Source organism: Sminthopsis crassicaudata, chromosome 4 (assembly GCF_048593235.1).
Source record: "Sminthopsis crassicaudata isolate SCR6 chromosome 4, ASM4859323v1, whole genome shotgun sequence".
In the NCBI taxonomy this organism is placed as follows: domain Eukaryota; kingdom Metazoa; phylum Chordata; class Mammalia; order Dasyuromorphia; family Dasyuridae; genus Sminthopsis; species Sminthopsis crassicaudata.
In genome coordinates this window covers 444,132,374-444,204,462 of record NC_133620.1, presented here as the reverse complement: position 1 = coordinate 444,204,462, position 72,089 = coordinate 444,132,374, and the positions used below count along the sequence as shown (strand labels likewise).

General features: G+C 37.1%; 1 long non-coding RNA gene across 1 annotated transcript; it reads right to left on the bottom strand.

Moving 5' to 3' along the window:
- Positions 1 to 42,738: 42,738 nt before the first annotated feature.
- LOC141541433 (uncharacterized) lies at positions 42,739 to 44,580 on the bottom strand. Its single transcript, XR_012481801.1, has 2 exons — positions 44,503 to 44,580; positions 42,739 to 43,482 (listed from the first exon to the last, which is right to left on the bottom strand). It is a non-coding gene; the product is annotated as an uncharacterized LOC141541433 (long non-coding RNA).
- Positions 44,581 to 72,089: the final 27,509 nt, after the last annotated feature.

Sequence of the window (72,089 nt, the reverse complement as noted above, 5' to 3'; positions counted from 1 at the left end):
GGAAGGGGGCTATTCAGAATAGAAAATATAAGGTTCACATATATCTATCCCCTAAAGTCTGGTCAAAGACTTACTCCCATGCTTTTGGAAAGAACTGACCAAATAAAGAACCAGGTACTAAAGGAGAAAAGTGAGGATTTACTCTATAAGTGACTCTATGATCAGGGTTGCTGATAAAAAAAGGTAATACATAGTTTCTACCCTCAAGGTCTTCAAGGAGCCTTGAGCTAAACATGTTAAACATGACTTCTTCTTACAGGTCTTACATATGATGGGGTTAACCCCACTCCTTTCATCTAAGGGAGGAAAGGATGAATTTAAATAGAAAAATTCAAATTTGTCCAGACGAATGAGATGCATACTCTCAACAGGCCCCACCTTGATTTTCTCAAGTTTTCCCATTATTGACATCCTTTGTTACCACCCCACTTCCAGCCAGAGCCAACTTGACTGTTTTAACCTGATATTCCTTATGCCCCCAGAAGAAAACATGAAAAACTCTCCACCAATTGCATCAAAGAGACCTGGAGAAAATATCTTAGCTCTTCTCTTGGCTTTGAACACACAGTATAGATCAGTTTTGATTGAGCTCACTGACCACTAGTCTACACACCCACCCCAGACAATCATGGGAGACCTCAAATCTTCCCTGAGGTTCAGAGTCCAGATCTGTCTATTGAGCAACTGGAGCAGTAGATGACTGATGGGGTGGAGACTAAGTGGCAGGAAGGGCTGGATCTTTTCCTACTCTCATCATCATCATTACTGCCTGTTTCATCATGGCTGGAAAATACAGTAAAGTGACATTCACCTAACACATGAAGACTTAAAATATACATTATCTCATTAGATCATCATTACCCTATCAACAATACTTCCATGACTATCATCACCATCATCGCTGTTCTTACCACTATCATAATTGATATCACTGCCATAATCACCACTGCCACCTTCATTGTCTTTACCACCGTTATTATTCATACTTCTGCCACTTGCCGCCACAATCACCACCACCATTATCATTATCTTTATTCTCCCATCTTCAATGCCCTTATCACCATCATTATCCAAACCACCACAACTACCACGATCATCATTGTTACAATTAATAGGAATTTTTTTTGTTTTTTTTTTTTTGTTTTGCTAAGGCAATTGGGGTTACGTGACTTGCCCAGGGTCACACAGCCAGGAGGTGTTAAGTGTCTGAGGCCAGATTTGAACTCAGATCCTCCTGACTTCAGGACTGGTGCTCTATCCACTGCGCCACCTAACTGCCCCATTAATAGGAATTTTTTGAAATCTATACCAATTGAAGCACAGTTCTGTCTCACTAATATGGTATTAGAGGATCCAAGGATTAAAGACCTAGAAGGGAAAAAGTTCAGAGGTAATCTAATTCAACTCAGTCCTTTTACTAAATTGATTCCCCAAAAGCTTAAATTATTTCACAAGATATTAGCAGAATCAAGATTTGAACTCACATCCTTTTATCTCAGATCCAGGAATTTTCCCACTATATCAAGGCAAATGTTTCTGGTAATCTGATCCAGAAATGATTTCTTCTTATTCTGGTATCCCTTTTATACCATGAGATCAGTATCTCTAATATGCCACCTATTTTTTTCCTCTGTTCTTTTATAGGTATTTCTAGGTACAGGCATTTTATAAGTATAGAAGGTATATCCTTCTACTAAATTATAGGCTATTTGGGAGTAGAAACTATGTATTAGTCTTTTTATTGGAAACCCTGATCATAGAGTCATTCATAGAATAAATCCTCAAATATTTGCTGAAACAACAAATGAATAAAAAATGAATATATGGCCAGTTATTCCTTTTTGGTTTCTCCCTGAAAAAAAATAAAAGAATAACCATTCAGTGTCTCAGAATTTGAGATAAATTTCTATGTTGAGGGAGCATGTATGGATGGAGCTGAGAGATGGATGCTTTACAAAGATGTCTTAGAGAAGTCACTACTCAAAGCTGGAAATATTCTGGGGCAAAACATTCAGAGTATAGATGGAGAATTAGAAAATGGTTATACATTCCAATCTTCTCATTTTAGAAATGAAGAAGTTAAAACTGAAATAATTTATGTGGCTTATCCTAGTCCATAGAAGTGATAAATAGTAGGACCAGGATCTGAATTTAGGTCTTTTGACTCCTAGTTAGATTCCTTGGACTGTCCTGGATCCTGGGCAGAATAGGAGTGATATGTAGAGTTTGGGGACATTTCTAGGACTGAAGACAACTTCAGTTTAGTCAGTGACTAAAGCCTAGTCTTTGTTCAGAGGCCAAACTCGATGGTATTTTTCCCACGTGTCTGTGTCATTGGGGGACTCCTACATTTTAGAAAGGATATGGCTTTCTAAAAGCACGCAACAGATCTCTTTTCTTCTAATATGTGTTATCCTTCTAAAATGACTCTACATAGGAGCTGTCTTATAGTTACCAAGGGTAAAATTATATAGAGAACTGACCCTAATTTATAAGAAATCAAACCATTCTGTAATTGATAAATGGTCAAAGGATATGAACAGACAATTCCCAGATGATGAAATTGAAACTATATCCACTCATATGAAAGAGTGTTCCAAATCACTATTGATCAGAGAAATGCAAATTAAGACAATTCTGAGATACCACCTGTCAGATGGCTAAGATGACAGGAACAAATAATGATGAATGTTGGAGGGGATGTGGGAAAACTGGGACACTAATGCATTATTGGTGGAGCTGTGAAAGAATCCAACTATTCTGGAGAGTAATTTGGAACTATGCCCAACAAGTTATCAAACCCTTTGATCCCCCAATGCTACTACTGGGCTTATATCCCAACGAAATACTAGAGAAGGGAAAGGGACCTGTATGTGCCAAAATGTTTGTGGCAGCTCTTTTTGTTGTAGCTAGAAACTGGAAGTTGAATGGATGTCCATCAATTGGAGAATGGTTGGGTAAATTATGGTATATGAATGTTATGGAATATTATTGCTCTGTAAGAAATGACCAGCAGGATGAATACAGAGAGGCTTGGAGAGACTTCCATCAACTGATGCTGAGTGAAATGAGCAGAACCAGAAGATCACTGTACACTTCAACAACAATGCTGTATGAGGATGTATTCTGATGGAAGTAGAAATCTTCAACATAAAGAAGATCCAACTCACTTCCAGTTGATCAATGATGGACAGAAACAACTACACCCAGAGAAGGAACACTGGGAATTGAATATAAAATATTAGCACTACTGTCTATCTACCCAGGTTACTTATACCTTCGGAATCCAATACTTAATGTGCAACAAGAAAATTGGATTTACACACATATATTGTATCTAGGTTATACTGTAACACATGTAAAATGTATGGGATTGCCTGTTATCTAGGGGAAGGAGTAGAGGGAGGGAGGGAGGGGGAAATCTGGAAAAATGAATACGAGGGATAATGTTATAAAAAATTACTCATGCATATATACTGTCAAAAAATTATAATTATAAAATTAATTTTTAAAAAATAGTTACCAAGGGTAGGCAAAAGGAAAAATACGGTGGGCTTCTTATATGATGTCTTCAAGCCTCAGTTTCCTCATCTGTAAAATAAATGAGACTATGTTAGGAGACTTCTAATGTCCCTTTCAAATAAATGATCCATACATTAGCTCATACCTATGTATAAGAGACTGGGGAATGTCAGGAATTGTCTGACACATGCCATGGGTTAGGAAAGACACTCTTCCTTCTGGAGAGTTGAGAATCAGTGCCAACAGCTCAGCCTGGGATGGCCTATAAAATGTGTTCCTACTCCTGCCTCCTCACCCATTCTGGTTCTTCAGCAGAGAGCTCCTGTTTGTGTCTGGAATCAGGGTGAGTATTTGCATGGGAGCCAGGAAGAGGGCTAGAAGTACCACAATGAAGGAAAGAGAGTGTGAGCATAGAATAGGAAGGGAGGTTGGTTAGAGAGGAAGGAAGGAGGAAGAATAAAGGGACTGAGGAGTAAATAGATTTAAATTGAATGAGAAGTCCAGCAGTGGTAAAGAACAAAAGTTGAATTTTGAATTTGTGAGAAAGTGGATAGATAGATTGTTGGAACTGGAGTCAGGTGAACCTCAATTTAAATTCTGTCCCTAACAAACAGCTGTGTGAGACTGGGCTAGTCACCTAGATTTGACATATCTCAGTTTCCTGATATGTAAATTGGAAATAATAATAATACCTACCTCTCAAGGTTATGTGGATAAAATGAGATAATATTTGTAAGTCCTTTGAAAACCCCAAATGCCTATTGTTGTTGTTACATACTGATGGATAATCAGTTTGAATCTTCCCAGATGAAAAGCCAAGAGCTCTAGAGAAGAACGGAGGAGCAGACATTTGAATTCTAAGAAGCACCAATGTCTTGGGATCTTTTTGTTAGACTTGGCTTTTACCTCCTATATCTAGAAGACTTGAGGTGAAAGAGATTCTACAGAATTTATCAAGTTGTGGTTTAACCATTAAGTTAGGATAAGAGCTGGACTTCTCATTGCTTTGACAAAGGAACCCCTTATATGATGAAATTCCTTCTACCTACACAAGATGGCACTTTCTCTGCAGCTGCTAGTTTTAAGAAGTTGTCTAGATCATTAAGAGGCTGTGACTTATGCAGGTTCACACGGTCTTTCTGTGTCACAAGCAGGACTTGATTTAAGTCTTCCCTGCTTGGAGGCTGGCTCCCTGCCCAGGACACACTGTTGCCTTTCAGATCATATAGACATTCACAAAATGTTTTTGCTACTCAGTATTAGAGCTAGGTGTCCATTCTCTACTCCTAAATTTTTACCTGAATATATTTGTTTATAAAAATAAAATTTAAATCTTTTTCTACTTAGATACTATAGATATAATTAATTCTGTATAGTATGGATTTGATTCAAAATGAAAAAAAAAAGATTCCCTATGTTTCAAGAATCTAAAAAGCTCTGTTGTCTTTCAGGTTTATTCAACTCATACAGAGATGTCCTTCCAGCAAAAACAGCAGCAGTGCCAGCCCCCTCCCAAATGCCAGACCCCCGAGATCTCTCCTCCAACTCCATGCCCTCCTCCTGTCACTTCTGGTTGTGGCTCTAGCTCTGAAGGATGTGGTGGCTCTAGCTCTGGAGGATGTGGCAGCTCCGGCTCTGGAGGATGTGGCAATTCTGGCTCTGAGGGTGGCTGCCACCTCTTTTCCCATCACAGGAGATCCCATGGACACAGGCACCAGGGCTTTGACAATAGTAGTGGGCACAGCCTGCTGGCTGGGGGCTGCGGTGGCAGCTCTGGGGGCTGCAGTAGCAGTTCTGGGGGTTGCAGTGGCAGCTCTGGGGGTTGTAGTGGCAGCTCTGGAGGCTGTTGCTAACCTGACACTCTCGGCTAAGGAGCAGAATTTGAGAAATAAAGAGAAGCTACTGACTTACTTCTCACATCAATTCTTCCTGCAGCTTCTGGGGTCTAAGTTGCTGAAGTGATCTTTGGAAATGGAAAGATCCCAGGATTATCATTTTATCTCATCTCCAATTCCCCAGATTTCAGAGTTTAATCAAACCTTCTCTGCCTCATTTATCTAACGAAATAATAAAGCTCTATCTAGTCACAGATACCTTTTGCTCTCTGGTGTTCCTTCTCAACAATCAATGACTTCTTTTTGGCCAAAAACCACCCCATATTTCCCAGTTGCATCTGCAGATTTCCTACCCAAGGTTATGGGGAGCTTTTATTTATGTTAAATTCAATCATAATCAACTGATTTTAAAAGCTAATTTTTCCTAAGGGGAAAAATGTCCCCAGGCCAGAATTCAGAAAACAGAGAAAAAGAGAGATGGCTCTGGACCTAACACACTAGAAAATATAAAAGGCCTTTATTCTTTTCTGTCCAGAACCTCATAGCCTCTGGGACCCTTGTGTCCCTCATATTCCCTAGTAGGAGCCAGTAACTAGGGGAACTCCTTCCCAAAACTTCCTAAAGAGACCACTCTTGTTTTCCTCTTATGTCCGTCACCACAGAGATTGAAAGATCTTTTTTGGGTGTCCATAACTTGCAGATCCAAAGCTCTCTGTGAAGTTCAGAGAAGGTTATACAGAAAAAGACAGGGCTCTCCTGGCAGTTACTATTACTAGTCTGTCCTAGACTCACCAGAGTACCTTTGACCACTGTCCTTTGCAGTGTGAACTCTACCCGGCTTGCCTCCTCTGAGGCCTTCAAAGGTCTCTGGCTACAATCTCTTGAATCTATAGCTTAATAACCAGTAGTGCGCTCAAGGACAGCCACGTGTAATCTTAAAAGCTTTTATTATACCTACTCACATAATGCCCCAACTGATGCCCTGACTTGTTGGTTCCCTAGTGAACCTGGTCAGAAGACCCACGTGTTCACTACCAAAATCCTTACCACTTTTGGCTACCCATCTTGGCTTGGCCACCCAGGCTAGGGAGCCAGGGTGAAGAGCACCAGGTTAAAGAGAGCGACTGCTGCCTGCAGTGGGCTTATAAAGGGCCTGTGAGGTCACACACACAGCCAATCAGCAAGAGAGTTACCCATTACGAAGCTATCTCAAAATGGACAGGATCCCACCTACAAGGCAGTCCTAATATCCACAGAAATTACTTCCGGGCCTCAATCTCCAGAGGCAATGTGGTGCTGCCTATTTAAAGAGCTCTTACACATGAGCTTTGTCCATCTTTATCAGGTAGAAAGAAATACAGTTTTATGGGCAAGATTGCAAAAAGCAAGATTGTGGGGAGCAAAAACCACATGATAGGATCACAGATTTAAAAGTAGAAAAGATTTTAGAATTCACAAAATCTAAGTCTCTTTTTTTATATAAATGAGGACACTAAGCCTCAAAGGAATGTTGGGATTTGAATCCAGGATCTCCGACTCCAAATCCATTGTTTTTTCCCTATGGTCCTATGCTGGGATTTATGGCTAGTGAAGACATCCCTTTCCTAAACCTCTGAACAGTCTAAATTTGTAATAATCCCATACATAATGTGTTTTTATGATCTGATTGATTATGATCTGATTCTTCCTGCTTTCAATTCTTTTTCTTTTTTACATTACTTAGTTTACAAATATCCCCCCCCCCCCGGCTGGGGTTAAGTGACTTGCCCAGGGTCATACAGCTAGGAAGTGTTAAGTGTCTGAGATCAGATTTGAAATCCTGAAATCAAGGCTGGTGCTCTATCCACTGCACCACCTAGCTGCCCCTAAATATTTTCTTTTAAAAATAAATACATCCATGATATGATGGTATACTTAGAGAACCCCAAAGACTCTGCTAAAAAGCTATTAGAAATAATTCAGAACTTTAGCAAAGTTGCAGGATACAAAATAAATCCACATAAATCCTCAGCATTTTTATACACTACCAACACAATCCAACAGCAAGAGATACAAAGAGAAATTCCATTCAAAATAACGGTCGATAGTATAAAATATTTGGGAATATATCTACCAAAGGAAAGTCAGGAATTATATGAGCAAAATTATAAAACACTTGCTACAAAAATAAAGTCAGATTTAAATAATTGGAAAGACATTAAGTACTCTTGGATAGGCCGAGCGAATATAATAAAGATGACAATACTCCCTAAGCTTATCTATTTATTTAGTTCTATACCAATCAGACTCCCAAGAAACTATTTTAATGACCTAGAAAAAATAACAACAAAATTCATATGGAAGAACAAAAGGTGGAGAATTTCAAGGGAAGTATTGAAAAAATCAAATGAAGGTGGCCTAACTGTACCCGATATAGAACTATATTATAGAGCAGCAGTCACCAAAACCATTTGGTATTGGCTAAGAAATAGACTAGTTGATCAGTGGAATAGGTTAGGTTTACAGGGCAAGATAGTGAATAAATATAGCAATCTAGTGTTTGACAAACCCAAAGATCCCAACTTTTGGGATAAGAATTCATTATTTGACAAAAACTGCTGGGAAAATTGGAAATTAGTATGGCAGAAACTAGGCATGGACCCCCATTTAACACCACATACTAAGATAAGATCAAAATGGGTCCATGATTTAGGCATAAAGAACAAAATCATAAATAAATTAGAGGAACATAGGATAGTTTACCTCTCAGACTTGTGGAGGAGGAAGGAATTTGTGACCAAAGGAGAACTAGAGATCATTATTGATCACAAAATAGAAAATTTTGATTACATCAAATTAAAAAGCTTTTGTACAAACAAAACTAATGCAAACAAGATTAGAAGGGAAGTAACAAATTGGGAAAATATTTTTACAGTTAAAGGTTCTGATAAAGGCCTCATCTCCAAAATATACAGAGAATTGACTTTAATTTATAAGAAATCAAGCCATTCTCCAATTGATAAATGGTCAAAGGATATGAACAGACAATTTTCAGATGATGAAATTAAAACTATTTTCACTCATATGAAAGAGTGTTCCAAATCACTACTGATCAGAGAAATGCAAATAAGACAACTCTGAGATACCACTACACACTTTTCAGATTGGCTAAGATGACAGGAACAAATAATGATGAATGTTGGAGGGGCTGTGGGAAAACTGGGACACTGATGCATTGTTGGTGGAGTTGTGAAAGAATCCAACCATTCTGGAGAGCAATCTGGAATTATGCCCAAAAAGTTATCAAAATGTGCATACCCTTTGATCCAGCCATACTACTACTGGGCTTATATCCCAAAGAAATACTAGAGAAGGGAAAGGGGCCTGTATGTGCCAAATGTGGCAGCCCTTTTTGTAGTAGCTAGAAACTGGAAAATGAATGAATGTCCATCAATTGGAGAATGGTTGGGTAAATTATGGTATATGAATGCTATGGAATATTATTGTTCTATAAGAAATGACCAACAGGATGAATACAGAGAGGCTTGGAGAGACTTATATCAACTGATGCTGAGTGAAACGAGGAGAACTAGGAGATCATTATACACTTCAACAACGATACTGTATGAGGATGTATTCTGATGGAAGTGGATATCTTCAACATAGAGAAGAGCTAATCCAATTCCAATTGATCAATGATGGACAGAATCAGCTACACCCAGAAAAGGAACACTGGGAAATGAGTGTAAACTGTTAGTATTTTTTGTTTTTCTCCCCAGATTATTTTTACCTTCCAAATCCAATTCTTCCTTTGCAACAACAACAACAAAATTCGGTTCTGCACATATATATTGTACCTAGGATATACTATAAGATATTTAATATGTATGGGAATGCCTGCCATCTAGGGGAGGGGGTGGAGGGAAGGAGGGGAAAATTCAGAACAGAAGGGAATACAAGGGATAATGTTGTAAAAAATTACCTATGCATATGTACTGTCAAAAATGTTATAATTATGAAATTAATAAAAAAAAAGCAAAGGGACTTTCCAAGAAAATGTAGATCTTTTAGAACTGCACATGTTTTTGTCTGCATTGTTCATTGATTTTTCTGCTGACTTTCTGTAACCAGCTGTTTGTCCACATGCTGTCAAAAAATGTGAACCACATATATTTTTAAAGATGCCTTTTCCATGTCAACTTTTCATTGTTCATTTTGAACTCATTACTGATGTTTTTTTGTTTTGTTTTGTTATTGGATTTGATTTTGAAATGTGTGTTGTGTATATGTATGTGTGTGTGTGAGAAGTAGTTTCAATTAACTCTCTCTGTGTCAAAAGAATGTGAAAAGAAACTTCAGTGATTGTAAAATTTAAGGTAACAGATATCTGCCTTAGCAAAATTAGTAAATAGAAAATAAAAGATTAACAATAAAAAAAAATAAATGCATAAAGGGAGGGAAAAATTGGAAGACAAGTTTTTACTAGAATAAATGTTGAAATTTATCCATGCATATGTTTTGAAAATAAAAAGCTGGGCAGCTAGATGGCATAGTGAATAGAATACCAGCTCTGAAATCATGAGGACCTGAATTCAAATCTGGTCTGACACTTAACATTTCCTAGCTGTGTGGCCCTGGGCAAGTCACTTAACCCCCGATTGCCTTAGCAAAAAAAAAAAAAAAAAAAAAGAAGAAGAAGAAAAAGAAGAAAATAAAAAGCTTTAATAAAAAAAATAGATGCATAGGAAAAAATGGAATGATTATTATATTCTAATACCATTACCTTAAAATCTTAATTTCTATTTTCTGCCTTAACCTCAAATGCAAATGCCCACTGGCAATGAGAATGGATTCACCATCAATGGATCCCTTGATTTACATGATGGTGCTTCAGAAAAAGAATTCTGAACTCCAGGTCATATGATATGGGTTCAAATCTTCTTTCTGCCACTTATTACTTGCATTTTTATTTGCAAGTACTTTTATGTCCCTAACCTTTAATTTTCCATCAGCAAAATAAACAAATATAATAATTGTTGCCCTTCTTACCTAAGTAGGCTTAAATAATATATATGTCATGTGAGTATGAGTTATTACTACACCAGATTTTGTTTAAGCAATCCTCTACTCTGTGATGTTGGAATTGTTTCATCTTATATATGAGGCATTTTAGATGGATCATTAGAACTGAAATCAGGAAGACTCATCTTACTGAGCTCAAATCTAACCAAAGACTCATTTTCCTAAGTTCAAATCCAATCTCAAACACTTATTGTGTGACCCTGGGCAAGTCACTCAACCCTATTTGCCTCAGTTTCCTCATCTATAAAGTGAACTGGAGAGGGAAATAGCAAACCACTCCAGTATCTCTGTCAAGAAAACCTTAAATGGGTCACAAAGATTTGGACATGAAATGATGAACAAAAACATCTTGTAAATAATGCTGCTAAAAATCACTGAGCTTAAGTTATTTCTCCTTTGGGGAATATTTTTTTGGGATCTGGAAATTCCTATTATGGGACATTTTCATTCAACATTTAAGGAAAATGTCAAACTACTTGTACAAATCCAGAATCCTAGAGATATATGACTGAGGAATACTAATGGCCCTAAGGAGATGCTGGAGACTATGGAATCAAAGAAAGATGAGGTCCCAGTGGACCCATATTGTCATCCAGGTAATATCCTATTAATAAAAAAGGAAACTGTCCCTAGAGAGGAAATAACTTCTTCATAGCAGAGTGACTTATTGGTAGAACTAGACTTTGAACTCCAGTTTCTTGGTTCTGAGTTGTTTCCATTAAACCATATTATTTCAGCTTTCCTTTAAAACTATTTCTACCTCTCCCTATTTCATTCCTCAACATCAGTCCATTTTCCAAACAGGAATTCTTTCCAATTTCCCTTTTCCTATCAATGGCTTGAGCATTACCCCTGGCTACTTGACATCTTCAATATCCTTTTTAATTCATCCCCACAACCAGTTTTTCCCAAGTTCCCTTTATTTTTCATCATACCTTTCAAATCAATCCTCCCTTTTCTTTTCAGTCACCCAGCTCAAGTTATATTTCTTCATGTCTGTGTTCTGCAATGGTATCCAAGCCACACATTCTGCTCTCAGGAGCTCCTCCATCCAAGCCTACTACATGCTGCTAGAAACAGGCCTTGGGGAAAAGTGAATCAGGAAATTAAATCAGTTTCTAGTGTTTTCCTTGCACAGACAAATGATCAGAAGATTACAAGCATCCTGCTGCTAGCACTGGTTCTAGGTTGCTGGAGTATTGCTGGACTGTGTTCCATTCTCACCTCTGTGAGACAGACCTTTCCTGTCCATCTCCTAAATTATCTTGAGCTGGAAAATTTTTCACTCTGTCTTTTTGTGGGGTCTGCCACTCCAGAATTCATTTTGAGGCTTTATCTAAAGTTGTTTGGAAGGAAATTTTTGAGATCACAGGCAAGTCCCTGCCTTTTCTCTTCCATATTGATTTCTCCCCTTCCTTCATCTGCAGTTTGTAACTATCACTTTGACATGGGAAGGAATTTGCATGTGTGTGTGACAGGAGAAAAGTGGAGGTAAGTATACCAATTAAGAGATTATTGCAATAGCTCTGATGAAAGGTGGTGAGGGCATGACCTTGACTGTTTCCTGTGTGAGTGATGAAGAAGAGATGGACATGAAAGATAAAGTCAGAAAGCTATGAAAATTGGAGTCAGTTTTTAATCCTTGCTGAAACATCATAGTTATATAGTGACTTTTTATTTGTCTTTTGATTACTAATGATACTAAAAATGACTCTTTCTAACTCTTCTCCATCCTTTTAATATTCTAACTTTTGCCTCACTTTAATAGATAATCACTTTTAATTTATGGAGAATATCAGGACCATCTCATATGAGTTCACTTTATTTTTCTCTTCCACACATCAGAATCTTTCCCCCACTCTTTCTAGTGCCTTTAGAAAAAGAGATGGATTTGTTCCTTATCAAATCTAACCTTTCTCTATGGCTTGGATTCCCAGAAACTCATTCCTGTAATTGTTACTTCTTTCTCTTACTGATACAGCATCTTCATCAAAATCTATCTGAATTCAACCATGCTCAGAAACATGCTCTAAAAAGTCCTCTCCCAGATACAGCTGCTTCTTAAAACTATCACTCCAGTCCTCTCCATCATAATTCTAGAAAAACTAATATTCTACCCTCTACCTTCTTCTGCACCATCACCACTCCTAAGCCTCTTAGAATCTGGCTTCTTTCCCAATCTCTCTACCAAAATTACTCTCACCAAAGTTATCAGTGATATAGAATGAAAAATAGAGGTCAAGACTTGTACTAAGTTTCAAAAATTCAAAGGGAAAAGAAAATGATAAAAGAGCAGTTATTAGCAAGATGGATAATCGTCAAAGACCTGAAGGTTTTGATAGACTACATCAACTACATGGACTACAATATGAGTGAATGAGAGGAGGCCAATAAAGTGCATTTATTCTTAAGAAGTTGAAATCCAAGATAATGAGATACTACTTAGATGCCTTTGATGATGCAAACAGGATGAAGTGCCTTGCCCAGAGTCACACAACTATAAGTATCTGAGGCAATTTGAATTCAGGAAGATAAGTCTTCCTGACTCTAGGACCAAAGACTTATGCACTATGGCATCCCCTAACTGCCCCAATCCCTGAACAATTGTCAATGCTCTCTGAATGATCATGGAGATTGATCACTTGACTAGTATGTAGTAGGGAGATTCATATTCAGATTTGGATATTGAAGTAGGAAATGCAGCTAGGTAGCAACATAGTGCACAGAGCATGGAGCCTGAAGCCAGGAGGGCTAGAGTTCAAAGTGAGCCTCAGACTTACTGGCTATATCACCCTGTACAGTCACAAGTCTATTTGCCTCAATTTCCTCATCTATAAAACGAGTTGGAGAAAGAAATGACAAACCACTCTTAATAGCTTTGCCAAGAAAACTCCAAATTAAGTCATGAAAAGTCAGACACAATTGAACAACTATAGTGAAGAATGTATCTTTCAACTCAGATTCCCCTATTTAATGACCATCTTGCTATAAAATCCAATGGCTTTTCCCCAGTTTTCATCTCTTTGATCTTAGCCGCATTTGGAACTGATGACTCCTCTGGATTTTTCTCATTGCACTCTTTTTTTTTTTTTCTGGTTTAATCTATTTCTTTTATCCTTTCTTCTCTGGCTTCTTTGCTACCCCCCCCCACACACCTGGTTTGAGCTCACTAGACAAGGAGATGCAGAACTTTAGAAAGAAGTAGGATTCTCTAGTGTAAATGGAAAAGGTGAAAAACTTCTCAGCAAATGAGGGCTCTCCTGAGATGAGGCTGGTTGTGAGTAATAATATGGTGACAAAAAGTCAGTTGTGGTCAGGAACTTTCTGGATAAGATATAAATCAAGGGAAGGATAATAGGATGAAGATTGAAAGCTTCAGATTTGAAATGAAATTGTGTTCTTTCTGGGAAACACTCTGATTCCTAATGGAGCATCTTAGGAGCTCTAGACTCAGAGACAAAGAAGGAGAAAGCAGAGTGTATATGTAGAAGGAGCTATCAGGGACCAAGTGAGAGGTGTCTGGAGCTAATGCAGAGGATTTGCATTGGGTAAGCAGTACCCAGAGTGCCACATAACTTCATTCAAACCTTCCCATGGATGGACAGGAATCCCATCTCCATCAAATCCCAACATGTGTATAGTCTGGTGGATAAAATGCTCGACATGGAGTCTGTTGCAAATCTTCACTAACCGTGTGATCCTGCACAAGTCACTTAACCTGGTTTGCCTTAGTTTCCTCATCTTTAAAATATGATGGCACCTGTGGTAGCCGTTTCACAAGTTGTGATACTCCAATGAGAGTGTGTGTGTGTGTGTGTGTGTGTGTGTGTGTGTGTGTAAAGCAGTCAGTCAGTCATAAAGCTTTAAGCAAATGCTATTTATTAGTAGAAGTTTATAGACTTTAGAACTATAAGGGACCTTAACACTTTTAACCCAAAGCTCTTTTTCTACAGATTGGAAAATTCAGCATTGCCTTTTCCTGGCCTCCAATTTTCTCACTAGGATCTGAAACTCAAGCCCTGTGTCTGCATTTGGGAAGACTTGGGGATCCAAGGGTGAGAAATCTGCGCCCAGAGAAGAGCTCTTGAGTGGAACAGCTGCCCTAGGTGGCCAGTCTTACTCCTTTGGAGTGTGGGGGGAGTTACTGTGTGACAAGGTTTGAGTTGCAAGTGGAGTTCTACCTAGGAAATAAATAGAACTGCAGCGCCCTCTGGTGTTCATTATGTAATGCACGATCCTGTCGGCAAATTCACCAAAATGGTCTAATGACTTGAGTTGGTTGCCTATACATGAGGATTTCATTATTTTCATTATAGAAATTAATTTTGGGGGATAGTGAGTAGTTTTCAAAGTGATAAGGGAATTAAAGGTTTTGGAGCTATAAAAGACCTTAGAGTTCATCTAATCCAATTTTATCTTTTTTTTTTTTTTTTTTTTTTTTTTTTTTTGCTGAGGCCCAGAGAAAGGGAAGAGTCTTCCCAAGATCACACTGGCAAATGGAAAATGGCAAAAATGGCAGCTCTGGGATTTGGACCAAGGTGTCTGACTCAGACTTCCTTCTATCTTCTTTCTAGTGTCTGTATTACTGAATGGGTCACAAATACAAATAAGCTCACAACCAGTATGTGGCAGACAATTTGAGGTCCAGTCTTCCTGGTTCCCAAGTTAGCTTTAATTCTTTCTATACCTATTGCCTCTCTGATTGTATTGGGCTAATATATGATTCATTACAACACACACACACATACACACACACACACACACACACACACACACACACACACACACACTGTTCTTTTTCCCCTTTGGGAGGAGTTAAAGTAGAGAAAATTAGCTTTTCTTTAATTTTTTTCATTTTCTACAAGTAGTACTGGGTGGCTCTGGGAGAAGTGGGGAATGTCCTTCCCAGCCACATACCCTTTCTTTGAACATATAAACTTGACTGCTGGTCAATTGCAATCCAAGGCTGCTTCTGCCTTTAGATAAACTGTAATTACAGCAAATGGGGAAAGCTGTTTCCAAAACATCCTTAAGGAAGGTTTTAGGGAAGGGGAACCATTTTCTCTAGCTCTTCTCCAAGAACAGCTTACTTTTACAAAATCAGCTTACTTTGTCTTGATTCCTCCTAGACTTCCTTAGTTTTTTACTGAGGTGCTGACCCACAGATTTCTAGGTCAGCTGGAGTTAGGATGGCCCAGAGGAGCTAAGACAGAGATTTGGGTCAAAGCAATATTGTAAAAAAAAAAAAAAATGCAATTTCACCACTGTGAATATCTTCCTCTACCAATTCAGATTTCATCCCCTTTCACCTTTCCTTTTCAGATTCTTTAATAAAGTCTTCCTGAGCTACTGTAATAATAAAATTTCATTCTTTATGTAAAAATAAATAAGCACATCCATTTCATCAATATGCAAATTTTCCTTTATCTTTAATAAATAATAAAATTATATATCAAAGAATTGCTTAAAAACAAATGTCAATGACTTATTAGAATATTTGATTTGTACACTTATTTTATATATTTATATTTCTGGAATCTAGTAAAAATTTCTCAGGAGAAAAGAGGTCACAAGTGGAAGAAGTTTAAGAAGCCCTGCCTTAAATGGAGCTTCTGGAAAGAGTCATCCATCCAGGAGGAGGAGGTTTAGGTAGAAGATATTGCAGTTATAAATTCCTCCTCACCTAAAACAGTTTCTGGGGCATGGTAGAGTAGTCTGTAAAACTTCAGTTAGATGTTGTGTTTTAGTAAAATGAGGCACTTGGGGGAAATTCTCCCTAGAATATGGGGGTATGTTAGTGTATTTTGCCTAAGTAAATTATGTGTGTCCACTTGGGTCGATCTCGATGTGGCTGGCAGGGAGATATGAAGAGATAATTCTAAAGTTTCTGTTTCCGTTCTTCTCCAAGGAAGTTAAATTACTGCCAGGAGTGGGGCTAGAGGTTAGCTACTTTGTTCTCATCAGAGACAAGGGATACGAGGCTAGAATATCCATTCAACCCCTTAAATATTGTAAGTCTAGTGAAATTATTTTTAGGTTTAAGCTAATGGCCTGATCATTACCCTTAATGGGGAAAGAAAGTCCCTAGGCTATATATTCAGTTTAACTCCTTACAAATGCCAATTCCACATATACATACATAGTAAATAGCAAATAAATTCATTTATTTAAACTGATAGCAAACTAAAATCAGAAAACATATACAGAGAATAAATTCCAGATAATATAGAGAATTAATGAGTTCTCCCACTGCAAACAAGCTCATCTTTGCTCAGCCAAGAGAGAGTCCCAACCATCACTCCACAGGAAATTCCCACAAAATCTCTAGTAAACTGTGGATGGGGATACTGGCTTCTCCCACAGTCTGTCTGTCTGTCTGTCAATCTCTCTCTCTCTCTCTCTCTCTCTCTCTCTCTCTCTCTCTCTCTCTCTCTCTCTCTCTCTCTCTCCTCTCCTCCCCCCTCTCAACCTGAAGAATCAGGAATTTGTATCCTCTCTTGAAGTTAGAAGGCCAATATTCTGAGAGGAAAGGCACGAGCAATGGAGGGAAAGCAGAAAAACCTCCTACTAGCACTATCATCCTAAGCAAGTCACTTAACCTCTATCTTATTTTCCTCATCTATAAATAAGGGAAATAGCATCTACTTCCCTCCGGGGTTATTGGGATGATCAACTGAGATAATAATTGTAAATTGCTTAACATAGTGCCTGTCATATAATAAGCCTTATATAAATATTTAATGTTGCTGTGATGATGATAATGATAAAAAATACAATTTGAACTGAGTATTGAAGGAAGCCAGGGAAATCAAAAGTTACATGTCAGAAGAGCAAGCATTCCATGTTTGGGGGATGGTCAATGAAAGACAGAATTGGAAAGTAGGCTATCAAGGTCTATCTTACTGGACCATAGTATATATGGAATGGTGCATAGTTAAAGACTAAAAAAAAAAAACAAAAACAAAAAACAAACAAAAAAAAAAACAGAAAAGAGTCTGGTTGCTAAGGGCTTTAAGTATTTTGTTGGGAAAATAATTGAGAGCTACAAAAGTTTATTGAATGAGGAGGAAGAGTAGCGTGGCAGACATGAGCTTTAGGGAAATTTTTTTGGCAACTGAATGGAGAATAGATTGGAAGGAGAAGAGACTTGAAGAAGGGAGACCAAACAACATACTATGACAATAATCCAGGCTGAGGGGATAAGGACCTCTATCAGGGTAGTTGATCTGTGAGTGAACTGAAAAAGATGTATTCTATAAATACAATGAAGTTATAAATGCCAAGACTTAGAAACAGATTGATATGTGGGATGAATGCCAGTGAGGACTCAAAGAGGATGCCCCCAGATTGTGAGCCCAGGTGAATAGGAGGATAGGGATGCTTTTGATGGTCATGCTCAAGGTAATAAGAAATTTTGGAAGATAAGAGTTTGGGGGAAAAGAAAATGTGTTGTGTTTTGGACATATTGAGCTGTAGATGTCTAAGGAACATCCAGATTATCTGAAGAGATGATAACTGAATCAATTGGAGCCGATATGATCATAATGTGAGACAATATAGAGGGAGAAGAGAGAAGGATATGGGACATGCCTTCTGAGTTCACCTATAATTAATAGACATGTTTTGGATAAAGAATCATCAAAGTAGATGCAAAAAGAGAAGTAAGAGAAACAAAAGGAAACCAAGAGAGAGAACAGTGTCACAAAAAACAGTAGCTGAGGGAGTGGTCAAGAGGAAATAGTGAACAGCAATGTCAAAGGCTGTGGAAATGAAGAAAGAAGAGGATTAAGAAAAGGGCCAATAGAGCCCTTCAATTCAATTGATTCAATAATTAATAGATCATTGGTAACTTTGGAGAGAACAGTTTCATTTGACTGATAAGATCAAATGTCAGGTTGCAGGCACTTTAGATTCAAGTGAAATAAGAGGAGAAGGAGGTACACATTGTAGATGACTTTCTCCTGAAGTTTAGCCACAAAGGGAAGGGCAGATGTGGGGTAATAGCTATTGGGGTTGATCACATTAAATTAGGGTTTTTAAGGAAAGGGGAGAAGTGGGGGTTTTATAGGTAACAATGAAGCCAGATGATGGTAAGACATTAGTAAATGTGGGGATGATAGTGACCGATTTATTGGAGAAAAGAGGATGAAATAGGATCAAAGTTACATTGCAGAAGAGATTGTTTTGGCAAGGAGAAAGGCCACTTCTTCATATAATCCTCCATGTAAAAGAAAAGAAAGTGGAAGTTGGAAGAAGAAAGAGCATTCAGGTCCTCATTTTTTTTTCAATCAGATATGAAGTATGGTTTTCAGGTGACAAACTGGGGGAATGGTGTCATTAAGGAGGAGGGATGAAGAGGTTTGGAACAGTTACTGTGGGAAGGTAAATAGGGAATTGATTAGAGAGCTAAATACTTTCACTTCCAACTCTAAGATTCTAATAATTCCAAGAAATATATAAAAACTTAAATTTTTCAAACTGATTGTGAGGGAAGCATTGTAGACTTTGACCATTAGTGAATATAAAACTGTTATGAAATAGATATGTGAAACAAAAATGCACATGTGTATATTTATGTTTATGTCTAGAGCTGGCAGAATATAGGTTACTGCCAAGCTATTTATTTTAATTTAGTAACATACCACACCTAGATGAAATTCTCTGATGAGTCTACATACCTTAGGAAGAACTAAATGATTTGAATTGGTTTCATTGCTAAATAGTCAGTCAACAAATATTTTTGAGTGCTTATTATATAAAGGCACAAGACTGATACAAAGAATTAGTGATGAGAACACATGAAAAATGGTGGAATAGGGTGAGATCTGGCTTTGGCATCAATGGAGTTGGGTTTAAATCCTAGCTCTGATATTTGCTAGCTGGGGAAACTTGGGTAAATCCTTTCCCTTCTCTGTATTCCATTTTGCATATCTATAAAAGGAGGAATATATTAGCAATCTTCAAGTATGTGAAGAGAAATTAGACTTGTATTGTTTGGCTCCAGAAGGCAGAGTCAGGAGCAATGGAAATAGCAACGAGGAAGAGACCTAAAAGAAGGGAAAACTCTTTGATAAATAGAACTAATCCAAAGCAGACTGGTCTTTCTCAAGAGGTAATGCGGTCTCTTTTCTTAAAAATCTTCAAGCAGAGGCTAGATAACTACTTGTTCATAATGTTGTCAAGGAGATCCTTAGTCAGCTACAAGATGGTCTCTGCATTATATCTCTGAATTTCTCTGAGATTCTTTGATTTTTATGGTCCCCTACAGACTAAAATTCTGTAACCATTTATGACATTTGACATAAGTTGTAAACATCCTTGGCTGTTCTAAGATACATTTAGGACACTATGCTAGTGTAAACAGCTCCACATCAACGCCTATCCTGCCTTCTTGTAGCTCTACAGAGATGTCATTTTACTATTAACTAGCACAGGATTGTAATTTATAATTTTATCCACAAGGTGGTGATCTTCTCTAACTACCACCCCAGTGGTGACCTCAAGGTTCCTTTCATACATGGGTGAAAAGACTTCCACTTATGTTCATCCTCAAGTTGCCAGATCTCCACTAAAGCAAGGACTTCAAAATGACTGATCAAGAAAGAATCTCTTACTGATCAAAGTCCAAAATTAATCTAGGCTATAATAACACAGTTTTTGCTTGGGATTATGAACATAGGGCAATCTAGAACTCCAGAGCTCAGGAAATTTCAAATTTGAATTTCATCCCCTCTTTGTTAATCTTATCTAGGTGATTATTTTTGGTGGACACATGATTTCAAAAGCCATGGGACATGGTTTCAAATGCATCTCTTTATTAGCTATGAACATAGGTAAGACCTTATCTGTAAAATGAAGGGTTTGGAATAATTGACATTTAAGCTGCCTTCCACTTCTCAAATCTCTGATCTTGGATTTCACATGAAGAAACTGGCTTTGGCATCAATGGACTTGATTCACACAACTATCTTCCAACTTCCTTCTTCCACTTTTCTTTAAATTCTGTAGAATGACTTACATATTGTCCAACACTCTAGAAGCAGATAAATAAGGAAAGATATATAACAAACTCCCAAAGAGAGAGGAAGATGGAATTCTGAACAGTGTTATGACAGATATCTTTATTCCTCCTCAAAAAAACAAAAAACAAAAAACAAAAAACTACCATCCTAGACTTCAGGATAAGTGATCATTGAAAAGCAAAAACAGGATCTCAACAGAGGAGAATGAGCTCTTTTATGGACACCCTAGACATCCAGTGTCAATGTATAGAAAGTAGTATGTGTTGCATGACCAAAGAAATATTGCAGCTGCTAAGTCCAATTAGAATCCAGATAAGGAAAAGAGTTCAAACTTTAGGAATCTAAGGAATCTCAGGGATCATTAAATCACCAAAGTCATAAATGGGATTTTTTTTTCACTCAGGCAAAAATAATTGGAATGGGGTTGTATCCGGTGGAGGGAGGAAATGGCAGCACTGAGGATGGTCTAAAGTCAGATATAGTTACACTAAGACGGGGGCTGTCTGAACCTCACCCTTAGAGGAGATGAAGAGAAGAGAATAAGATGTGTGGCATGTGGATAGCTATCTAGCATAGCCGGTGTAGTCTGGTAGAGTTGAAGTGAGGGACATCCGTCATCATTGGGAGGTAACATGTCCAAATTCCCAAGCTAGTTTAAGATCTTAGAATGACAACATTTTCACAATCAGAGATGAGATTTTAACCCAGATTTTCCTGATTGAAGCCAGTCTTTCTCCGTTGCCTCACAAAAACAAATTCTCTCTATAAAACCCCCAAAAGGGCACAATAGGATTAGAGATCTGGGGTTGGAAGGGATCTTAAGAGTCTAGCTGGTGCTAACTCATGTTTTTTGAGGTAAGAAAACTGAAGCATAGAGTCTCTATGATTGGCCCACAGGTACTGAGCAGCAACAGATGAGATTTGAACTCAGGTCCTCTGGCTCCAGTCAGTGTGCTTTCCATCTTACTTTATTATCTCTCAGAGTCAGTTTTTCTGTTATGGAAAAAAGGAAATCTAGCATTATTTGTTTTCAGTGAACTGAGAATGAAAATACTAATCATATAAAAATTCAAAGATACAAAAGATTGCTCTCTACTTAAATTCAAAGGGAAAAACTCTATAATTGTTCAAATTTTCATTTTATGCACAATTTAAATATTTCATTCATTTTCATTAGCTCTGCAAGTAACACATGTAAATTGAAGGAACCATTTTTATTAGATACCTTGATTTCCAAATGTAAATTACAATCGTTTACAAAATAATTTGCTCACTGTGCATACCCTTTGATCCAGCAATGTCTCTATTGGGTCTGTGTCCCAAAGAGATCATAAAAAAGGGGAAAGGATCCACATATACAGAAATGTTTATAGCAGCCCTTTTTATAGGGGCAAGGAACCAGACACTGAGTAGATGCCCATCAATCAGGGAATGATTGAATAGTTATGATATATAATGTAAGGGAATATTATTGTTTTATAAGGAACTATCAGCAGGCTGATTTCAGAAAGGCCTAGAAAGACTTATGTGAATTGATGCTAATGAAGTTCTGTGAACCCATGGGGTTTTCTTGCAAAGATACTGGAGTATTTTTCCATTTCCTTCTCCAGCTCATTTTACAATTGAGGAAACTGAGGCAAACAGAGTGAAGTATAAAAACATTTTATACAGCAACAAGAAGATTCTGTGATGTTCAACTGTGATGAACTTGGGTCTTTTCAACAATGAATTGATTCAGGCCATTCCAATAGATTTTGATGGAGAGAGCCATCTGCCTCTAGAAAGAGGACTATGGAGACTGTGTATCACAACATAGTATTTTTGCATTTGTTGTTGTTTGCTCTCATATTTTTTTTCTCATCTTTCCCTTTTGGTTTGATTTTTCTTGTGTAGCTTGATAAATGTGGAAATATGTTTAGGAGAACTGTACATGTTTAATTAATGTTGGATTACTTGTTGTCTAAGGGAGAAGGGAGAGGAGGAGGAAGGAGAAAAATTTGGAACACAAAGTTTTGCAAGAGTGAATGTTGAAAACTATTTTTGCATGTATTTTGAAAAATAAAAAGCTGTCGTTATTTTAAAAAACACAGAATAAAAGGAAATAGTTTGCTCAAAGACTGAATTATTCCTTCCCATTCACCTTCTAAGGAACAGCAGCATATAAGTTTAAATTTGATTATGAGAATAGAATTGACCACATATTTTTTTCTATAACTTATGTCTTCCAATTCTCCACTTCCAAATCTGTAGGAAAATTGATCAAAATGTTATAAGTAAAGTTCTTCAAAAGCTAATTAGCTAATAAGCTAATAAGATGAAATACCTTAGGTTTTCCATGGAAATTGACTGAATGAAGTGCCTTATACCTTAATAGTAGGTAAGTAGGTGGCAACATAGTGCATTGAGCAGCAGGCCTGGAATCAGAAAAGCTCATCTTCCTGAATTCAAATTTGGTTTCAGACACTTACTAACTAGTTGTGTGACTCTAGACAAGTCACTTCACTCTGCCTCAGTTTCCTCATTTGTAAAATGAGCTGGAGAAGGAAATGGAAAAATACTCAGTATCTTTGCAAGAAAACCCCAAATGGGTTCACAGAAAGTCAGATGTGACTGAAAAAAAAAAACACTATACAACAATAATAAATAAAAAATAATAAATCCAACAATAATAAAAAATAATAAAACTTTAGGAGCATTCAAGTCTACTAAGATATCAGTGGCACCTTTTGTATTCATTTCAAGTAAAGATAATTACCATTACAAATTTGGACTTGTTCTTTTAATTTTTAAAAAAACTAGGGCTTTATTAATTTCTTTTGGTTTTTATATTATCAAAGTTCCTCCTAGAATCCATCCCATATAAAAAAAGGATTTAAAAAAAAGAGGAAGAGAGAAAAAAATCAGCAAAATCAATCAATGGTTTTTTTTTGGGGGAAATCTAAAAATATATTCAATGGTTCACACATGTGAACCTCCTGTCACTACAAAGAGTAGGCGAAGGGTCTCTACCCTTATTTCTACTTTAGAGCCCTACTTGCTTTTTGTAATTTTCCAGTATTAATTTTCACTTGTTTGGTTGTAATTGTTCTTTCCATTTACATTGTTGCACTCCCTGAACATAATGCTTTCTTGGCTCTGTTTATTTTGTTTTGCATCAGTTAGTGAAAATTTTTGTATTCTTGCTATTCATCATGTTCATTTTTACAACACAGGAATACTCTATTATATTTTTATATGACAATTTGTTTAGTCATTTCCTTCTCTTTGGGCATCTAATTTGTTTGCAGTTCTTTGCTACTACAAAAAGTGCTGCTATAAGCTGGCTCTTCTAAGTATTGACTCTATAAGTGTTGGTGCTTATGGAACCTTTCTTTTTATCAATGACCTCTTTGGGATATATGCCCAGAAGGAGAATTTCTGGATCAAAAAACATCAACATTTTATTTGCATACTTTCAAATTGTTCTTGAAAATGATTGTACAACTTATAGGTCCACTAACAATGTATGAGTGTACCTAGACTCTCAGAGTCACTCCAACTTTGACTACTTTTACCTTTGATTATCTCTGCCAATTTGCTGTATATAAAGTGTATCTTTAGGATTGTGTATGTCTACTTCTATATATACATAAATATCAATGCACATATATATGTATTCATATGTGTATTTAGAGATGTAAATAATCTATATATCATTTATGTTAAGCTGTCATCTGAAACTTTTGATACAAATATTTTTTATTCTACCTTTTTATACTAGATGCATTATTTTTGTTTACAGAAGCTTTTCATTTATATATAATTTTATTTTTTATAATTGCTTCCATGTATCCATAGCTAGATAAGTTATATTATCTTCTTTTTTTCTCAATGTTCATAGTATGATCTTTTAAATATTATTTAATATTTAATATTCAGAATATGCATTTTAATTTATTGTGTAATATGCTTATGATGTTGTTCTAAGCCAAATCTCTGCCAAACTGCTCTCTAGTTCTCCTACTAGTTCATATCAAACAAGAAGTTACTTCCTAAGTAATATAAGTTTGGGGCTAAATCAAATACTGGATTCTTGAGTTCTATTATTTCTGTCAGTCAATTAATGCCATAGTATGTGCCAGGTCCTGTATTAAATACTGGGGATAAAAGAAAGATAAAAGAATCTCTCTTATATTTGGGAAGTCACAAGCTAATAGTGGACATGATGTGAAAAACTATGGACATACAGGATAAGCTGAAAATAATCAACAGAAGTCACGAGAATTAAGAGAGATTGGCAAAGGTTTTCTGTAAAAGGTCAGATTTTAGTTGGAACTTGAAAGAAGCCAGGAAAGTGAAGAGGGAGAGATGAAGAAGGAAAGTACTTCATGGATGGGAAGTAGCCTGGGAAAATGTCAGGAAAAAGGAAGGAGGGAGGGAAGTAAAGGAGGGAGGGAGGGGGAGGGAGGGAGAAAAAAAGGAAGAGAGAGAGAGGAATAAAGGGAAGGCAGAGAAGGGAGAGGGGAAGAGAGGGGAGAGAAAAAGTGGGAAGGTAATGGAGGGAGGAAGAAAGAAGGGAGGTGAAAGGAGGAAGGGGGAAGGGAAAGGAGAAGAGAGAAAAAGGAAGGAGGGAAGGGGATAGGGGAAGTAGGAAAAAAGGAAGGAAGGAAACATTAAAATATCTATTAAATGCCAGGAATTTTTAAAAGAACTTTATAAATATCTCATTTCATCCTCACAGCAACTCTGTGAGGAATTTAAGAAACTGAGGGGAAAAAAAGGATGAAGTGAATTGCCCAGGATTATAGAGAAAGGCAGTATCTGAAACCAAATTTGAAAATAGGTCTTCTTGGTTAGAGGTTATCTGCTTCAGCTCTTGTTTAAGCAATAGGAAGAAGGCCAGTGTCACTGGATCAAAAAGAACAAAATGGGGAGGTGAGGGGGCAAGACGGTGTTGTAAGGTATAAGAAGACTAGAAAGGTTGGAGGGAGCAGGTTACAAAGAGCTTTGAATATCAGAGTTTTATGTTTAATTCTAGAGGTTAAAGTTTATTTAAGTTAGGAGGAGAGTGTGGATGTGACATGGTCAGACCTGCATTTTAGGAAGATCTTTTTGATATTTGAGTAGAGAGGTTGAATGAGATGGAATGGAGTGGCAAGCAGACTAAGGAGCAGGCTATTGTAATAGATTAGAAGTGAGATGATGAGGGCTTGCACCAGAGAACATATGTGAAAAATATTGTATTCTTGTTTTGTTTTGTCTTTTTGATGTAACAGTGAACAGTAGGTTCTAAAATTATTTTTATTTCTTCTGGCTTTTTTTTCAAAATAAATTTTTATTGATATCATTTATTTTGTGTTTCATTATAATTTATCCCATTATACCTCTCCTCTTCCCTCATATAAAACCATCCTATGTCACAAATAATATTTTTAAAACAAAAATAGGAAGAGAAAAAAATCAGCAAATATTAGAAACTCATCCCAATGTAACTTCTTTGGAAAAATATGAGGTTCATGGATGTTGTACATTGAATATATTTTCATTTTTTTTCTTATGCATTGATTATTTTGCTGATTTGTTCTTTTCTTTGTCTTCCTATTTTTCCCCTGAAAATGGAGAAGGAAGGTCTTCTCATATCTCTTTTTTGAGACTATGCTTGCTCTGTGAAATTTTTGTCTCATTTGCTTTGGATTATGTAGTTCATTATATATTCTTTGTATGCATATTGTTATAGTGATTAAGTGTTTTGGTGTTTTTTATTTTGTTTTGTTTTGGGTTCTGGTTATTTTACTTGGCATGAGACCCTTTAAATCGTTTCACATTTCTCTGTATTAGTCATTTCTTACAGCACAATAATATTTCATTATATTTACATACCACTTTGTTTAATCATTCCCCAATTGGTGACCTTCTAGTTTGTTTACAATTATTTGCTACTACAAAAAGTGCTAGTTTAAATATTTGTGTGTATATGAGAGATATCACCTTGTTCAGTAAATGAATTTTCTTGATCTGATTTCTTTCTTCTCTCTTTAATCAGATTTGAGTAATAGTTTATAAATTTCTGTTAGTCCATTCAAAGAACTAACTTTTGGTTTGTTTCTCATAGTTCTTTTTGGTTTCTAATTTATATATTTCTCCTCTAATTTTCAACATTTGTCTCTTTTGTGCTTATTTTGGGTTTGCTAATTTTCAAATTTTTAAATCATTATTTAGTCCTCTCTTTGTCTATTTTGTTAATATATGGTTTTAGGAATGTAGTTTTCCCCTGAGGACAAATCCAGAAATAATAATGTTATTTCATTATTATCATTGTTTTTCACAGTTATTCATTGTTTCTATTATTTGTTCTTGGATTCAATCATTATATAGTATTTCAGCATTAATTGTCCCCTTGAATACACTTGAGATTAAGTTTGCATTTGATTTGTACTTTTTTCCTTTATTTGTACTCCATGAACTGATTATTACAGTTATGGTGTTATAGTCTGCAAAGGCATGTTTACTATTTGAATCTTTACATTTATTTATAATATCTCTGTGTCCCAATACATAATCAATTGTAAAAAATTCTGTATGGTGGTAAGAAATACATATACTCTTTACTGGTCTCATTTAAATTGTGCCTTAAGTTTTGTAGGCCCAGTTTCATCAGCAATTTTTTTCATTTTTTAATTCCATTTGGTTTTTTAAAATATTACATACATTTTTCACAGCTTTGCCTTACTTTATTTAATAATAGCTTTTTATTTTCAAAATACATGCAAATAATAGTTTTCAACATTCATCCTTTCAAAAGTTTGTGTTTCAAAATTTTCTCCCTCCCTTCCCCTCATCCCTTCCTAGACAGCAAGTAATCCAATATAGGTTAAACATGTGCAATTCTTCTAAATATATTTCCACATTTATCATGCTACACAATAAAAATCAGATCAAAAATGGAAAAAAATGAGAAAGAAAAAAACAAGCAAACAATAACAAAAAAGTTATGTTATGATCCACATTCAGTCCCCACAGTCCTCTTTCTGGCTGCAGGCTCTCTCCATCACAAGTCCATTGGAATTGGCCTGAATCACCTCATTGCTGAAAAAAGCAATTTTTTCAATCAGAGTTGATCATCACATAATTGTGTTGTTACTATGTACAATGTTCTCCTGGTTCTACTCACTTCACTCAGCATCAGTTCATGTAATCTCTTGAGGTATTTCTGAAATCAGCCTGCTGATCATTTCTTATAGAACAATAATATTACATTGCATTCCTATATCATAACTTATTCAACCATTCCTCAGCTGAGGGGAATCCTCTCAGTTTCGTTTCTTGCCACTACAAAAAGAACTGTTATAAACATGTTTTCACATGTGGGTCTTTTCCCTTTTTTTAATGATCTCTTTGGGATACAAATCCAGTAGAAACACTACTGAATCAAAGGAAATGCACAGTTTGATAGCCCTTTAGGAAGTTATAAATTGCTTTCCAGAATGATTGGATCAGTTCACAACTCCACCAACAATGAATGTGTCTCAGTTTTTCCACATCCCCTCCAACATTTGTCATTATCTTTTCCTATCATCTTCGCCAATCTGAGAGGTGTGTAGTTGTATCTCAATGTTGTCTTAATTTGAATTTCTCTCATCAATAGTGATTTCAAGCATTTTTTCATATGACTAGAGATGGTTTTAATTTTTTCTGCTGAAAATTGCCTGTTCATATCCTTAAATAGTTTACTAACTGAAGAATATATTGTATTCTTATAAAATTAAGTCAATTCCCTATATATTTTAGAAATTAGGCCTTTATCAGAATCTTTGGATGCAAAAAAAAATTCCCCCTAGTTTTCTGCTTTCCTTCAAATCTTGCCTGGATTGGTTTTGTTTGTACAAAAATTTTAATTTAATATAATAAAAAATCCATTATAATGTTCTCTAGTTCTTTGGCCACAAATTGGCTTTCTTCACAGATCTGAGAGATAGGTAGATAATCCCTTGATCTCATAATTTGCTTATAGTATCACTCTCTATGTGAAAATCATGAACCCATTTTGATCTTATCTTGGTATGGGTTTTAGGTATTAGTCAATGAATAGTTTCTGGCATACTATTTTTTAATTTTCCCAGCAATTTTTGTCAAATAGTGAGTTCCAAATTGAAACCATTTCTAGTCATATGAAAAGGTGCTCTAAATCACTATTGATCAGAGAAATGCAAATTAAGACAACTCTGAGATATCACTACACACCTCTCATATTGGCTAAGATGACAGGAAAAGATAATGACAAATATTGCAGGGGATATGGAAAAGCTAAGACACTATTGTTGGTGGAACTGTGAACGGATCCAACCATGTAGAGCAATTTGGAACTATGCTCAAAAAGTTATCAAACTATGCATAACCTTTGACCCAGCAGTATTTCTACTGGGCTTATATCCCAAAGAGATCTTAAAATAGGGAAATGAACCCACATGTGCAAAAACCCTCTTTGTAGTGGCCAGAAAGTGGAAACAGAATGGATACCCATCAATTGGAGAATGGCTGAATAAATTATGGCATATGGACATTATGGAATATTATTTATTGTTCTGTAAGAAACAACCAGCAGGATGATTTCAAAGAGGACTGGAAAGACTTACATGAACCGAGACTAAGTGAAATAAGCAGAACCAAGAGATCATTATATATGGCAACAACAAGATTATATGATGATCAATTCTGATGGACATGGCTCTCCTCAATAATGAGATGATTCAAATCAATTCCAATTGTTCAATGATAAGAGAGTCATCTACACCTAGGGAACTGAGTGCAGTTCACAACATAGCATTTTCACTCTTTTTTTATTGTTGTTTGCTCACATTTTATTTTGCTTCCCTTTTTTTCTTGTGGCAGGATAATTGTATAAATATGTATGCATATATTGGATTTAATATATATTTCTACCATGTTTAACATATATTGGACTACTTGCCATCTAGGGGAAGGCATAGGGGAAGGAGGAGAAGTTAGAACACAAGGTTTTACAAGGGCTAATGTTGAAGAATTGTCCATGTGTATGCTTTGAAAAATAAAAAGCTTTAATAAAAACAAAAAAACAAATAGTGAGCTCTTATCCTAGAAACTGGAGTCTTTGGGTTTATCAAACACTAGATTACTATACTCATTAACTATTGTGTCTTATGAACCTAACATATTACATTGATCTACTACTCCATTTCTTAGCCAGTACTAAATGGTTTTGATGACCACTACTTTATAATATAATTTTAGGTCTGGTGGAGCTAGGCCATCTTCATTTCCATTTTTTTTATTAATTTCCTTGAAATTCTTGACTTTTGTTTGATTTTTTTTTATTCAATTTGTCACTCCCTTTTGTTTTGTTGGCTTGTCTGATCCATTCACATTTGAAATTATAAAATTAAGTTTATCTTTTTCCCCATTCATGTCCCTCATAGTGTTTTTTTTCTAATTAGGATTGGTTGTTGTTGTTCTCCTCCTCTTTTTTTTTCCTCTTCATTCTTCTTTTTCTTCTTCTTCTTTTTTTTCTTCCTCATCATCATCTTATTCCTCTTCCTCCTTCTTCCCCTCTTTCTCCTCCTCTTTCTCCCCCACAAGACAGTTCTTTCTCCTTACAGTTATTTTTACTTTATTAATCTTAAGTCAACCCTATTTTCAGAGACTCTCATACCCTTGATCTCAAACTGATGGGGGTTGAAGTCCCTTTAAGATTCCTTTCTAATTGCCCAACCTATGACTGACCTTGATTCACAAATCCTGGTCAAAGGCATTCTTTGAATATCCGGGCCCAGCCCCCACCCTCAGCTCAGTTTCCCCCAGCCTTCACCTGATCTGAGCTAACTGAAAGTCCCCCGAGAACTTAGGGGTACCATCCATCATATAAAAAAGGGCCAAGCCAGAGCCCTCATTGCAGGAGCCCTCCCAGCCAACACATGGTGTCCTTCCAGCCATGTAAGGGTTCCTGCCCGCCCAGCAGCCACCTTTGGCCCTGGCATCTTTCTAACTTAACTTTACTTCCAAATTTCTACAATAAACCTTTCATTTATCAATCTAAATTTTTGAGCCTGTAAATTCATTTTACAGGGGACATTGCACCTCATGGGATTATCTATGCACTGAGAAATGGGGTTCCCCCTTTCCTTTCCCTCCTTAAAACCACTTCTCTTTTTCATCCCTTTTCCTAGTTTTAAGGCTTTATTTAACTTAACATATTTTCTTTTCTTTCTTTTTAGTTATCTAATTCTTCCCTTCTTTTTCCTTTTGGTTAATTGAATTTTTTCCCTTTTTCTCTACTTCTCTCATAAATTTCTTTTGGCTATTTTAATTTTTAAGCTTTTTTCTTAAAAAATGATTTATCTGCCTTGTTCTCTTCATTAATCCCTTTCCTTTTTCTATTATAAGCTCCTTTTTTATTCATGGCCTTTATACTTATTTATTCCTTTATTAGTCTATTTGTGTTCCTCATAGATTTAAAGCTCCTAAAATACCAATTTTTAGTTCTTCTAATTATTGGACTGGTTCCCACCTACTTCTTACCTTTCAATTTATTCCTCTTCCTGTACTCTCCATTCTAATAAAGCTGCACTATTAGCTATTCTTCATATGAAATAACCTAAATCCTTCCTCCATCCATTTGCTCAGGAAAGTACTCTAGGCCTAGTGTGTATCCCTTTTTTCGATTCTAACTCTTAGATTCCCTAGCTTTCTTGAAGGTTTTGCTCAGGTGCCACCTTCTATATAAAACTTTCCCTATTTTCCCACCTCATCCTTTTGTTGGTACTCATTCCCTCTTGAAATTATATTATATTCAATTACCTATATGCATGTTGCCTCCCCTACCTTCAATGGAGTTTGGGTTCAATGAAGGTATGCATTGCTTCCTTCTTTTATTGTCTTTAATTTCTTTTTACAAACTGTAATTTATTATGTGTATTTATTTTAAAGAATATACTGTGGGGCCAGCTAGGTGGTGCAGTGGATAGAGCACCAGCCCTGAAGTCAGGAAGATCTGAGTTCATATCTGGCCTCAGACACTTAATACTTCCTAGCTGTATGACCCTAGATAAGTCACTTAACCCCAATTGCCTCGGCAAAAAAAAAAAAAAAAAAAAAAAAGTACTGTGCTACACACAGTAATATATTATGAATTTTTGTTTTCCTTGTTTGATAGCATGATTGCAACTCCTATTTTTTAGATTCACTTGACACATAGTATACTATGTGTCCCCATTTTTATTTTATTTTTATTTTATTTTGGCCTTTGTCTTAGAACTGCCTTTTGTACTATAGAATAGTATATGCTTTAAAATAAATATCTATTAAATTATTGAAAACTGAGAGGGGCAAAGGTAATTTGTGGGCATAAAGAAAGAAAAAATGTTTTGGAACAGAGCCATGAAGAATATATTTTTAAAAATCCATGGCTCTATTAGTATGGTCAAATCAATACCACTCTTCTATGATTTAGCACATAACCGTGAAAAGAAATTGCTGCCTATACTTTAACATATTTAACATGTATTGGACTACCTGCCATGTAGGGGAGGGGATGGGGGAAAGGAGGGGAAAAGTTGGAACAGAAGGTTTTGCAGGGTCAATGCTGAAAATTATCCATATATATGTCTTGTAAATAAAAAACTAAAATAAAAAGGGGGAAAAAGATTTCTTAATAATACCCCCCCAAAAATAAATTGTTGCCAAAAAAAACAAAAAAACAATACTTTAGCATCTTGAGACCAGTTTGACTGTATGCCTCTCTAAACTAAACAAGGCTGATTCTTAGATGACTCTGGGACTTTATGTGAAACCTTCCTAGCTTCATAGCATGTACAAGAATTTGCATGGGGCAGCTAGGTGGCGAAGTGGATAGAGTACCAGCCCTGAAGTCAGGAGGACCTGAGTTCAAATCTGGTCTCAGACATTTAACATTTCCTAGCTGTGTGACCCTGGGCAAGTCACTTAACCCCAACTGCCTCAGAAAAAAAAAAAATTGCATTACACTGGTATAGGCTTTGAAAATCCAGTGTCATTTCTATGCCATAAGGAGAGAGGAAAATAAAGGATCCATAACATTAGAACACAATGACTGTCATGCTGTAAGGGAGAACTAGCTGAGTATGTAAACTCTAAGTTTGTAGTAAGACAAATCTGACAATCTTGTGAATGTCTCCAGAGACTTTGGGCAACCCAGAAGCAGAAGCAGGGGAATTTGTTGATAAAGGTTACCCAGAGTTGAGAATTAGCCAGTTGGGTATGAAGGGAAAAGGGGTGGGTGAGGGTTTCTAAGGTAGTGGCTAATGAATCACTAAAAAGGCATGAGAGTAGATCTAATACCATTTGTGACTGGCTTCTGATGAAACATCATTATGGAAGATAGAATTCATACTTCATCCGGGCTCCTGAGATGGAAGAGAATGCCTTGGTATTTGTTATCTGCCATACTTATCATAAGCTGATATGCCAAATATGACAGTAGTTGTCCTTCTGCACCTAATGAGATGTTGTTTATGAGAGAAGGGACAATGTTAAGCACTCTTCTCTAAAACTAGCTCCATCACTCATCCTATGGCACGAGAACATTTTTCAGGTTTATCAACAACAATTCCTTCCTGAGCCATTGAATTGTCATCAATGGGAGGAGAAATGATCTTTTCCTTACTCACCACCTCCAATAAATGACAGTTGCCCTGTTTGACTTGTTAAAGTTAATTAAGCTGAAACTGCTATTCCACCAATGACTAGATAGATTTTCTCAGACTAACTGTTCAATTATTTCAAATTATTGCACTATCCCCTTCAAATGGGAAGAAAGGTAGTGCATGACTAACTATATCGGATGACTATCCTTACCTTCCTTGATTCCATACTCCCCTGGCTCCCATTAATCTCTTTTCTTCTTCCTTCTTCTTCCACAGGTTTCTCTAATAGTATCATATATAGATTCATAGATAGGATTATAAGATCATAGTATCATAGAGACTTGGGAGGTCATTGAGTTCAACCTCCTCATATCAGAAATGAGAAAATGGAGGTCCAAGAAAGGGAAGATTTACTCAGTGTCACACCTAGCTAGTATGGGGAGTTGAATTTGAACTAGGCTTTCCCACTGCTCTAGCCATGATATCAGTGTTCTTTCTGTTCTATATAGGAAGCTAGTTGGCACAGGGGATAGGGTACTGTGCCTAGAGTTAGGAAGAACTGGATTCAAATTTAGCTCCAGATACTTCTGTGTGACCCTGCCTCACTTTCTTCATCAGTAAAATGAGGATAATAAAAGCACCTCCCTTTCTGAGTTGTGTGGCTCAAATGAGATAATAATCATAAAAAGTGTTTAGTGCAGTATCTGATATATAACAGTTGCTAAATAAATGCCTATTACCTTCCCTTTCCACAATAGTTGGCATATAGTAAACATGGTGGATACTAAATAAAAGTCAATTCCCTTTCTCTTCTTTTATGATCTTTCCCAAAGTGTTATCCTTGATCCTCTTCCCTTCTCTCCCTATATGCTATTCCTGAATAAAGGCATTTTAAAATCACTTCCATGGCTTCAGTGATTGCTTTGGTGTTTGGTGTTTGGTGTTCTCCTGTTTGGATATCCTGGGTACATAGTGGATGTCCTCCAACCCAAGTAGATTGTAAATTTCTTAAGAGCTTTTTTTTCTACCCTCTGCCATAATTGTGTCTGGCCAATAGTTGATACTTAATAAATGTTGAATAATTGTTGACTTGAACAGCACATGGTGGTATTTTTACTGTGAGATGATGGTATAATAGAAATATCACTGGATTTAGCCTCAAAGGTCGTGAGCTCATATCTTGATTTTCTTATTTACTTTTCTATGATTCAAGCAAGTGACTTCCTCTTTTGGTCTTCAATTTCCTCATCAGTAAAATGAAAAGGTTGGATGAGATAAATTCTGAGTTCCCTTCTCCTCTATTTATGATCCCATTATTTTATAATTTCTATTATAATACCATTAATCTTTATATTATAATATTAATGTATCTTATGATATTATTATTATAATATTGTTGTTAAGTAATTTTTCAGATATGTTTGACCCTCTATGACCCCATTTGGAGTTTTCTTGGCAGAGATTATGGAATATTTTACCATTTCTTTCTTCTAGCTTATTTTTATAGATGAGGAAACTGAGGCAAACAAAATTAAATGACTTGCCTAGGGTCACACAACTAATGTCTGAGGCTGTATTTGAACTCACAAAGATCACACTTCCTGACTTCAATCCACTACACGACCTACCAGCCCCTATTGCATTATTACTATTATAATAATTATAAGGAATTGTTTTATAATTACAATATTTTTAACCAAAATTCTGATTCCCCTAACCTAGCATTGAAGGTGCTCAAAATATGGCACCATTCTTTCCAGCTTTCTCTCTCCTTATGCAACAGTTTAAACATGTTGCATTTAAACAGATCTCTCCTCTTCATGGCCTTCACCTCACTACATATTTTGCCTTCCTACCTCTGTACTTTGAGTATATAACCCTTCCTAAAAAATCTCCTTCATGGGGGCAGCTAGGTAGCTCAGTTGGATAGACCACCAGCATGAAGTCAGGAGGCTCTGAGTTCAAATCTGGCCTCAAATACTTAACGCTTGCTGCTGTGTGACACTGTGTGACTTAATCCCAATTGCTTCAGCAAACATTTTATATATATATATGTATGTATATATGTATATATGTATATATGTATGTATATATGTATATATATATACTCTCCTTCATCCAAATCCTACTTATTCTTTGAAACCCAGTTGCATTCCCCCTGCACTGTTAAGACTTCCCAACCTACTTCAACTCACACTGATCTCTTCAGCCCTGTACTAAGACATTTTTCTGCTGTCTTATTGAATAAATTGTGATCATGTCATAAATCTAGGGTTTGGAGGAGTTCAGAGAACATGTAAACCTACTCCTTTATTTCACTGGCATAAAAACTGAGGTTCAGAGAGAGAAGTCACATTGCTAATTAGTAGTAAAATAAAATCATCTAATCTTTTTAAATCAGATGTCCTTTCCATTTCATCATATTTGAAGCAGCAAGGATTTTGAGCTAGAAGAGACCTTTGATTTAAAGTAATTCCTTTTCTTTATTTTACAGATGAGTAAATGGAGGCTAAGAGAAGGTAAGTGACTTGTCCTGTTAATAAGTGCTTGGGGCAGGATTTCTTGCTGATTTCTAATCCAGTACTCTATACATGAAGCCTCTTTCCATGAACCCTGACCACTCATGATGTCCCAGGCTCATCTGAATCTTTTCGGTTGCCACAACACACTGGTGACTCCCTTTGAGTTTGCAGGCTACTTCATTTCTCTTGGCCTCAGTTTACTCATCTATAACATAACTGTAACAACAATTTCTCTGCATATATCATGGGCCTGAGATCTAGTTCTAAGGAGACAACATGTGTGAAAGTACTTTGTACCCATAAAATATTAAGTGAGTATGAAATTTCCTGCCTTGGAGTGTTTGATTATTTGTTATAGGACATTTAAAAGTGAAAGAAAGGAAAGGGAAGAAACATTAAGTGCCTGCTATGTTCTAAGCATGACACTGTTAGCTACAATTATTTCTCATTTCATCCTCATAACAACTATAGAAAGTAGATGCTATTATGATTCTCATTTTGCAATTGAGGAAACTGAGGCAGACAGAGATAAAATGACTTGCCCATGGACACACAGCTAGGAAGTGTCTCAGGTCAGATTTGAAATTCAGGTCTTTCTGACTCCAGACAGTGCTCTATCTACCATACCTCCTAGCTGTTCCCAAAAGGAAAAAAAAAGAACTCAAATCAAAGCCCATTTGACAAAGAGTATTATATCACACAGTCCTTTGTAGCAGAATACCAAAATCCTTTCAATCCATGCTTGTTGGAACAAAGCAGTTATCCCCAGGAACTCTGTCTTGAGTCATTTTTCACACTGATGCCATGATGATACTATTACCACTAGACAGTGCAAATACATATGCAGTACCCACAATATGGCAGGCTGTAAGTGGAGTCAAGAAGTCTTGGTTGGAATCTTGCCTCAGTTATTTGTTAGCTATATTATCCTGGGCAAATCATTTTATCTCTCTCAGCCTATCAACAAATTTCCCTATCAATAAATTGTATAGTCAAGAGAATCAAATGAGATTATGTGATATAGATCACATTATATACAATATTATATATGATATATTACTTGTGATATAACAAATATCACATATAGGATGATTTATATAATTATTGTATAATATATCACATATATAGTGTTTTGCAAACCTTAAAGTGTTATATAAATGTTATCTTTTATTATGATGATGTGTAAGATCTTTGCTAAATCCCTCTGCTAATGACTCATTGTGGGAGGGAAGTTACCTTGAACTCTTGAAGGCCATGAATAGCTTCTATTAAGCTAAAAAGACTTCAGGGAAAAGTCCAGGATCCAACAAATATCTTTGTGAAAGGCATCTTGTTATTTGGTGGGACTACAAGTACAAAATGTAGCAGTTTCCACCCTCAAGCAATGTATGCTTGAATGGCCAATCCTTGGCAAAATGAAAAACTGAGATTAGGAGGTGTAATGTGCTCTCCTGGCAGTTACAATTACTAGTCTGTCCTAAGCCCAACAGAGTACTTTTGACCACTGACCTTTGCAGTGTCAACTCTACCCGGCTCGCCTCCTCTGAGGCCTTCAAAGGTCTCTGGCCACAATCTCTTGAATCTATAGTTTAATAACCCGTAGCGCGCTCAAGAACAGCCACGGGTAATCTTAAAAGCCTTTATTATACTTACTCACATAATGCCCTGACTTGATGCCCTGACTTGTTGGTAACCGAGTGAACACCTGGTCAGAAGACCCACGTGTTCACTACCAAAATCCTTACCTCTTTTGGCTATCCATCTTGGCTTGGCCACCCAAGCTAGGGAGCCAGGGTGAAGAGCGCCAAGTTAAAGAGAGCGGTTGCTGCCTGCAGTGGGCTTATAAAGGGCCTGTGAGGTCACACACACAGCCAATCAGCGAGAGAGTCACCCATTATGAAGCTATCTCAATGTGGACAAGATCCCACCTACAAGGCAGTCCTAATATCCACAGAAATTACTTCCTGGGGGGACTCAAATCTCCCAATGCACTGTGTCCACCCATTTAAAGGGCCCTTACAATGAGGGGTAAAAAGAACCCCTGAAACAAGAAATCTGAGATCACCTGGAACTTGGAGAGGACATGTGGCAACTTTCCATACCAAAAGAACCAGAGATGATTCACCAATGAGAACAGATGTGAAGGATAATGATAGTTCAACCTACAGTCAATAAGATTTAGGGATCTGTCTTCCCAGGATCCTCAGTTGAATTCCAAGAGGCACAGCAACAGAAAATTGGCCCCAAGGTGATAGAATCTTTCAGAGTTACTCCCCAAGACCATCTAATTATGGAATAGAGGGATTGCTATCTGCCTTGGTGAAAGTAGTCACTTACTCAAACAGAAAGTTCTGAAGTAGAATCACAAGCTCTACTTGGAGAGCTCAAAGCAGTCAAAGGGAGTATCTAATCTAGGTATTCTTGACCATTTTTATGTCAAGGTCTCTGACTTATTAACTCCTCAAAATAATGGTCTTAAATACATAAAATGAGACACATAGGATTACAAAGAAAGCCAATTATGTTGAAATAGTTATTAAAATAAAACAAACAAATTCACAACCCCCCAACTTAAAAAGCCTTGCTAAAGTTGCAGGATACAAAATAAATCCACATAAATCATCAGCATTTTTATACATCACCAACAAAATCCAACAGCAAGGGATACAAAGAAAAATTCCATTCAAAATAACTGTTGATAGCATAAAATATTTGGTAATCTATCTGCCAAGGGAAAGTCAAGAACTCTAGGAGCAAAACTACAATACATTTTCCCCACAAATAAAGTCAGATCTAAACAACTGGAAAATATTAAGTGCTCTTGGATAGGTCAAGCGAATATAATAAAGATGACTATTTATTTAGTACTATACCAATCAAACTCCCAAACTATTTTACTGACCTTAAAATGATAATAACAAAATTCTGGAAGAATAAAAGATCAAGAAATTCAAGGGAATTAACGGGAGAAAAAAGCAAATGAAGGAGGCCTAGCTGTCCCAGAACTAAAACTATATTATAAAGCAGCAGTCATCAAAACTATTTGGCTAAGAAATAGAACAGTTTATTAGTGGAATTAAGTTAGGTTCACAGAACAAAATAGTCAATGGCTATAGCAATCCAGTGTTTGACAAATCCAAAGACCCCAGCTTTTGGGATAAGAATTCATTATTTGACAAAAATTGCTGGGAAAATTGGAAACTAATATGGCAGAAACTAGGCATTGACCCACACTTAACATCATACACCAAGATTAGGTCAAAATGGGTTCATGACCGAGGCATAAAGAATGAGATTATAAACAAATTAGAAGAACATAGATATCACAGTTTACCTCTCAGATCTATGGAGGAGGAAGGAATCTGTGACCAAAGAAGAACTAGAGATCATTATTGATCACAAAATAGAAAATGTTGATTATATCAACTTAAAAAGGTTTTGTACAAACAAAACGAATGCAGACAAGATTAGAAGGGAAGCAATAAACTGGGAAAACATTTTTACATTCAAAGGTTCTGATAAAGGCTTCATTTCCAAAAATACATAGAGAATTGAATCTAATTTATAAGAAATCAAGCCATTCTCCAATTAATATGAGCAATTTTCAGAGGAAGAAATTGAAACTATTTCTAGTCATATGAAAAGGTGCTCCAAATCACTATTGATGAGAGAAATGCAAATTAAGACAATTCTGAGGTGCCACTACACACCTCTCAGATTGGCTAAGATGACAGGAAAAGATAATGCTGAATGTTGGAGGGGATGTGGGAAAACTAGAACACTAATATATTGTGGGCGGAACTGTGAAGAAATCAACCATGGAGAACAATTTGAAACTATGCTCAAAAAGTTATCAAACTGTGCATATCTTTTGACCCAGCAGTGTTTCTACTGGGCCTATATTCCAAAAAGATCTTAAAGGAGGGAAAGGGACCTGTATGTCCAAAAATGTTTGTGGCAGCCCTTTTTGTAATGGCAAGAAAATGGAAATTGAGTGGATGCCCATCAATTGGAGAATGGTTGAATAAATTGTGATATATGAATGTTATTGAATATTATTGTTTTGTAAGAAACAACCAGCAGGATGATTTCAGAAAATCCTGGAGAGACTTACATGAACTGATGCTAAGTGAAATGAGCAGAACCAGGATATCATTATACACTGCAACAAGAAGACTATATGAATGATCAATTCTGATGGACATGGCTCTGTTCAATAATGAGATGATTCAAATCAGTTCCAATTGTTCAGTGATGGAGAGCCATCTACACCCAGAGAGAGTCTGTGGGACCTGAGTATGGACCACAACATAGCATTCTCATTTTCTCTGTTGTTGTTTGCTTACATTTTGTTTTCTTTCCAAGTTTTTTTTCTTCTTGATCTTGATCTTCTTGACCCTGATTTTTCTTATGCAACAAGATAACTGTATAAATATGTATACATAAATTGGATTTAACATATATTTTAACATATTTAACATGAAAAGTCATTGCTAATCCAATCTTCTCATTTTACAGATGAAAAAACTGAGTCTGAAAGAAGCAAAGTGTCTTGTCCATGGTCACACAGATAATAATGTAAGAATTAACACTTTATCCTTGAATCTGGGTCCAGTGCTTTTTTTTTAGTAGATGGAAGACACCATGCGAAATGTAGAAGAGGGGTAAAGATCAAGTTTGTTTGTTTGTTTGTTTTTTCACTGAGCTCAAACCTGACACTAGAACATTAAAAATTCATTTTTTAAAATTCAGGATTGGGGTGGGAGAGGTCAACTTGCTTTGATAAAGAAATTATATTTCTCTGGTAATAGTCCTTTTATCCTGGTCCCCTAACTCTTGTTAACTGTTGATTTAACTACCATTATCCTTCACAATACATTGTCTGGTCTCATTATTGGTGAATCATCCATCTCCGGTTCTTTGGATTTAGATGTGTCCTAGTATGGAAAGTTGCCACATGTCCTCTCCAAGTCCCAGGTGATCTCAGACTTCTTGTTTCAGGGATCCCCTTTTCCTTTCCTACCCCAGGCCCTAGTTTTTCATCCTGCCCAGGGATGATCACTTCACCATCCACCCCTCCCCTTAAAATTCCACAGGTTCATTTCTTTAATAGATATCACTAGTGTGGAGGTGGCAAGGTCAGCTGGTGAGATCATCTGTTTGTCAACATTTTTCTCAAATAACCTCCCACTTAATAATTATAGTGGCCTGTGTTTATATAGACGACACAATAAGGTTTACAAAGAACTTCCTTGACAACCACTTTGTGTTCCCATTTTATAAATGTGGAAATTTAGGCAAAGGTAGGCTATATGACCAATCTATGTAACACAACTGGAAATGAAGTCATTCTTGAAAGTTATTCTTTTTAATTTTCCACTTTATTTCTGAGAATCATTCAACCTTGGTATTGAAAAGAAACTCAGAAATCATTGGATCTTACCTCTCATTCAATGCTAGAATCCCCTTTAAAATGCCTTGGAATGGGGACAGCTAGGTGGTGCAATGGATAGAGCATCAGCCCTGAAATCAGGAGGATCTAAGTTGAAATCTGACCTCAGACACTTAACACTTCCTAGGTGTGTGACCCTGGGCAAGTCACTTAACCCCAATTGCCTCAGCCCCCCCCCCAAAAAAAAGCCTCGTAATAAGGTTTATTTATGGATTTTAGTTGAATACAATCAGAGAGAAAGAAGTGAGTCTTCCTAACACCCTTTCAAGCCAACAGCTTCAGATCTGCTGGATAGGATGATTAAGGATATATAAGAGGTTATTGCTATCACCAATAAAAGCTTCAGTTTTTAAAAATAACTATCATGTGTCATAAAGGTCCTTTTTTCTTTTAATGTCCTTCTCTCCAGCCCTTTCCCACTTTTCCCTTCCCCCTTTCCTTCCCTTCTCCCTCCTTTTTCCTTTTCTTTTCTCTTCTCCTTCTTCCTTCTCCCTTCCATTCCCCCTTTCCTTCCTTTGAATTCCCTTCTTCCTTCCCTTCCCTTCCTTTCCTTTCACTTTCTTTGCCTCTTCCTCTTTTTTCCCCCTTCCCTTCTCCTTCCCTCCCCCTTCCATTTTCCTTTTCTTCCTACCATCCCAGAGATGGTTTTTCTTTCCTTTCAGAGCACATTCCAGGCAGTAGTATATTTTGATCCTCTGGTACCCCACTTCCTCTTTTCTCTCTACCTAGGTCATAAAGATGTATACTGGGTTTCTGAAAAGCTCTCCCTTTTTAGACCATATTCCAGTCTATACTGAAGAATGAATCAGGATTTCACATTCCCCTTCTATTGATTCCTGGGAAGAGACCTATAAAAGGGGAGATCACTTCTGTGTCAATCTTAAGCATGTAAGCCATGGAAAGCTGAGCCCCATCTCTTAGAAGCCTTCAATCAGAGCCAAGTTTGCTTATAAGAATTAGAGGAGACCATAGGGTTCCAGCCAGAGGGGCAACCAGGCAGCCCTTACCACTCCCTCTCACAATTCTCCTTGAGATCTACTTCCCCATAGAATCAGGAAGAGTCAAATCTGAACTCAGAGACTTACTAGCTGTATGATTCTGAAAAAAAGTCACTCACCCTCTCTCTGCCTCAGTTTCTTTATACGTAAAATGATAATAAAATAGTACTATATCTTAGGATTATTGAAAGGGTCAAATGAGATAATCATTATAAAGCACTTGAACAGTGCCCAGCACATAGTGTTTTTTTAAATGTTGGCTATTCTCTTTGTCCTTGGCTCCTTGGAAATCATCTGGACAACCCTTTCCATAGGACCTCATATCCCAAAGGCAGAAACCAAACTATTACTGCCTCAAAATGAAACACTTGGTAGCTGAGCCAGACATACCAGGAGTGCCCCAGGAGAAACGCCATCCTAAATCAAAGACATTGCAACACGTTTGTTGTAGGTGGAGTCATTTCTACCCATCTGACACAGCATTTATTTGGCAATAGCAAAGAATTGATCTGACTTCTTTCTATCATTACTTTAGCTGTAAGATTACTCTTCAGTCTAGTGCACTGGAGTTGCTCTTTCCATGACCAAAACAGACACTTAATTTGTATATCTTTCCTCGCTAACAGAAGATGCTTAGAAAAATCTCATCAGGGAAGTAGTAAAAGAGCATTGAAGAATAAGAAACAATGAGAAATTACAGGAATTCCTGTGAACTTTATTATCACACATTCACAAAATCAAATTCAGTTAGCAATACTGATTCAGAGCCTACTATGTGAGGGGGCCTGTTATCTGTAGACCATCAAAAAAAAAGGATAAATATAGCTGAGTCCACAGAGAGAAATCTGTAGAGAAAGCCCCTTACATTTATAGCAGAGGAAGGTGTAGGTTTCTGGAGGAAAACTCTGAGCTCCCTGAGATATCTCCAAAGGAAGGGGAAGAGGAATAAGGGGAAGATGTAAGCAGAAACAGCCTCTTCTACCATTCTTCTTATGGGCTGGTCTTCACTTCTGTTGTTGGGGCCAACTCAGCAGCCTCCAGAGCAGCAGCCAGAGCCACCCCGGCTTACAGAGGTCTGGGATCTCTGGCTGCCATTATCTCCACAGCAGCAGCAGCCCCTACGCCTGCGACGCCGGGAAGGTAGGCAGCAACCTCCGAAGCATCCTGTAGAACTAGACCCACAGCAACCTGTGGACCCACAGCATCCTCCAGAGCTGGACCCACAGCATCCTCCAGAGCTGGACCCACAGCATCCTCCAGAACTGGACCCACAGCAGCCTCCAGATCTGGACCCTCCACAGCAGCCTCCAGAACTGGACCCACAGCAGCCACTAGATGAAGGAGCTGGAGCGGGAGCTGGCATAGGGGTCGTAGAAGAGCATTGGGGATAGCCTTTGATAGGAGCCTGGGAAGACATCTTTTTGCTGGCTAGATAAACCTAGAAGAAAGTATGTATGTATATGTAAAACACAAGTTAATTCTTTTTTCCTTTCCGGACCTGTAACTTAGCCATTCTTGAGGTACAAGCACAATTGGTATATTAGACACATTCCCTAAAGAGTCTTTCAGACAGAGTAACCTGTCTGCAATATATCCTTCTAGTTAGATACTCCACTATAGATTGTGACCTTAAAGGATTTATAGAGAAACTATCTGGCCTAACTCATTTTATAGATGAAGAAACAGGAGGTCTAGGGAAGACTTGTCTACAGTCATACATGTGGAAAGTGACCAAAACAGGATCAATTTTTAGAGTGGAGTTTTCTACAAAAAGCTGATAATTTGCCGCTAACCCCAAAAGGTCTTGTAGGGTGGTATAAAATGAAATATTGTAGATATTACTATACACATATACACATGAGGGCAAACATTTATAGATAATATAAATATGCAATAATCTATTATATTCAATCCTATAATACCATATTATATATGTAGTATACATATATATATATATATATATATATATATATGTATATATACACACACACATACATATTCTTAAGGTGTTTTTAAGGCTATGAAAGAATAGAGTGTCTTGGACAATTCTTTCAATCCTGGTTTTTCCTCTCTCCCATTCTTTCTTGCCTCATCTTCCCATTTATCCCATAAAGAGGGATACTTATAGGAGATTCCACAAGGAGCACAACATAATGGAACAGAAAGAACACTGGTATACAATACAGGAGAATTTAGCGTCTAATCCTTTTTCTACTATTAAATAGGCAAAAGAAATTGCTATGTGGCTTTAACCCACACCATGTCTTTTGGATTCAATTTCCTCATTTGTCAAATAAAAGAGTTGGCCTTGGAGATCTTTGAAGTCCCAGCCAATTCTAACCTTCTAAAACTCTCCATCCCACTAAGCTACTTCCCAACATCTCCAACCTTACTCTACTGTTCCTTTGTCTTTGGTTCCCCACAGTCCTCTCCTTCCAAGTCCCTCTGTGAGACTTACCTCACACTGATTCCAAGGGAAGTTTCACCCAGTTCTTCAGCCAAAGAACTTCACCACTTCTGAAGCAATGAACTGAGTGGCAACCAGGTAGAAGACTTTTTATACAGGTTCTAGACTGCCACCTGGCTAGTGAAAACATGAGCTCCTACTATGGGAGGGAGGGGCCTCTTTCACAACATGCATGCCCTGGTGACAGCTCATGTCCCCAAGCCAAATTCTTCCATCACTCATGTCCTGCACAGTGAGTATTGTAGGTGGTGCACGTGGAAATTCAAATCACTCCGGAGAAGTGCCAGGTTGCCTCTGGCATGTTGATTTTTTCCAACATGGCTCCAGTCACCAGGAAGGAAGTTCTGTGTGTATGTATGTGTCTGTGTGAAAAGGATACACTTTGTGTTAGATTGAGATAAGAGGGGAAGATAAAAGAGTCTGGGACTGTTTGGAGATCCATGCTTCCTTGTACATCTCTTACCTTGCAAGCTCCTGGGATTATGCTCCCGAACATTTATATATTTCTATATTAAATTGTCAATTTAGCATTATGTTTTTTTTATGTCTTTGTAAATTTAATCTTGGTTTTTTACTGCCTTCTGTTTGATTAGCCCAATGCCTAGAATCAATCACTCAAATAAATGATGCTTCAGAGCATCGTGGATTTAAAAATGCAAGGGACCTCTCTTTACAAAAATGCAAACTACTTTCTTTACAAATGAGGAAACAGATGCCCCAAGAGGTTGAATGGTTTACCTAAAATCACATAGGTAGGACATGCTAGGGACAGGAATAAAATCTTGTTTCTCTGACTCCCTATCATTGCTATCCTAATGGTCTTATTAAATGATGAAGGTAAGCATGGGGGGATTATACATGAAACAATTACACACAGAGATGACACTACACATCTTTAAAGAATTGACATCAATATGTAGGTCCCTACTCCTGATTCTATGATGCTGAACTAGCTAGTATGGGAGATTTGGATCTCTCTGTAATGCTTTATTTTTCTTTTTTTGGGGAAAAAAACCATCTCATGACAGACTAAGTGTACAGTTACAAAGGCAAAAGACTTCTTGGAAGACCTGGACAGCAGAAGCATGATAAGGTATGTTCTGTGGATAACAGAATCTTTGTGTTCAGAGAGACCATCTAGGCCCTTAAATCCAATCTCCTATTTGCTTTTGGACCAACAAATAAATCAGAGGGGTCCAAAATTGAGAATTTAGGAAACTTCAGTGCCATGAAGAAAACTAAAAAAAAGGTAATGCAGAGAAAATAAAGACTATCAATGACATTTCAATTTCAGATGGTTGGCCTGAGAATTAATATTACCTATTACATATACATAAAAGAATTTGAACCAAGACCAGACTTGATTTCATCATTAGGCAAAATGGGTGTTGGTGTAAGGGAAGATAAAGAACCAAGGAGAAGGGGATAGAATCTGTCCAGGAAACTTATGTCCAGTTGTAAAATGGAGAAGGACATGAAAGATTTGGTACAAATATCTTCCTGTTGGAGATCATGCTTTATTGTGAAAGACTCGTGATATCTTGGCTAGCTTCTTGGATATAGCTTCCCAGAATGACTTGGTGAGCAGGTGAGTAGTGACTAACAATATACCGCAGCTGTAAGACAAGAATCCTCTGATTAAAAGTCTTCTGTGGTAATTGATTAAGCAGGTGAGTCTAATCAATTAATCAATCAACAAGAGTTCATTAAACCACTAGGGGCAGCTAAATACTGAAGATCACTCTCAGATACAGAGCCCTTATCCCTACATAAGGATCCCTGTAAAGGTATATTGACTTAGAAAACCACATATTATCATTATATATGTTCTATTGCATTTTTGTTTATTTTTGGTAAGTATTTTTAAATTATATTTTTAAGTATTTCTGGTCTCACTCTGGAGTGTTCTGGACTGCACCGAGAACCAGTTCTGGTGTAGTGGACAGAGTGCTGAAGTTAGGAAGACTCCAGAGTCCAATGGGGTCCCAGATAGTTAATAGCTGGGTGACAACAAGTCATTAAACATCTCTCAACTTCAAGTGTCTTTTATGTAAAATGGAGATATATATGGCATCTACCTCCTAGAATTGTTGTGAGCCTCACATGAGTTAACATGTAGACAGGTCTTTGTAAACCATAAAGTATATAGATGCTAGCTATTATTAGCTATATGTATTCTTCTTCTTAAACATTTATTACATATCAAATATCATACTAGGCCCTGGGAATACCAATACAAGTATCATTTATAATTACTTCCCCTACCACAAGCCTTCTGAGTGACTTTTGAAAGGTGAAGAAACCTGGTTCAGCCTGAAGAAAACATCATTTGGCTGTACAGGATAGCCAAAGTCCCAGAGCCAGCTGTTGGGCAAATGGACACAGCTTACCCCAGCTCCCTGCTGTTACCTTGAGCCAGCAGTCCCATTTTCCCAAAAGGAACACTTTCTTCCTTCCTAAATTGGTCTCTTCAGGAATTCTCTTGTGCAATTTTGGTAACTTTACAATGGAACCTATCATTAAGAACTTGAGAAGAGTGGATCAAATCTGTCTGCCTCCTAGCACAGTCTGAGCACCTAAACTTATCAAGCACAAATTGAGCATTTAAACTGATTGCACATGAGGGACGGTTCTCCCTTACACATGTGCTCAGAAGCCAAGCCAGATTCTGGAGCACAGGGGAAAGAACATAATAACAGACAACATGTGTCCCCAGGCTGGGGACAGAGCAAAGAAGTGGGCTTGGCCATTTTAAAATCATCCCTTATGCGACAGGAAAAAGAGAAGAGAAAGGAGATGATGGCTTGAGGGGAGAAGCAGGCTAGGGGAACAAGGAACAAATTGGAGACAGCAAGTAACAGGGGATTATAAGCTTTGTTGACAGTCAGTAATTAGACATGAGTATTTTAATGCCAAGGATTCCACCAAAATCTATGTGAGAGGGAGTCAACTCATCAGCAAACAGAAAACTCAGGTATCAATCAAACACTTATTAAGCACCTCCTATGTGGTAGGCCCTGTGCTAATGCTGGAAATTAAAAAAGAAAAGAATCCAAAGAAATTTACAATCTAATGAGGGAGATAGCATGCAAACAAATATATACAATGTGAACTGCATACGAGATAAATAGGAAATAACGAATAGAAGGAAGGTTATTGGAATTAAGAAGGCTTGAGAATGGTTTCCTCTAGGAGTTGGGGTTTTAGTTGAGATTTAAACTAGGGGTCAGTAGTTAGAGTCAAGGAGGGATCCCAGGCATGGAGGCAATGTCCAAAGCCAAGAGATGAGAGTCTTATTAGTTAAATGGTTATGCAACCAAGATTGAAGAATAAGGTGTAAGAAAACTGGAAAGGTAGAAGCAACTAGGTTTTGAAAGGCTTCATTTTATATTTCCTTCTGGGCACTAGGAAATCACTATAATTTTTTGAGGGTATCTGGATAATACTATGGCTGGATTGTCCAACCTAGAATCAGGAAGACTCAGGAAGACTTATCTGCCTAATCAAATCTGGTTTCAGACATTTATTGAGCAAGTCACTTATCCCAGTTGGCCTCAATTTCCCCATCTGTCAAATAAGCTGGGGAAGGAAATGGCCAACCACTTCAGTATCTTTTCCAAGAAAACCCCAAATGAGGTCATAGAGTCAGACATGACAGAAATGAATGAATGTAGTTTATTGAGTAGGTTGGGGTGGTAATGGGGGTGGTGGTGGTGACATGATCACTTTAGTGCCTAAATGGTGGATGAATTAGTGAGGAAAGAACTGAGGCTGCCAGATTCCCGCCAGAAGACTATTGCAATAGTCCAAGTATGAGGTGATGAAGGTCAGAAACAGAATGATGTCCGTGTCAGAGATAAGGGGGCTTATTTAAGAGATATTGCAGAGGTGAAAATGGCATATCTGAGAGAAGATGAAAAGATGAAATCGATATTCAACAGCGTGGGTATGGGAGAAAGAGAAACACTAAGGAATCCAGGATGACTTCTAGGATGTCCAAGCCTGGACAACTGGAAAATCAAAGCAGAAAGAGTCTTTTGATAAAAGCTGAGGTACTACTTGGATTGTTCAGCAGTTCAGGTCTCAGAAAACAAAGATGAGAAACTACACTCTTAGAGGGATCATTGATTCTTTTGATCTCATCAAAGCTGCTCCTCTGGATGAAGGGAAAAAATTTATCAATAGCCCCCGGATCCCTCTATATCAGCCATTGATGGAAGCCCCCAGTTTGCTCATTACTCCCTGAGGCTTTCAGTGTCCTAGCAGAAAGAACTCTAGGGCCTGTGCCTATGGGATCTCCTTGGATTTTTGATAAAGAGGTAGCCATGGCAACCCCCAGACTGAGAGCATCAACTTCTGCTGGATTTAAAATGGCAGCATCTTATACATCCTCTATAGCTAGAACTACAGGAGGAAAAAACAGGAAGATAGTATGGGGATGTGGGAGGACAATTTTGGGGAGGAGCATTGCAGATGGCTTTAGAAAAGAGGCTGGCAATTCTTCTGGCTTCATCAGTAGGATATTTCGGTGACTTCAAAGGAACTGAAAAGTATACACAAGAGGTTAAGATTCCCATATTTGAGTGACCGCTTTATAATTAAATTTGAAATAAAATTCTTAATACATTTTAGTTATGAGCAAACAAAATTTAAAAATATAAGCCCCAGAAATTACAAACAAAAAACAAGCCACTGATGGTTCTGTTACTGAAGAGTTTATATCCTATTGACTTCATTTGGTTCCAATAACTTCTCAATAACTTCAAAACCATTAGCTGTCTTCTCCCTACCCGCTCCTTTTTTACTTTACCAATCACAGAATCAGAGAATTTCAGAACAAGAAGATTCTTCTTAGATGAAAAAGATTTCTTTCCACAGCATACCAAAGAAGTGGTCAACCAGCCCTTTGTGAAGATCTGCAGGAAGAGAGGAACCCATTATGTCTAGGAACAACTAATTCCACCTTGGGATATTTTCACTCTGTTAAGTTTTACAAGCCTACATGTGTGTCTTTTTCTCTTTTACCCTAGGGCTCTTATTTTTGCTTTAAAGGAGCCAAGCCAAAGAAGGATAATCCCTCTTCTTTTTGACAGCTCTTCAGATATATAAAGATAACTAATTGGTTCCAGGGCTGAGTCTTATCTTCGGGAACTTAAATATCTCTTCTGTTGTTGTTGAGTTATTTTGGCCATGCCAGATTCTTTGGGATTTTCTTGGCAAAAATGCTGGAGTGATCTGCCCTTTCCATCTATAGCTCATTTGACAGAAGAGGAAACTGAGACAAACAGGGTTAAGTGACTTACCCAGTTAGTAAATGTCCCTAGTTTCTTCAGTTGACCAAATCTTGAATTCCTTCACCAAAATTATCACCTTTTCCTGACTGCTGTCCAAAATGTTTTGTTTGTTTTGGATTTTGTTTTGTTTTTGTTTTTAATTGGGGGAGGAAAACTGGATCTATGATTTCATTGGCATAATGTTCAAGTTTTATCTCTGATACATATTGACTGTATGATTCTGCCAAGCTATTTAACCTTCCAATGCTCCAGGAAACTCTAAGACTATAAATTGCAGAACAGAGTAGGTGGTGATCCTTGTTGGGAGAGGGAGTTGCCCCATCTGGAGTTCCCTTTACCAATGGAAGCACAGATATGGGGGGGAGGGGCAGGAAGGGTTTTCTGGCAGTTCTGCTTAGATAATTACTTAAGGCACTGAGAGGTTTTTGTTTTATTTTGGGGAGAGTTGGAGGCAACGAGGTTAAATGACTTGCCAAGAGTCACACAGGTATCTGAAGCCATATTTGAACTTAGGTTCTTCTGATTCCAGAGTCTATCAATGCTACTATCTAACTGCCCAAGTGCCCCACTCCCAAGTTTGAGTTTAATTGAATTGCGCAATACCACACAAGCATTCTGTGAGGGGTATAACTTGAACTCAGACCTTCCCAACTTTAAGGCCAGCTCTGCTATTAATATAATTTCTAAAATATGATATACAGAACTGTATGTAATAATCTGAGGAGGCTCAACACAGAGGAAATATCATCTCCCTAGTCCTGGAAGCTATACCTCTATTCTCTTCACAAGGAGAACGCCCCCAAGACTTCTCATTCTTATTTCTTTTCTTGTCTTGATGCTCTTTCTTCATGAATACCTTCTCACCTCCAACTTTGAGACTGGCCCTCTATTCTCTGTCCCATCCTCCAAGATCATCAATCTCCTTCTGAAGTAGCAATGTTTGTGGTCCCTCCTCTCCACATCCCTATTAGGAGAGATACCTTCCTGGACAGTTGACTAGAGACTCAGGTAGCCTGAGAAGGCCTAGGAGGCAAGGCCTTTTATACTGTTCTTTTTGTGGGCTCTGACCCATTTATGAGAGGGCTGGCTCTTTCACAATGGGTAGTGAGGTGATCTTTCACATTCCAAGGGCCCAATATTTCTAGCCCACACATAGAAACTTAGAGGAGGTACTGAGCAGAATTAGGTCAGATTGTGTCTTTATCCAGAAAGATAGTGTAACAGATCTCACAAGATTGTATATATCTTTTCCACATGGTCCTAACACCAAGCTCATAGGCAGCTCTCCTGTGTGCCATATTTAGAGAGATATACAGAAGATGGCTTCTAAGAAAAGAATATTATCAGTATAACATCACAAGCTTAAAATATCATGTTGTCTTTTAGAACAAGGATTGTATTACAGAACTACTTATCTTGTTCAGACCAACCTGTATTTTCATTCTTGAATGGACAAGAATTCTAGGAGGGACAACTAGGGACAATGCAGGGACATGATCCTCTTAGTTGTTTTAACAAGAGGAGTCATCACTAATAATACACCAGTGGTGACAATAAAAGAAATAAGGGAATACATTTGTTCCATGATGGGAAGGGAGAGATGGGCTCATTTTAACCTTCAGTGTGATAGTCTTTGGAAGAATAGGTACAATGACCAAGGATGCATGAAGTCACAATTTCACAGAATTAAATGTAGATTCATACCAAAGACTATGCAATGGGGCTTTGTCTTTTAGTAGTGACCTAAAAGGGTGATGAACTTCATTTCTTACGTTCTGTAATTAAGCCATGAAGGCCTTCTTCCTTTTTCTTTCACATGACACTTCATTTTTCAACTCCAGGCCTTTTTTCTACACATCCCCTATGCATGAAATGCTCTCCTTCCTAGCTTCCTTTAAGACACAGTTCAAAGAACTATGGAGACTAAATGTGGATCAAAGCATAGTATTTTCACTTTTTTGTTGCTGTTGTTATTTGCTTGTTTTTTTTTTTTCTTTCTCATGCTTTTTCCCCTTTTGATCTGATTTTTCTTGCACAGCATGATGAATATGGAAGTATGTTTAGAGGAATTGCATATGTTTAACTTGTATCAGATTGTTTGCTCTCTTGGGAAGCAGGGAAAGGAGAGAGTGGGAGAAAAATTTGGAACACAAGGTTTTACAAAGATGAGTGTTGAAAACTATCTTTGTGTGTATTTGGAAAAATAAAATAATGTTAAGAAAAAGGACTCAGCTCAAATTCCACCCTTAATAAAAAGGAATCTTTCTTGAATTTCTAGTGTTTTTCCTTTAGAAAATGCCTCCCATTGAAAATATTTTTATAGTTAAAGGTTCTGATAAAGGTCTCATTTCCAAAATATGTAGAGAATTGATCCTAATTTATAAGAAATCAAACCATTTTCCAATTGATAAATGGTCAAAGGATATGAATAGACAATTCTCAGATAATGAAATTGAAACTATATCCACTCATATGAGAGTGTTCCAAATCACTACTGATTAGAGAAATGCAAATTAAGACAACTCTGAGATATCACTACACACCTGTCAGATTGGCTAAGATGATAGGAACAAATAATGATGAATGTTGGAGGGGATGTGGGAAAACGGGGACACTAATACATTGTTGGTGGAGTTGTGAAAGAATCCGGCCATTTTGGAGAGCAATCTGGAACTATGCCCAAAAAATTATCAAACTGTGCATACCCTTTAATCCAGCAGTGATACTACTGGGCTTATATCCCAAAGAAATACTAAAGAGCGGAAAGAGACATATATGTGCCAAAATATTTGTAGCAGCTCTTTTCGTAGTGGCTAGAAACTGGAAGATGAATGGATGTCCATCAATTGGAGAATGGTTGGGTAAATTATGGTATATGAAGGTTATGGAATATTATTGCTCTGTAAGAAATGACCATCAGGATGAATACAGAGAGGCTTGGAGAGACTTACATCAACTGATGCTGAGTGAAATGAGCAGAACTAGGAGATCACTATACACTTCAACAACAATGTTGTATGAAGATGTATTCTGATGGAAGTGGAGATCTTCAACATAAAGAAGATCCAACTCACTTCCAGCTGATCAATGATGGACAGAAACAACTACACCCAGAGAAGGAACACTGGGAATTAAATGTAAAATATTAGCACTACTGTCTATCTACCCAGGTTACTTATACCTTCAGAATCCAATACTTAATGTGCAACAAGAAAATTGGATTTACACACATATATTGTATCTAGGTTATACTGTAACACATGTAAAATGTATGAGATTGCTTGTCATCTAGGGGAAGGAGTAGAGGGAGGGAAGAAGGGGAAAATCTGGAAAAATGAATACGAGGGATAATGTTATAAAAAATTACTCATGCATATATACTGTCAAAAAATGTATAATTATAAAATTAATAAAAGAAAAAAAGAAAAGAAAATGCCTCCCATTTACATTGGATTTACTATCTATCTATATAACTTCTATCAGTCATATCTATATGATATCTATATACATATCTATATCATATGAATGTATATATGTATATGTATACATTTTTGTCTTCATTATGTCTCCCAGATTCAGATATGAGATTGTTGAGGACAGACAAACTTTTTTTGCCTCTCTTTGTATGTCCATTGCTTAGCACAGTGCCTGTTTAGCTTATAGTAGATGCTTACAGATGTTTCTTGATTAAATAATATTCAGTAGGAATGGCTGGGGTCAAGGGTGGGTAGCAGATACATTTCTTCTCATGGCTGTAGTTATAGCTAGGGTGAGATAACCTGAAATACTGAGATATTTTTTCCATGGAAGAATCATTACAAATGGAGGTCAGGTTGTTAGAAAAATCTACAAAACTCTTTGTGAAGGAGTCAGACCATCCAGATTGGCAATGCAAAATGTCATGTTTTTCTATTTAATCCATCTATTCTTGACAACATTGTTAAGTTCATACTTAGTGAAGGGCAGGCTCAGAGAGCTACCTCTTAGATATCCTATTGTCCAGAGGCAGTGCAATGCAATAGAAATATTTATGGTTCAACCTGGAGTTAGAATATGTGAATTTTAGTCTGGCTCTAACACTTAATAGCTACGGTCAAGTTGGCAAATCATTTTATTTCCCTGTTGGGTATGATAATAATTGAATTACCTACTCTAGTTTATGAAAAGTACTCTTTAAACTTGAGCTGTTATGAATTCAACTCTCACTTTACAAATGAGGAAACTGAGTCCCAGAGAACTTAGAAACATCACTTTATTATCCTAGGTTTCAGTCCCCTCCTTTCCAAAATGACTACAAGATGACAAGAAATTGGAAATTGAGTGGATGCCCATCAGTTGGAGAATGATTGAATAAGTTATGGTATATGAATGTTATGGAATATTATTGTTCTATAAGAAATGATCAGCAGAATGAATTCAGAGAGACCTGGAGACACTTTCAGGAACTGATGCTAAGTGAAATGAGCAGAACCAGGAGATCATTATGTATGGCAACAAGTTAGTGTGATGATCAATTATGATGGATGTGGTTCTTTTCAATAATGAGATAATTCAGGCCATTTCCAGTGATCTTGTGATGAGGAGAGATACTTACACCCAGAGAGAGGACAGTGGGAATTGAGTGTGGATCATAACATATCATTTTCACTCTTTTTGTTGTTGTTTGCTAGAATTTTATTTTCTTTCTCACTTTTTTCCTTTCTGTTTTGATTTGTATTATGCAGCAAGATAATTATATAAATATGTATGCATATGTTGTATTTAACATATATTTTATCATGTTTTAACATATATTGGATTTCTTGCCATCTAAGGGAGGAGATGGAGGAAACAGAGGGTGAAATTGGAGCATAAGGTTTTGCAAGAGATGATGTTGAAAAATTATCCATGCATATGTTTTGAAAATAAAAGTCTTTAATAAAAAATAAAATTACTACAAGAACAAAAGCAATAAAAACCTTATGATTATCTCAATAGATATAACATTCCTATTTTTAAAAAAATACTAGAAAATACAGGAATAAATGGAACTTTCCTGGAAATGATAAGTAGTATCTATTTAAAGCCATTAGCAAATATTTCCTTTAGTGGAATAAGCTAGAAATCTTTCCAAAGAAAGATTGATGAAAAATGCTATCTACCTTCAGAGAAAAAAAAATTGATGGAGTCTGAATAGAGATTGAAGCATACTATTTTTACTTTATAATCTTTGGGTTTTTTTTTTGGGGGGGAAATCAGTGTTTTCTTTTGCAATGTGTCTAATATTGAAATGCTTTACATGATTGCACATTAGAAATATTTTTAAATGAATATTTTAAATTTTGATCACGTGTAATTGAGAAAAAACAAAATAAAAATTAGATGTATAAAAATGGGTACAATAATACTTGTTCTACCTACACCAAAAGGATATTCTGATGTGTCCAAGATTATACAAGTTAGTCTAATTTGATTGAATTCAGTACACATTTAAATTATTGCCTCAATGTTTCCAGCACTCTGACAGTCACCAGGGATCCAATTATAAAGTTGTTATAGCTGCCTTCAAGGAATTTATATTCTCTTGGACATATGAAAAAATGTACCTCCTGCAGCAAGTGTTTCTTAATGCTTTTGAGCAATGATTTTGGCCTTCAGAGGGCACTTTTTTATATGTCTTTAAGACAACTTCAATGGAATATGTGTAAGGGTTCTCTTTTATTGTGTCTTATTCCAGCACTATATACCTGTTATTTATCTCATATGTTCCTCATAATAACCTTGGGAACTGAGTGCTGTTATTGTTTTCATTTTACTGACAAAAAACCCCCAAAACAAAAACTGAGACTCAGAGATAAATTACACTGTTTAAAAAGTGTATGAGGCAGGATTTAATCTCTGATCTTCTTTGATTCTAAATCCAGTGATCTTAGCCACCACCTGTCAGTAGTATGAGTAGTAGTGATGATGATGATGTTAACAATCAATAGCTGCTCCTATTTCTGTAGTGCTTTAGAGTTTACCAAGATACATTCTAGTCATGTTGGTTGTACAAATATTATTATACACATTTTAGAATGGAAGGGCCTGAGGTACAGAGAAGCTAAGATCAAATATAAACTCCATGTACAATCTGAACCTTTCTAATCTTTCTAACCTTCTTATACCCAGCTCTGTTCCACACATACTCTACAATCAAGCCACACTTGTCTCTGTGTCATTCCTTGGATATGACACAATCTCCTGGCTTTGTGCCCTTTCATTGGCTGTCCTCCATACTTCAAATGCTCTCCTTCTTTACCTTCATTTCTGGGTATCCCTTAAGTAAGTATCAGCTTAGAGCTTACTTTCTTCAAGAGGTTTTTCCAAGACCTTCTCAATGCTGATTATTTTCCAGCCAATTTGTTCCACATAGGTTGATTAGAAGTAGAAGAGGAAAGATAAAAGGGACGTGAATAAAGAGAGAAAAGAAGGGAGAATGGAAGAGAGGGAAGGAGGAAGGAATGAAGGAACAAAGAAAGAAAAAAGGAAGAAAGGTAAATTGGTAGGTGGATAGGTAGATAGACAGTCAGATAGATATACAGATAGATAGATAGACAGAGAAATAGATAGATGTTTACATATAGTAAGATGAGGGCTCCCCAAGTGTAGGAATGTTTTGGCCTTTGTTTGAACCTCCAGTGCCTGATATTTAATAAATGCTTGTTGGATTTACTTAAGTGAATTCTCAAAAGTCACAAAACCAGAGACTATGCCATATTTAAAGACATGAGCAGCATGAGGATCAATGGGAAGAAATGACAAAGAGGCAGATTTTAAAATGGATATAAGAAAAATAACTTCCTAGTAATCAGAGACATATAGAAGTAGAAACTTGGGAGGTTGTACTCTCCTACTCATGAGAAGTCTGAGCAAAGGCTAAAGTATAGACTGTTGGGTATATTATAGAGGACATTGTTCAGGTTAGACTAGGACTTTTCCAATCCTTAGAGTCTGGGAATCTATGAATTTTATATCCTTGTAGCACTTAGCAGTGCTATGCATAAAAAGCAAATTTTAAAAAAAATTGTACACAGTAACTGAAAAATTATATTATGATCAACTGTGATGGACTTGGTTTTTCTCAAAAATGCAGTAATTCAAAGAAATTCTAATAGACTTCAAATAGAAAATGCCAATCACATTCAGAGAGGGAACTATGGAGACTGAATATGGATTAAAGCATTTTCACTTCTTTGTTTGTTTCTCACTTCCCCCCCTTTGGTCTGAGTTTTCCTGTATAACATGGCAAATATGGAAATATGATTAAAAGTAGCACATATTTAACCTGTATCAGATTGCTTGCTGTCTTGGGGGGGTGGAGAAAAATTTGGAATACAAAGTTTTTTGTTTTTTTTTAATGAACATTGAAAACTATCTTTACATGTATGTGGAAAAATAAAATAAAATTAAAGAAAAAATAAATCAATGAGTGTGTCTCCCTCTTCAATTTATCTTTGGCACAACTACTAAAATGATTTTCCTAAAGTTCAAATCTGATCATGTTGCTCTTCTACTCAATAAATTCTAGTGGATTACTAGTATCCCCAAATTGAATATAAATTACTCTTTTGGGATTTAAATATATTTACAACCTAATCACTATTTACCTTTCTTTTCTTATTGTATATTACTCCTCTCCACACACTCTGAGGTCCTGTCTTATTTGCTGTTTCTCATACATTGCACTTAATCTCCTCCCTCCACATCTTTGTACTGACTATCCCTCTGTGCATCCTTGTCTTACTTTCATTTTGCAGGTTTTGGAATTTCCTTCAAAGTTCGACCCAAATACCACCTTCAACATCAGACCTTTCCCAATGCCTCCAGTTGCTGATGCTTCCTTCAAAATTGCATTCTATCTATTGCATGTTGTCTTACCTGGCTGACTATAAATTTTTTTCCAAGAGCTTCTGTTTTATCATCCTTGACACCTATGTATAGTGTCTAGTATAGCAAGTGCTTAGTAAATGCCCATCAATTTAGTGATTAAATTGGAATCTAATCACATTTTCCAATGTTCTTTCTTTAGGAAAACATACTTTGAGTTCCAAACATCCAACCTAAAAATTTTGGAATAAAATGTACATTCTAGCTGGGGATTGTCTATATCTGGCCTCAAAACGGAGGGTCCAATTCCTTTGTTTTATTGATTTGGAATCTGAGATCCAGAGAACTTAATAGCCTTATTCAAGATCATAACAAATTAGTGAAGTTGGGACCATAATGTAATTCCCCCCACTCTGTGCTCCCTCCTTTTTTCTTTGCTAGTCATAATTTAGAACTCCAGGTGATGAGAAGTTTTTTTTATTCTATTGCCAACAGTTTGATATGACACCTTCTTACAGCATATTTTATGCCTTGGTAAAGTCTATTGATTTCCAGGATTTCAAATGAGACATTATCATTCATTCATTCTAGAAATTGTAATAAATGCAATGAATCATTGCCTGATTCACCTCTCCTGCATCATTTAGGAGTAAACTATCTCCTTATTAGCCCATCAAATGAGATAATGTAACATAAAGTAGTTTGTTAGCCTTAAAGCTTTATATAGACATAGATGTCAGCTCTTATTATCATTATTATTATTATTAGCCTGAATAATCTGTGGTAACTTATACAATGTGATTTAATTACTTTGAAATGAGATAAGTTAATTTAAATTCCAGCCATTCTATTCATTTTAATGAATATATATATTTTTAAAAATACTATAAACAAGGAGACATAGAAAGACTGGGAACAAATGATACTACTTTGCCCTCAAAGAGTTTAAGATCTACTGAGGGGATATGGGGTGTGGAAAGATAAATATAATGCAAGGAACACTGTGAGAGAGCAAAAGAGAGTCAGGCAAAGTATTTTGGGAAAATCCAGTGAAGGGGGTGTATTGGTCCCAAACACACATTTCTAGGCCCTATGTTGGATAATGCCTATAAGGCAGGCTGGGTAAATGGAAATAACATGAGTAGTATGCATGATATTCATCCCATTGCTAATTCCTGTTTTTATTGCAAGAACTCTCACTTTAGGTAAGAATTACACTTAGCCTCTAAGGTTCTTTTTAGCTCTCTTTTAAGGACTCAAAATTTCTGCTTATAACTTCAAACTTAGATTTCAAAAATGGGGAGAAATCCTGGATTGTAACCCAGCAATTTCTCTGACTATATCTCTACAGAATCTGTTTCTCTCTCTGGCTTTCTGCCTCTTTGTCTCTTTGTCTCAGTCTCAGTCTCTGCCCATTTATCTGTCTGCCTATCTATCTATCTGTCTGTCTGTCTATCTATTTATCTATCTATCTCTTTATCTATCATCTATCTCCCTAGTCACTGTTTATCTACCATCCTCCTATCTTCCTATCTATCTATCACTCTGCCTATCTTCCTTTCTTCTTATCTGTTTTCCTATCTGTCCATTTATTTATCTATTTATTTTTATCAAGAATTTATTATGTGCTATCTCACAATAAGTATAGGGGTACAAAGATAAAAATAAAGGAAACAAATCCTCTCCTTGATATGTGACATTCTATAAGGTGAGACGTGTACATATATGCAAACTATGGACACAGTAAATACAAGGGCTGTGGTGTAGGGAAGGCACTACTGATAGCTGAGGATCAGTGATGGTGACAGAAGGCTTCACATGGAAGGGGGTGCTTGAGCTGACTTTTGAAGAAAACAAGGGATTCTCTGAGGGGAGGTGAATAGGGAGTGAATTCCAGGCATGGAGGGCAGTCCTGGGTCAGCCTGTACTGTTAGGAGTAGAATTTAAGATCAGCATTCAGAGCTAAAGAGGATTTTCAAGATCATCCAGTCTAATCTCTGTTCCCTGCCAGGCTTGAGGTTAAACTTAACTAGAACTTCTGTGTGTGTGTGTGTGTGTGTGTGTGTGTGTGTGTGTGTGTGTCTGTTTCTGTCTCTGTCTCTCTCTCAAGACTCCTTCAAATATGAGACAAATACAAAAGCTTCAAAGAAGGTAAATCTAATGATTTCAATCTAGTATGTGGCCTTGCAGTCATTTCTGCTGAACAATTCCCTCTGCTGGCTGAAATGAGTGCTGCTTTCCCAAAGCAACAGAGATCCAGAATCATGGAGTCTGAGTCACTAGATATGACTAAGTGTCTTTTCCAGGTGTCTGGACGTAGTAGTGAAGCTCATTTTCTGGGAACAAAGCCAGCTAAGTGTGACTGCTCAAGGGAACTCTGGGATTCGTGCTTTTCCCACAATGGCTCAGCAAAGGTCACATGTTATCTATGAGAAGAATGCCAGACGCTCCCTGCAAGCCCTCTAGCTGGACGGTGGTGATTCCATTGGGTGCTTCTAGACGTGAGCAATAGAGGGAAAGGGAGACTGCTTGATCCTTGAAGAGCATTCAAATCATGAGGTCAATAAACATAGGTGGGGGCAAAGGAATAAAAAATAGTAAGGGAAGTCTGGGGAATTTGACTTCTGGGGAGTCATGGAAATATGCAATATGGTACCTAAACATGACAAGTACTTCTATTTTCCCAAGTGAAGACACTAGGAATTACCACACAATTCTAGGAGGAAGTCCTCCCCTGAGAAGGTATCAGTCAGACTCAGTCACACCAAGCAAAATCCTATAGGAAGAGGAGAGAGAAAGAGCAAAAATATGTGTTAGATTTTTGATACAAACAATATGGCTTCATATCCTTGTTCTTCCTCATTGCTGATGTGATCTTGAGTAAGTCTTTTCTTCTCTGTTAATTTCAGTTTCTTTTACTATAAAATATAAAATACAGAGTAAAATCAAATGGTTTTTAAAGTGACCTCTGGCTTTAAAGAGTATGAGATACTGTTGTCCATTCAGAGGGGGGAAGGGAATCAACATTTGTTAATACCAGGAACTGTATTAAGTACTTCATAATTACCTCACATAAGTACCTCACAACAACTATGAGAGATACATCCTATTACCACTATTTTACTAAAGAGGAAACTGAGGCAGACAGAAGTTAAGTAACAGAAATTAAGCTAAGGTCCTTTCACTAGGAAGTGTTTGAAGTCAAATTTGAATTCAGGTTTTCCTGTCTCCAGACTCAGTCCCCTCTTCAGTGCATCAGCTAGTTGACTCTGAAGTATAGACAATGTCCCATAGTAAACATTTCCTCTTTCCCTCAGTGCTGAATTTGAGATGTGAGCTGGCTTAGCTTATACTGTTCTCTCTGGAATACTGTCTGCTCATGTAAATCTGATCCCTATTTCAAGGCCAGACTTCTGCAAATTTCCCAAAGCTCTTTTGGGTCACTGGGGTTGGTCTCTCCCATCTTTGAATTTCTATCCTGATAATCAGCAGGACTACTCATTGACTCTTAATCAAGATCAATCTAAACTGTTCAAAAGCATTAATCATTGAAGAATTTGCAATCATATGGATGTAAATACTCTCTCCCATGGTAAGGATTCTGTCTCATTAAGGTCTCTTTGGCTGTGCTGGTCCATGTCCTTTTTTGCACATCCTCTATAGGGATTTTAACCAATGCTGAGGTTCTTCCTGTATATGTCTTCAATTAATCAAGGTATACTATTGCAGGCATGCCAGCTATATTTCCCTCCCTCTTAATATATGTGATAAGGTCATTTGAATTTTTTGGTCATTCATGTCTCTGACATTATCTTTTATTGTCCTGTCAATAATGGGGGTGTAACAGCTTGGACTACCATGACCATTGGTCTTAAAGTGATTTACAATTTGAACCTTAACAAGAATATGAGATTGTAATATTCTCTTTAAAATGTAATGTTCTCTGTTGAGGTTTTCTTGGGGTCTCTGGGAGCAGCCTTCATTTCAGTTCAATAATCACCACACGAGTAGCCAGTGTTAAAGTCCAAATCCTTTATTGTCTCCTTCAAAATACTGTCTCCTTCACTTTGTGCTCAATAGTTTTTCTGGAGGCCTATCTCTCTACTTGGTTCTGAAGAGCTTGAACTCCTACCTGCCTTCTCTGGCTTCTGAAATCTCCCAGAATCCAAAGGTTTGTGCTTCAGCCTCCAGCTACCACAAAGGTGGAGGATGGAATGAATCTGTCTCAGCCTCCATGAGCTTCTAGTCCCACTTGTCTTTTCTGAGAGCTTCTAGCTTATATATTCCACACTGAGCATATACCAATCATTGTATCACAAGGAAACCATTATTTGTTGTAGGATTAAATCAATACTAAACTAGATTTAACCATTGTCTCCTCAATTACACTTAGTATCTTCTTTCAAGTTCTGGCCCATAACATCTCCTTGTAGGATTAAATCAATCATACTGAACCATGCTAAATTAGATAACTTTTGTCTCTATCAATTCCACTGACTTAATGCCTTATAAGAATCCTTTGTTTAAAGTTCAGAGTTCTGGCCCATAACATGAGATGATTGATCTGTGATGGACTTGTCTTTTTTCAACAATGAAGTGATTCAGGCCAATTCCAATAGATTTGTGATGGAGAGAGTCATCTATATACAGAGAGAGGATTATGGGGACTGAATGTGGATCACAACATAAGATTTTCCCCTTCTTGTTGCTTTTTGCTTGCTTTTTTGTTTTCTTTCTCATTTTGTTTTTCCTTTTTGATCTAATTTTTCTTGTGCAGCATGATAATTGTGGAAATATGTATAGAAGAATTGCACGTTTAATATATATTGGATTATTTGTCTAGACGAGGGGGTGGGGGAAGAGAAGGAGAAAAATTGGAACACAGTTTGCAAGGGTGAATGTTGAAAACTATCTTTGCATTTATTTTGAAAATAATAAGGTATTATTTAAAAAAAACCAAACCAATTCTGAGCTTTTTGGAAATTGCTGTATTCATAGTCACATATACTATCACCAGCAGAGTATTAGAATCGATCAGATGTGTTTTTGTTTCAGGGAAAAGCTTGTGGTTATTAAATAGAATTGTGCATTTCCCAAACATCATATAACCTACTTCCATCATCCTATTCAATTCTAGGCCTATTTATTTCATTTCTTATCTGCAAGAAGTCTCTAACAAGGATCTCTATACTGATGTCTTAGCTCCATGGTCTTCCTATCTATCTCACTAATGTCCAACTACCATTTTTCATCCACTTCTTCTGTCCCATGTAGATAATTAGGCCAAAGTTTTCTGAAAGATTGAGATTTATATTTGAAGATCTTACAATGCTGCAGATCTTGAGGCAATCAGCACAATGCCATGAGTGTCTGAAGGACTACATCATTGATAAAGAACTCTTTTTCCATTTTCTCTCTGCACTGAATAACTTGTAAGACAGTGACAAATGTTTTCATGAACATGTTTTCTTTTTTTCCTATGTGAGATTGATTATCAGAGAGATGTCAAAAGAAATTATCTTTATCATTATAATTTTCAAGGAACCTTTTGTGACTTTGATATTTGCATGGGAAGCATTCTGTAAAGTTTGTTTTTCCTTATAATCAACCAATAATAAATATAGTGAGAGCTTGTGTTCACTCCACTTTTTAGCCAATTATGTGATTGTAAAGATGCATTCTGTTTATATTTAGAACATTATTTGGCAGTCTGTTTCTTTTTAATATTTTCATTAACAATGCCTCTAGTACATGTAAAAATTATTCTCATATTTTATAGATATGAGAAAACCCACTCAACATTTTTCAATGCTTACACATCCATGATTTTTTTTCTGATCTTATCACTCATTAGATTGTGAGTTTTTTGAGGTCAGGAATACTTTTTGTTACTTTATATATCCCTAGTTTTGAAATGCCACTCCAATATCTCGACTAACCTTTGCCTAACCCTAGAAGATTAGATAACTTAAAATACAGCGAAACCCCTGGGCTCAAAAGGAAAACTGATATTTCATCCTCCCTGCTCTTAAGGACAATATGAGACATCATCTTGGCACATTGCAAAAACCTCTGATAGGTCTCTAGCTCCTCGAACACCCCTTGTGCACAATGGATTAGCACAAATTCAGCCCTGTAGGCTAATCCTGTTGGCCAGGGAAATTGCTACAAGCTCCCCCTGCTCTTAGGCTTCTAGGATTTTTTTTTCTCAATCAGATCCCTCCTTTGTCAACTTCCTGGAACATTTTTGGCCACATGAGGCTCAAGGACATCCTGGTAACCCCCAGAAAAGGCACTAACAGCTGGCTTTTGCTTCCGTACAACTATTGCTTATGGCGATAAGGACCCTCCTTCTTGCAGTTTTGCCCTCTAAAAGGCTGACTCTCCCTTCATTTGGGGCTGCTTGATGTGGGACTTCTCTTTGCAGCTGGGCACTTCAATACACTTCCACATTAAATTCCTAACAGGTCTCTGCCTCGCATCTATTTTGGCACAACAGTTTTTAGCATAGTACCGGACATATAGTAGGTACATAATAAATTGATCAATTGATAGATTGAACTGAAACTGCTCAATCTGTGGTTATCAGTAATTTACAAATTACCAGATCCAATGGTCTTTTCTCTTCTTATCTTCTTGGCCTTTTGGTTGCTTTGGATAGTTACCTTCCTACCTTCTGGACACTCCCTATTTCCTGGCTTACACAAGATTCTGAATTTTTTTCTCTGGGCAATACTTTTCTTTCCCTTCATTCCCTCCTCACAGAATACTAGCTTTCTTTAGCTCAAGTGTTATCTCTAGCTGAAAGCTTATCTTGATCCCTTCCCCATTTGCTAGTGCTCTTTCCTCATATATTTGCATTTATTTCTATTTAATTTTCTTTGTACTATATTCTCTTTCCCTCCCTGCTCCTGCAAAATACAAATCCATTGATGTCAGAAACTGTATAGTTTCTGTGCTTAATAAATTCTGCCTGCTGTTGTTATTAGTGTTTTCAATTGTTCTGCATTGTCCCTTTCCCCCTTTCTGTTATCTTTAGAACTAATCCTTCAGTTCCTTCAAAATGATGTGATCTCTAGTGTGCATGGGTGTTTTCCATCTAATATAATGGCTCTTCTCAATTTTGTTTTCTTTACTGTTTTTTTTTTTTTTTCATTTCCTCATGTAGCACCTCAGAGACCATGAAATCATGGTATGATGTAGTTACTCATCTATCTTTGATGAAGAATTTTTTAGAGAAGTACCTGTAAATCTTTTCCATTTTCATTTCCTTGCTATTTTCCCTTCCAGTCTATTCTATTATTTTGAATTTCTTTTTAAAAAGATGAGGATAAGATTCTAATAATAACTGATGATATAATAATAGTAATTTAAAATTTACAAAGCCCTTTATACACATAATCTTAAATTCTCACAATTGTTCTGTGAGTAGGTACCAATTTTATAGTTTATCTAAGGATGTAGCTAAGTGGCACTGTGGATAGAGTTCTAGGCCTGGATTCAGGAAGACATCTGAGAGCAAATCCAGCCTCAGACACTTACTGTCTATGTGACCTTGGAGCAAATCATGTAATCTTATTTTCCTAACTTTCCTCATCTATAAAACCAGCTGGAAAACAAAATGGCAAAACCATTCCAGTGTCTTTGGCAAGAAACCCCAAATGGAGTCAGGGAACACTTGGACATGGCTGAGTAACATTAACCACAAATAGTTCATTTAACTGTTTCAAAAGTGCTTGCATCTCATCTCTCTAATGAGTCTATAAACTCCTCAGGGAAGGATTATATTGTAAGAGAGGCAATATAACAATATTCAAAGGAGTTCTGGCCTGGAAATCAGAGGTACTTTCTCCCTCTGGAGAGAATTTCCTCACCTCAGTAAAATGAGATGATTGGATGAGTTGGTCTCTAACATCCCTTCTAGTTCTAATTTCTGTGTTCTGGTTTGATTACTTTGTAATTCTCATATCTTTCTACACCTAGCATTTAGCCAATGCCCACTGATTTGAATCAGGCTGAGGCTTGGAAGGATTGAGGCAGAGGAAATGCAAGGAGAGTCAGGGCTGAAACAAGAAGGCTAGTACTTTCATCATACACTTAGCTGAACCCAAGCCTGAGGACAGATACACTAAGGAAAGATAGTGTATTAGCCCCACCTATATCTGCACTAGATGGGGCAATGGATAGTGTCCTGGATATTGAGTCAAGAAAATTTGAGATCAAATCTGATCTTAGATAATTACTAGCTGGGTGAATCTGGCCACGTCACTTATCTGTTTGCCTCCATTTCCTTATCTGTAAAATGAGGGTATTAGACTCTCCTTTTCAGTCCAAGCATCTATGATATTTCACCATTCCCTAGCTTTTATTTTTGGATTGTACACACGGTAGGCAGATGATTCAATAGATGGAGTACCAGGCCTGGAATCAGGAAGATGAGTTTAAAATCAGTCTCAGACACATACTAGCTGTGTGAGCCTATCCAAGTCACTTAACTCTTTTTGCCTCCATTTCTTTATCTGTAAAATGAGGGAGTTGGACTCTATGATATCTGAGGTTCCCTTTCAACTCTAACATCTATTATGTTTCTCCATTCTCTGGGTTTTATTTCTGGACTGTACACAAGACAGGTAGATCACCTAATAGATGGAGCCCCAGGCCTAGAGTCAGGAAGGTCTGAATTCAAATTCAGTCTTACACATGTACTAGTTGTGTGACACTGGGCAAGTCACTTAACTCAGTTTGCCTCATCTGTAAAATGAGCTGGAGAAGAAAATGGCAAACCATTTCAGTATCTGCCAAGAAAATCCCAAATGGAATCACAGAGAGTTGGATATGACTGAAAATATCTGCCTGAGATCATGTAATCATAGATTTATCTGAGCTGGAAAACATTTGAGAGGTCATCTAGTCCAAACTAATCATTTTACAGATGAGAACACTGAAAATCAAGGAAATCAATCATCTTCCTCAAAGTTGCACAGGAAGCAGATGGCCAAGAAAGGATGCACACCCAGGTCCTTAAGCTTCCAATCCAGTCATTTTTATTCTAGATTCCCTTTGGTCCAAATGGCCAAACTTGACTTCTCTCTACCCCTTATTTTTGGCACTCCATCTCTGACCTGCTAGCCTTTGCACTGGCTGTCACATGTCTAGAACGAATTCTCTCCTCACCATTACCCTCCTTTAAGATCTACTGCAAATACCATCTTGTACATGAATCTTTCCCCAATTCATTAAGGACTGTGATACAATAACATAAATGTGGCTGTTCCTCTGTCTTTAATGAAATGAGTTTTTAGAGAAATATCTGGAGATCTTTTCCATTTTTATACTTTTGCTATCTTCCAGTTTGTATGATTAGTAGTAATTTTTAAAAAGATGATAAAAAAAAATCCCCACCTCTGCAGCAGCTAGTGCCCAATCTCTATAACTGCTTTATATTTAGTTTTAAATTTATTCTTTATATAATTATATTTGTTCATGAGAAAAGGAATTACTCCATTCTTTTAATTATTATCTTCTGCACATAAGGGACACTTAATAAATGTTTGTTGATTGATTGATTGATATTCCTTTTGTATTCAGAGGCTAAACTAACAGAGAGGCAGCTTGTAGCTGAAAGGGCCTTAAACTAAGTCAGGAAACTTGGGCTTGGGAGACTAAAATGGTTAGTTTTTGTTTCTGGGCCTCCATTTCTTCCCCTTTAAAATGTGGAGGCCAAGATTCATGATCTTGGAAGCTCTTTTATACTTTTAAATGTTAATGAATTTATGATGAGGAGTAGAGCAGAGGTGTGTGTGAAACACCTACTTTCCTATCAAACAGTGTGATTTTGTTCATGTTTGAGCCAGAGATGGAGTGCCAGAGGTAAAGAACTGAATATGGTTGCAACATGAAGTATGTAGAGTAGAGAAAGTTCTAGATTTACAGCTCACGGTATGCATTTTAAAAATGAATCATATCTCAAACATTCATTATTTCATATATAAATCACTATTTTTTCCTTCTTTCTTTGCATATTGAAATGGTCATGTTTGCTAATGATTTCATAGATTCATAGATTTGGAACCAGAAGGGAAATTAAAGGTTATTTAGAATTCAACTCTCTGATTTTACAGATGAGGTAATTGAAGAGCTAAGAGGTTATGTGACTTGGTCAGGGTCACACAGATCTAAAGCAAATTTGAATTTAGGTGATCTTGATTCCAAATCCAGCATTCTCTCTATTATAGTATGTTATCTGTACATTATTCATAATAAAAAAAATTGTTATTAAAATTTTATTTCCCTTTCCCCCTGATTACACTTAACCTACTATGAGCTATTGTTAAATAGTAAGATTAAGCATTAAACATAACAATTGAATAGAAAGATAATCTTATAAAATAAGAGCTTTAACATTGGGGCATTTAGGGGGAAAAGGGGTGGGGTTTCCCCTTTTCTTTGTCCCTCTTTTATTCCTTCCTTCCTTTCCTTCTTCCTTTACTCCCTTCTTCTTTTCCTTCCATCCTTCCTTTCTTTCTTCCTTTCCTTCCTTACTGCTTTCCCTTCTTTCTTCTCTTCTTTGTTTGGTTGTTCAGATCCTCTCAACTTGGCCAGACTGGTTCTCAGAAAACTGTGACACTGCCCACTGCTGACCTTGGACTTGAAGTCTGTCATATGCTGGGTACGGTATCTGAGAGTCTCTGATCATCTCCATGCTGAGATGAAGCAAGATGAGGGAGATATTAATGGAGAGAATTAAGTAGTTTCTTTTAGTTCATCTCTAGGGGTTGCAGGGAATGAATACATTCCCTTATCTTGTCACAATTTCATTTGATTGTTAAACAGGAAGGAATCAATTAGTACAATTTGTTTACTTTATTTCTTTTTCTTCCTTTCTTTTTTCCCTTCCTTACCTCCTTTCTTTTATTTATTCATTTGTTCTTTTCCTTCCTTTCTTCCTTCTTTCCTTCCTTTCTTCCTTCCTCCTTCCCTTCCTCCCTCCTGATGAGGTTCAGCACAGGGCAGGGAGTTGTGGGAACCTCGTGCTGGTTGGTGCAGGTCCTTCATAAATGAATTTTTGAGCCCAAAAAGTTAATCTGGCAAAAGAAGTTTATTATTAGAACTAAAAGTCAGCTTTTGCAGGCTGATTTCCTTAGTGGCAGGTCCCAACAGAGAAGTAAAGATCTAGCAGAAAAATCCTCTAGTAAAGAAAGTTTCTAGCAGAAAAATCCTGACATAGAGGTGAATAAGGTCTTATTAGGGAAATAGGTGGGGTCTGAGAGCAGTTGGAGTTGGAATCAGAATAGAGAATCTTGGAATTAAATGAGTGTCCCTGGACTAATTTCCAACTCAATAGAGTTGGATAGAAATCTCAATCTCCAGCTTGGGCTAAGTAGGAGTGATCCTGGACTCAACTAGTTCCACCCCGATAACAGAATGAAACCACTTTATCTTGATTCTCTAGGGTGGCTCTCTCAGGGGAGAGCTTCTCTGAGGGAGTTTCCCAAGTCCCCCCCCCCCCCAAAGTCAGAGAGAGAGAGAGAGAGAGAGAGAGAGAGAGAGAGAGAGAGAGTTTTGGGGCTCCCTTCATTACTCCCTCCCTCTCTCTTTTTTTTCTCTCATTTTTCTTTGTCATTTTTTCCTTCCTTCCTACCTTCCTTCCTACCTTCCTTCCTTCCTTCTTTCCTTCCTTCTTTCCTTCCTTCCTTCCTTCCTTCCTTCCTTCCTTCCTTCCTTTCTTCCTTCCTTCCTTCCTTCCTTCCTTCCTTCCTTCCTTCCTTCCTTCCTTCCTTCCTTCCTTCCTTCCTTCCTTCCTTCCTTCCTTCCTTCCCTTGGTCACTCAATGATTTACTTACAATTGTATTCTCCAAAAGATAGGAAAAGCTAATCTTTTTTTCTTCCCTTGAATCCCATCTTGTTTCCTGAAGCTCTGGAGTGTTCCCCAGCCTACCCTCAATCTCCCCCCCACTCATTATTCATCCCCCCAAGAAAGCTTCCTGTTAGCCAGCCTTGACTCCTTAGTAGCATCTCCTTTGGAGTGGGTGGAGAATAATTGGGACAGATGTGCTCCACCCACACCAAGTGTTTACAAAAATCTGGGCAAATTAACCAGTGACTAAGGCCCAGCCCAATGATAAAATAATCAAGAATTTGGAGCTGCTTATATAGCAACACCTTTTCACCAAAAATTTAAATTTCTCCCACCAAGAGAAATCAGAGTATCTGCTTATTTCCCTCCCCAGCTGTGCATACCTTCACCCAAGGGAAGGCATCAGTCTTAAGGTCCGATTATCTAAGTGGGAAGTGGTCCATGAAGCTAAAGTATTTCACAGGAATTCTAGGGAAGAGGTATGAGTTTATCTCAACCCTTGACTCACTAGGTGACTTCTACCTAAAGTCACTTCCCTTCCAGTTGGCACTTTGAGGTATTCAGGGTAGATGCTAGGTAGGATAATAGGCTTTTACCTCCTGTGATTAGGGTCCCCTTGTTGATAAGAAGCAGCACAGTATTCTTGTTTAAACTATTCTTATACCTAAAGAGTTCCATAGAGAATCTAACACCCGTGCAACTTTTCTAAAGCATTTAGATAGTGATGGTATCAGTAGAATCTTCCCTCCCCTTCTAATAAAAACCCTTTCCACATCTTCATAAATAGGAGTTTTTTGGTTCCCAACCTTTTTTGTTTAGTAGTTTAGCCTTTCCCAACTTGGCTAGGCTGGTTCTCAGACAGATGTGATATTGTCCACAGTTGATGTTGACATCTTTCTAGCTTGTCTAATCCTGCCATATATATGGGTCCAGTATCTGGGAGCCCATGTCACTTTTATGCCACAATGAAGTAACTAAGGAGAGAACTCAGTAGTTCTTTTTAGTTCAATTCTAGGGGTTTGAATACTTTCCTCCCTTGTGTCCCAGTTTCATTTAACTCCAAACAGAATGAAATCAATTAATCCAATCTCTGTACTTTTTAATAAGAAAAGTGAGGGCAAGCAAGGTTAAGAAATTTTCCTGACTTGACAGAATTGGTCAGGGCTATCAAAGAGCAGCAGACAGGATTCCCCATTCTCATACCAGCTTAGAGTCCTTCTATTACATCACAATGTCTCTTCTGATTCTCTTTCCTTGCCCAGACAAGGAATGTGTCAGAGTGTGCTATTAAAGCAGGCCCCAAGCATCGTCTCACAATGTTTAGAATAGTGCCTTGCTTTTACTGTAGCCTCCAAAAATGTTTGCTGATTGCTCTGATGACAATCTCCTGATTAGTCTGCTTACTTCTCTATCCTGTTTAATCTCCCTTCTGAGATTACCTCTAATTTACTCTGAATGTGTCTGTTTACACATAGTTGTTGATCTACAGTCTTCCCCATTAAACTATGAGCGTCTTGAAAGCAGAAAGCACTTTTTACTTTTCTTTGTATGTCCAGATCTTAATAAAGTGATTGACACAAAATAGGGGTTTAATAAATGCTTGCTGACCTCCATTACCTAGCTCTGTGCCTTTGAACTGGTGGTTTTCCATGTACAGAATATGCTCATCCCCTCCATGCCTTCAAAGCATTATTCCACATAAGATCTTTCCTGATTTCTTTAGTCTTTACCCTTCTGTCCCTCTTGAAATTACTTTCTATTATTCTGTATATGCTTTGTGTTCATCTATACATATCTGTGCTTTATCCTTTTAGTACAATATAAGTTTCTGAATGGCCCAGCTATTTTGATTTTGTCTTATAGTCCTAACACCTAGCAAAGTTAATTGACTAGAGTAAGCCTTGATAAATTCTTGTTTGACTCAATTGAAAGTTTCCACTGGGATCTGAAAGACTCGGTTGGAGAGAAGGAACAAGACAGCTCAGGGGCCCACTGAATCCTCTGTACATCAACCTTGGAAGAAAAGGATTTGGAATATGGACAAGTCCCTTTCAACAATGGAAATAGCTATGTAAATATATAAATGTTACTTGGGTAAAATACAGACAGCTTATTGTTATTCAGCAATTTCAGCTGAGTCTTCATGACCCCATTTAGCATTTTCTTGACAAAAACATTGGAGTGGTTGCCATTTCCTTCTTCAGCTCATTTTACAGATGAGGAAACTGAAGCAAATAGAATTAAATGACTTGCCCAAAGGTCGTACATCTAGTAAGTATCTGAGGTTAGATTTGAACTCAGGAAGATGAGTCTTCCTGACTGTAGGCCTGGTAGTCTTATCTACTGTGCCACCTAGTTTAGTCATTATCTGTTTCATGCAGTTACATGTCCCTTGCCCCTTCTATACAATGAAAGGCTGTTGCCAAAGTTTCTTGGATCTGGAAATTAATTTTAGCTCTCTTTTTGATTCAAACATCTTCCCTTGAAGTTTACAGATTAGAAAATTGGAGCTTAGAGTCCTTACTTGATTTATTGTAAAGCATACAACTATTTAGTTAGGAGATCATATAGGAAATATT